Source organism: Prosopis cineraria, unplaced genomic scaffold (assembly GCF_029017545.1).
Source record: "Prosopis cineraria cultivar Desert tree isolate PC_DT_omini unplaced genomic scaffold, ASM2901754v1 PC11, whole genome shotgun sequence".
Lineage (NCBI taxonomy): Eukaryota > Viridiplantae > Streptophyta > Magnoliopsida > Fabales > Fabaceae > Prosopis > Prosopis cineraria.
Genome location: NW_026555342.1, coordinates 40,340,423 through 40,412,511, shown reverse-complemented (window position 1 = coordinate 40,412,511; position 72,089 = coordinate 40,340,423). Strand labels below are relative to the sequence as shown.

Here is a 72,089-nt window from a genome sequence, read left to right as displayed (position 1 = left end):
AAAGTGCATTTTGACTATGTTTTAACAAAATTTTGTCACTTAAGTTTCAAAAACTAGTTGTCATTAACCACTTTTTGAGCCTTGACCAAGACCAAATGGATAATACATACCTGATTAACCACACATGTGTACAATATGACACACATACATATATTTGGCCTATAAACAGCCTATTTTACACTTTAGGCTAAAATCACATTTTCACTTCTTTAGTCTCATACATGGCTAAATTAATACTCAATAACTTCACATATCACATATTCACATACATATACCTTCTTCCATTAACCCATCCAATCATTTCATTGTTCACACATATACAAGAGCTAGGGAGCTTAAAATCACAAAACATAACATTTACCACAGTATGCATATGCTCAGGTCCTAAGGCAACATATACATACTTTTGGCTAATAATTTACAAATCATTACACCATATCTTACAAAGATTTATGCGAGAGATGTCAACTCAGCCTATATCCTTTTCCTTTGACCTGCTAGTACCAGAACATGAAAAATGTAAATAACCACGGGTGAGATAAAAATCACAATAAATAATATAGTTCGTTAAATGTCTATTATCATAAATAACCATGTTAAAGTAACAGAAATCATCTTATAGCATATATATGTAGTATATCATAACTAAATCATCACTTTCACATATAAATCACATTCTAAACACTTTTACACCTTAGTATGATCAACTATCCACCAATCCTTCAAAGCTCCCCGATATGAAACCATAAGCTCTATTGGATCAACCACTTGTTGACTGAGCTCACTTTCGGTGGTAGAAACACCCGGCCAAAGGTAATCTAACCTACATACAGACTATGGCTTCTCTCTTCACACACTTATGATAGAGGCATTATTGACTCCTAATCACACCTTAATGAGCATTAGTGAGTTCCCAAACTACTCGGATGTCCCATGGTGACAGTCCCATAATATATTATACTAGATTACCTATGATACCAGCCCGTATAATACTGTACCGGATGTCCTATGATACCAGCCTGACTATATGAGTTTTTCACTCACGTATCTCCATACACACACACACTCCCACATATCTTAGGTGAACTCCTACCCCATATGATTATGTTCTTTCACAATTATCACTACTCATTCACATTTCCACAATATATAAGATTATAACATATATATATATATATATAAATCATTTGAAATAATAACCTTTCAAAAACTATTTCACAAACTAATGTTCATGCTAAAACCAACTTCAATACGCATCATGCATAAAAACTCATAAACCATTATTTTTCATTTTGTATTTACTTCTACATAGTTATAATAGTTAATAAACACAATAAACTATACTGTTAACTCAACCCTTCTGTTCGATAGAAAGGGTTACCTGTTTCAACCCTATTTAATCTCCTTTCTTGTAATTCATACATCACACACTAGCATTACACAGAATTAGCATTCAGAGTCAATTCCTCTATTGACTAAAAGTATCAATTATGACATTTAAACACTTAATCACTATCAATTCCATATTTCACACTCAATTATGCATATTACCACTAATTACCCCTCATTCCAAGATTTAACATTTTCTCACAATTTTCTTTCGCTATATTCTTTCTAGACTAGGGTAAATCTTGCTTACAGCTCCAAAGCTTTATCATTTCGACTCTAACCAGTCACAAAGCACTAGTTTAGTTCCAAAAAACCTTTTTATTAACTCCTTAAAACTTTTAAATTCAATTTTCCATTAGTTAAAACTAAGTGAAAATAGGGTAGAATCGAAGGTTAAGGCAGTACATGACTTACCTAATAAGTAATAGGTCAAAAACACCGTCTTTAGTCTTGTTTATACTTGTCCTAGCACATCCCTTGCTCTTTTCCATGCTAGACCTCTCCTCTTCTATTCTTCCTTTCTATTTTCACGAGCCGACACATCCCTATTAGTCAAAATTCTGCACCATGTGCCATAATGCATCTATCCCCTATCATGGCACATGACACAGTGAGGAAAATCCTCACTATGCTCACACGTCTACTTTGGGATTCTACTCTTCCACTCATATATGTTCATATAACATCTCAATGAATCAAAATAACACTTCACTACTCAAAACCCTAATCCCGCATTAAATCACTAATCCATTCCTAATCAATCTTAATGTAGGATTAAAAATTCATGATGTTACAAGGGATATTACTAGGCCTCTCGATGAGTAAGACTGAGAAAATGTATGGTCATACTATAATGAAAAGGGTTTTTCAATTCCTATAGTCAATCCACTCAGAGATCAAGAAAGTAACGATCAGGTAAAGGAGAATGACAATTTCATGCCTCATACTTGACCGAAATATCGCATGGTTACATGATAGGTTATATCGAATCATCGATACCCATATGAATCGGGTAGTTGTAATGTCTTGCTAGAGACTACTTGTGACTTTTGGGCTAATAGCGTAATTAGCCTACTGTCAACTTCATATGGGCTTATAGGGTCGCACACAAGGACAGCCCAACTCGAGCTATAATGTCCAAATTCATTGAATTCGAAATATGTCTAGATTCAATGAAAATAATATAAGGTGAATGAATTTTTTTATATATATATATATATATATTTGAATACTTATTTGATAAATATTTATATATATATATATATATTTATATGAAATATAAAATTTAAAATATAATTTTATATATATTTATTCAATATATATATATATATTCATATGTGTGTATATATATATATCTGATATATAAAATTAAATAATATATATATATATATTGATATATATATATATATATATATATTCATATATATATATAATATCATATTGTGTCAGTTTTAAATTTAATTTTATATGATAGATTAAATTTAATAACTAACATGATATGAGAGAATATCATGTTAGTTTTATAATTTAAATTTATGAGATAAATTTAATCAAATTTTCGTGGGCTCTTTAAGTGGGAGATGAAAACTCTGATCTATATACTATATATATATAGATAGGGATGTGCTTCATGAAGACATAGAGAATTAGAAAAGCTTTGACAGAAAAAACACTTTGAGAGCCACGAAACACCCTATAGAGAAGAAAACTAACATTCAAAGAAGAACGAATGCTGGAAGTACTAGCACACTGTTCAAGTTAGAGAGCTATTTGTATGGATACTGGTAGAGGGAGCAAATCTATATTATCAACTCCTGAGATCTAAACTCTTGAAGAAAACACGTGCTAAGTTTGAAGAATTAAAAGGTAACTCTTCTATCTACCTTGACTTAAATGAGTTCATTTGTTTCACATCAGGATAGAGATTTTAAAATTTTAATCTTTCACTATGCCTCCCTATCCAACACTTAGTTTGAGGGATACTAAGTGTAACCCTCCCCTTATATCATCACCATATAAGGAGAGGATTAACATAATCACCACATACAATACCAACTATAATCAAATATTTAATTTGAAAAGCTTAAACCCAAGACTTATTTTGAAAATAATCAAAATTCTTAACTATCTTAACACAAAATAGAGCATAGCATATTGAAAAATAACATAAGCATTCACTAGAGTCTATGCATGCTTTCAAAACAAAGAAATAAAGTTTAAAATTAAGCTATATGCCATGATATGCACCGCATGTGCCATGGCATATGGCACAGAGCCACGAGCTGATCCTCTCTATGTCATAAGCCACAACGTAAGCACACTATGCACCATAGCTCACATGATAGTGTCTGCAACTGTCATATGATAGTTTATAAGGAAAACTTCCGGTGTGCATCGTTTCCACATGCATTGTCTGATCAGAGTGATTCAAGAGCCCATGCAAAGTTTATTTCATAAGCTAACTATTGAGATAAGTGTGGACATGATCTAAAAATATGATTAAAATTTGAACACTCGGGTGCAAAAATTTATTTTTTTTAAATTTTGCTTACCCAAATACTCAAATTAATCCCATTGTCTTATTAGATCATTTTAGGCCTTAAAAAAGTCCAAAAAGACTTAATACATCTGATTGACCACATTTTATAGCATACATACACAGATCCAAGTGTGGCCATTCAATAGCCCATTTCCATAGATATAAACTCTGAAAAAATTGCTCTAATAAGGTCTTTTGGCTAAAACCTAATTCGTTCACCACATATTCACTACAAACATATTCACAACATGTTTGCAATTAAATCTTAATCTTTGTAAATCATTTCACCACATATATACATAGTTGGGCTAAGATTTATAGAATCACTATAATTCTCATCACATCATGGCTTTAACATGCATGTAAACCTTGTGGCAACTTATTTACATATTATTAACAAAAATTAGGTTTATTACACAAACTTTACTTTCACACGGCTTTAAGAATTCTAAGCCAGTCCTAACTCTTTTCCTTTGTCTGGCTCACTACTATAACCTGTAAAAATGTAACCACAGGGTGAGATAATAATCTCCGTAATAGAATAACTCTCTTCTACTAACTATCACATGTAACCATAAGCAAGTATTATATAATATACATTTAAACATAATATATAAAATAAATTTCACATAAAATCACAATAATATATTATTTCACCTCTTTCTAAAACTATATTCTCCACAATTCATCACTTGGATAGCATATTGCATGATCACTACTATCCAAACCTTTAAATCACCCTAACCTAAAACTATAGGCTTGCTTTAGACTAACACACACTCATTAGCCTTGAGCTCACTATTAATAGTAGAATTACTAGACTAAAGGTGTTCTATCTCACTTTCAGACTATGGTTTCCCCCATCACACATAATGGGATGTCGTTGTCTCTAATACCGCATCACATCGATATTAAGGAATCTAAATCTCCAACACCACACCTTAATAAGTACAAAGGAGATAATTTTCAACACCGTACCTCGAAAGGTACTAAGGAGATATAATTCTCTAACATCGCACCCTATCGAGTACTAAGGAGAATAATGCTATATAGTCATTCTCTACTTCTCCCTATAGGTAAACTCCCACCCATATAATCATGCTTTCATATAATCACCTTTTCATAGGTATAAAAACCTATATACACACACATATATTCTCAAAACGTGCCATTCTTGAAATCACTTCATTTAAAAACCCACTTCATGTATAAATACTTATTTGACAAACATGCTTATTATATAATATTTACATGCAATAATAATCACACTTTCAAACAGTTACACTAAATAATCAGATAGAGAAAGTTATTTGGTTACCTCAACCCTTCTGTCACAAGAAAGGTTTCTTGTGGATTTCAATTATCACTAAAGGCCTATTTAGTACACTTGAATTAAGGAAGATGGAAATGAGATTTTAGCTTGTTTGGTACAAAGAAATCTAATTTTATGTGGAAATCATTTCTATCAAAAATGATGGAATTGATTTCCACAATTAAATATCAATTTTGCAATTCCATCTTTCATCTCTGTCTATATCTCTAACTCTTTGACCATTGTGCCCCTCCACTTTGAGAGTTTATTATGGTAACAAGAAGAGCCAGTGCTGGTAATAGAGAGAAGACTAATGAGAAGACCTTTGACCTTCATTGCTTAGCCAATCAATCTCCGTCCTTTGCTCACTATCGCTCATCGAGGTCTCTACTTCTCTCTCTCAATCCTTAAGCCTTCATGCTTCACAGAGAGAAGAATTAGAGAAGACAATGATGTCGGTGGCATTTAGCATCTCAACAGCGACAATCTCTTTGATTTGATTCTAGTTTCTTGATTTCTATTAGATTTTGGTTGATTTCTCCCTTGCATATTTTTGTTCTCCCTGTGTTGATTTTTGTTCGATTCTACACATGGGTGGGGGTTTTTTTTAAGGGTATTTTAGTGTCGAGGTTGAATAGGAGATAGTGAAATCCATTAATAGTGATGTCGATGAAAACTTCCTCGGCCACGACGATGTATGACAATGGCAATCTTCTTAATGTCAACAATGAGAGATGATAGTGACCTTAACAATGGTGATAAGATGATGGCGACCTCATCAGTGACACGATGCTTCATCTTCTTCCCTTCCCCAGAATATTTAGTTGCTGTTGCTAGTGGGGGTGGGTGCTGTCGATTGTGGAGGTAGGAGTGTGTTCTGCATGTAGTTTTTTTTAATAAAGGGTATTTTGGTCTCTTACCACAGTGAAAATACATTACAATTAAAAATTATATCATAATTTTATGGACATACCAAACATGTTTTTAATCCTCATTTCCACTTCTATATCCATATCTATTTCCATTTCCATTTCCACCAAAATCATTTCCATTGTACAAACGAGGCATAAAGCTTTTCTACAAGTTCCCTTCCACAACTTACTTATGGAAGACACCAATCTGTTAGGATAAGCTAGCACCTAAAAGGAGGGTGAATTAATGACACTTAAAACTTTTTAAAGCTTGAAAAGAGTGAAATGCTAAAAAGTGAAGGAAGAAGATAACACATTTAAGATTTATACTGCTTCAACCACAAATTTGGCCTAGTCCAGTCTTCAAGATCACACTTAAGATTTTCAACTAAAATTGCAAGTTTCAATTGGTGCTTGTCACTACAATACAACTTTCAAGACTAACCTTGTCTTGATTCACTTAACAGACCTTGCTACAATCCAATAAATTGTTACAACACTTGAAAAATCTTTTTTCAAAATTTCTGAGAGAAGATACTAAAAGCTTTTTACAAAAAACTCTCTTGAAGAATAGATAAGAATACAAATGAAAGCTTATAAACTTTTAAGAGCTTTTCACAATTCTTTTCAAGAATAATGGATGAATGCAATAATTAAAAGCACGATTTGAAATCTCTTTAAATACACAAAAGATAATTTGTTTGCTCAAGGATCATTAATTTTAGTTTTGGTTCAAAATGAATCGCTTATATAGTTTTTAGAAGTTGATAAACTGTTGGAATAGTGATTATATCCATTGGTGCATTTTATTATAAGTGATTGGTATAATCACGTGTGATTTTACACTGAAGAAGTTTCACAAAACTAAATGTGATGGATCATGTGTAAACACCTTGTCTTCTCATGTGTGGCTTTGCACTTCTAAATAACCATTCAGTTTTGTGTGCTAAAACATGCATAGTACCTTATTGCTCTCTTGCGTGGTTTAGTACTTAAGAATATGCATTCAATTTTCGGTGCTAAAACTCACGTGGTACCATATTGCTCTCCCACGTGGTTTTGCACTTATGAATTTACTAACATATCAAGGTGCTAAAAATTACGAGGGCACCATTTGCTCTCACGTATAGTTTTGCACATAATAAACTGTCATTAGTTCTATGTGACAAATCACACATGGAACCTTTACTCTCTCATGAGTGAAATGGCTAGTAAGATGCCAAAGCCATTCTATGTAAACAAAACTTGCATGGAACCAAAATGATATCACGCATGAAATTGCAAGAATTAATGCATAAACTTGTCTGATGTATATTTACGCGTGGAACAATGCAAACTCAAGCAAGATTTTGCATGATCAAGAGATATAGATTTTTAAATTAATGATTATATATGTGAGTAATTTTAGCTTGACTTGAAAAGATTTAAGACTCAATAAAACAAAGTATGATTGTTCAATAAATGATAAATCACATGTGTCTACTAGGGGTGTTGATGGGATGGGATGGGATTGGGACACCCCTGTCCCATGGCCCGTCCTGAAAAATGATTGGGACTCAAAATCTATCTCGTGTCCCATCCCGTCCCGGAAGCTGTCCTATCCCGAAAAGAGTCGGTACGGGACCAGGAAGAGATCGGGACATCCTGAATGCATATCAATGAGATTGTTACAATCTTTCAACTTATTATTTGACAAGAAAAAGCATATGTTACATTAATTAAAACCCTAAAAAAATTTAATGCAAATTTCATTATGAATATGGTTGATCATAGAAGTAATGACTGACTAGAAGAATTAAACCATATAAATTAAATTTTGTTCACAACTCAACACACAGATCTTTTTCTTTGAAAATATTTCTTAACAACATGCTAATTTTATGGGAGATTTGAAGAGAAAAAAATTACCTTATACTTCTTTAATTTGAATGGCACTTGAATTCTTCCCATATTCTCAATCACTTCAAATTCCTTCCCTACAAAATCATATTGAAATAAAAAACTCAGTCTTGCTGTTCGCCTGTTCCTAATCATAACTAGAATTTTCACATTTTATTTAATAAGTCCATCTTACTTTAGTAGACACTTCCACATGCTTTAACTAGTCCATGAACATCTCCTAGAAGCCATACATTATTAAACCATTTCTTAACACATAGATCAACCAGTGATGCCACCATCTTCCCCACAAGAATATTTATAGTCATGTAGAAAAAAATTGAAGAAAAAGGAGTACCTTTATCAAACATATTGTAAAACTTAAAAGGGAACAAGAACTAATTAACTATAAATAGCATAAACTTGTAGAAGCATTCATGTCTAAAACAAAAAACAAATACATGCTTTTGGAAATACCAAGATTTCCCACTAAAGGAAATACCAAGATTTCCCACTAAAGGAAAAAAAAAAGCAATAACAGAAAATCAAATTAAATCAAGTCTAAGAAGAATATTTCAACAGCAACATTCAAAAGACAAACAACAACAATAATTCAGCAAATACAGCTCAACAAAACAAGTAACTTCCAAGTGATAAGTGCAATAATAAGTGAAGAATCAACAACTTAAGCCCTAAGCACAACTTCAACTTCAAGTCATTGCTCTTCCTCTTCAACTGAGATATTTGAAGCTAATGATTCTTCTAAAAATAAAACAATAAACACAATATAAACAAAAATTAGTAAATATAAATAAACAAAAATTTAAATCATAGTAAAAGAAATAATCAATTATAAAAAATGATATTACCTTCCATAGCTTGCTCTGTATCATTAAAATTATCAACATCGACACCCTTCAATTTTGTAGTTGATAGAGATAGCCAGTTTTAGGCACAAATTAGTGCCTCAACCATCTTTGAAGATAGGGAGCTCCTAAAATCATCAGTTACATGACCTCTTATGCTAAATGCAGATTCTGAAGACACAATGGAAACAGGCATGACTAATACATCATGTGCAATCAATGAAAGGACTTTATATTTAGCAGAATTCAATTTCCACCATGTTAAAATGTCAAAATTTAGATCAAGTGCTTCAACTAACTCATCGTGCAAATACTTGTCTACCTCTGCATACTTATCTACTTGAACCTCAATCTCTTTTTGGGCAAGAAACCTTTGAAATGAAGCCCTAGACCTATAACTTAAGAAAGTTAAAGGCCTACGATATGATCTAAGTTATTGAGTTAAACTACTTTCACTTACTCCTTGTGTCTGACTCTGACTCTGACTTTGAGTCTGAGAGGTGTCAACCCTACTTGAATAATGATTATATAAACAATATAAGGCATCTGAGACTTTTTTTGTCATAGCTTCACGTTGTGTAGCCTCAGAAAACATATCCTCAAAAGCAAACTGCAAGTATTTCATTTTATACGTTGGGTCAAGTACCACTGCTACCACAAGCAAAAGATTAAGTTTCTCTAAGTTCCCCCAATAGTTATTATACTTGGTCAACATGCTCTTAGCCATATCACAAAGCAAGGAATCATGATTGTTTGCACTTTCATATAAAATTGCAAAGACATCAACTATCCGTTGAAAGCAAACATTTGAGGTCACATAAAGTGATCCTTAAAATTGCAAAGTAATGTCATAGAACACCTTCAAAAAGATCACAAAATCTTTTGCATCCTTCCAATCATTTTCATTAGGGGGACCAATCAAATTTTTATCTAAGAAGAAGTTTCTATAATCATTATCTTGCTGCTCCATCCTCTCAAAAACACAACAGAATTTAATTGCACTCTCTAACATGATGTATGTGGAATTCCATCTAGTTGGACAATCTATGCTTAGTAGCCTCTTTGAATCAATTTTCATTTTTTCTACAAGCTTCTTAAATTTATGAAACCTTGATGGAGAAGATCTCATATATTTAATGGCATTCTGAATGCCTTTAATACACTTGTGCATATCCTTCACACCATTAGAAATAATCAAATTTAAAATATGCACACAACAATGCAAGTACAAGAACTCTCCATCACAAACTAAACCATTCCAATGCCTTAAGACCCCCTTTAAAGATGCCAAAGTAGTGTCATTAGAAGAAGCATTATCAACTGTGATTGTAAACACCTTATCAATGCTCCAAACTAGCAAGCATTTCTTAATTTTTTGAGCAATTGTTTCTTCCTTATGATTTCAACTACACAAAAATTCAAGATTCGCTTTCGATATGTCCAATACTCATTAATCCAGTGAGCAGTTAAGCACATATAATTGGCATTTTGATTGGAAGTCCAAGTATCAGTAGTGAGGGAAACACGGATTTAAGATTTTTTAAGATACCTTTTCAATTGTCTAGCTTCTTCAAGGTACAACTTGTAGCAATCTCTAGTAGCTATCGCTCTTGAAGGGACTTGAAAGTGAGGTTCTAACCTTCTCATCATCTCTTTAAAACCATTACCTTCCACAACATTAAAAGGCATTTCATCCAATATCATAAATAATGCAATAGCCTACCTGCAATCGAGTTGATTAAATAGATGGTGACTCAAAGTTTTAGATAACCCTAGTTGAGAGCTCGATAATAGAGATTGTACCAACTTATTTGCTTTGTTCAGATTTTTGGGATATCTTTTTACATGTTTTCCCATTCTATTTGTCCCATGTCTTGTAGAGTCACAACTAATTGTTGTTGGACAATACTTGCACTTGGCACGAGGATCACCATTAGTTTTGTCCAGTGGCAACCTTTCAAAATGCTCTCAAACAGCTGATTTATGTCTCTTTTTTCCACTTTGTCCTTCATTTTTTTTGACTCATTTCTCTCATTTTCATCTTCAATATCAGTGATGAAGCATTTTCAAGATCTCTTTCTATTGTTTCAATATTTTCTTGAGTAACGGGTGTAGCGTCCATTTTTCTTCACAATGAAAATTTAGCCAACAACAACAACAACCACCCTTAATTGATTAAAATCACATATTAAAATTTAAATAAGCATGCATTAAAATCAAGGGTGTTAAGTTTCCACAATCAATTTATGACATGCAAATAATTTAAATTATGTAACCAAACACTTAAAAGACCAATTGTATATGTTCTAAATAATATATAATTGACACACACTCTCTCAATTTACCGCATGATAAAATTGCCATGAATAGAACAGAACAAATAAAAGCAAGCAAAAAAGAACAACTAATAATGCATATCGAGGGATTCAAAATAAAATTTGGTACTTGCTTTTATCTGTTATAGATAAAATTGCCATGAAATCACCCGATATGAATTATTACTCAGATCATTACTTAGATCATTGCAAAGGAAATTACTCAGATATAAGCACCAGATATGCATTATTGCTTTATGGTGCGTGAAGCCATGAAATCAATGATTTATTGACGTTAAAATTTCAAATAAAATTGCAAAGGAACATAAAGCAAACAAGTAACTAGCAACTCAAATCATTGCAAATGCATATTAAAAGGAAGATATAAAACAAGAAAAAAGAAATGCAATTTCTGATAGTGAAACACACCAGATCTGAGGAGTGAGGATGACAAGGAGAACGACGAAGGCAGCACCAAATTTGGGTCAAGGTGAAGCTGAGAATGGAAATGAAAATTTGAGGCAAAGCTAGGCAAAGCAAGTATCTTCCTTCTTTTAGTCGCATCGCATCGAGGCGTGAAATGGAGGCCGAGATCTAGGTCGAGTTACAGTTGCTGTTGCTGTTCTGTTGAGGCGTGGAGGTAGAGGGAGGAGGTCATCAACTGGTCTGAGCCTTGAGGTCTATGTGGTGTGGCTCACTGGCTCTCCTTAGCATAGGTGTGCAGCAGAAGATTGAAAGGAAAAGGGAAAGTGAAGACTGAAGTTGAACTTGAAATCATATGTGTTCGGTCCTCCTGACACTCTATAAGTCTGTAAGTGTAAGCTGAAAGCCTGAAACAATGATGGTAAGAAAATAAGATGCCATATAAACGGGACGGGATGGGATGTCCCAATAGTGGGCTCGAGTCCTGTCCTGTCCCGTTCCTGTTTTGGTCCTATCCCGAAAAAGTCCCGTCCTGATTTTTTTGGGCCAAGATAGACCCATCCCAATATGATCGGGATGAGTACAGACCGGTATGGGCCAATCGGGCTAAGTACAACTTGAGTACCTCCAGTGGCTACCATCAGTCTCATGCGTAATTTTGTACTTTTCATAATACAATGAAGCACAGGTGCTAATGCATGGATAATAAAGCCTCTCATGCATGGTTTTGTATGTAGAGATAAAGCTTAAGGCAACATACAACACAAGTGCTTAAATATACGTGAAGTACTTCTTTATACTCGTGTGATTTAGTTGTCAATGTTAACATGCAAAAACTCATGAGTGACCCGTAAAATCACGTGTGATTCTACCTCTTTACTCTGTAAACTTTTTCTACCAAAAACCATATACAAGAAGGACATTGTTTGTAACCTTTAACATACTTAGATGAGTCTTAATGGATATAAAAGAAATATATAATGCATTCATTTAGTGATTAAGAAAAGTGATTAAGATTTCTAAGTTTTCACATTGAATCTAAGAGAATTTAAATTATGTATCCTAAACTTCTTTATCTTCTCTTGATTATTTATGTTCTTGAGGTTTTATTTTCATCCATGATTCTTTATATCTGCACACATAACAAATACCTTTTCTCTTGGTTTGGTAATCATCAAAAAACACATGATCCAACACAATCAACACACAATTGACATTATTAGTCAATTGATTCAATTGACTAAAAATACTTAATTGTAATTAAGACTATGACTAGCCATCCATTTCTTTTCACTTAGTCAATATAAATTCATTACCATTTCATATGACTTCTAACGGTCCTATTTTACTTTTACTCTATATGCACCCCATTTTCCCTTTGATTTAGTTCAACTTCAAACTAATCATGAAGTCTTAATTTAACTCCTGAGAACTTTTTTATAACTATAGGATGAGAAACTAACCCCTCAAAATTTTTCAATTCAATTTTTCTATAACTCATACTAAGAGAAATTATAGTAAAATCAAAGATAAAAGTTGTACGAAGCTTACCTAATAAGTCATTAACAGGAAATGCTTTCCAAACTCTAATGAATGCTTGCCTTATTAGACCTCTGCTTCTTCTCTTGTTCCCTTGCATTTTCTTTGTTATTTCCTTCTGAAATCCAAGTCAAATCACGACTTATTAAGTCATTTTCTGTGCCATGTACTGTGATGCGTGGCACAGTGAGGAGAATGTACATATGCTTCATTCCAAGATGTGGTTCTTCCACCCATATCATCTCATTCAATACCCCAAGGACTTCAACCATTAAATAACCATCCAAATTTCTAATCATTTACTAATTAATAATTCACCCCTTGATTATTAGCTAATTATCATATTAGAAAATCAGGATATTATGCTAAGAATATAAATGTGGCTTTGTGGGCTAAGCATGCCTGGAGAGTTCTTAATGCTAAAGAATATTAGCTTTTTGATAACATGATCATAATTAATTAAGTATTTCCATAATACAGATAGCTTCTTCATAAAATGCCTCACAATGCCTCTTGGTTTTGGAAAAGCATTTTCAAAGGCTTGAATTTGATCAAAATGCATCTCAATTGGCAAGTAAGGAATGTAAATTCTATTTCCCTAACCCATAAAACTTGGTGGAAGTTTTCTAGCAAAGGTCTTTCACATAACTTAAACATCTAATATAAAAAAGGTTTTGAATCTTATCATCCTCAATCCAACTCCTTGGATGGCTTCTTGATGGAATGCTCCTCTTATTACCAAGCTCTGTGGTAGGGAGTTAAGATGCTAACTCTATTTTAAGGATGCCTATTTCTTTTATTGCTCTAGTTGATTGACTAATTTGGGATTTTGATTCCAACTCAGTTAAGGATGGATACTCAAAATTGCTTCTGCAAGTCAAGATAGACCCCTAGGCAAGGAAGGAAGGTAAGTCTTTAATTATTTGGAAACTTTGTTTTCCCTACAAAACTCTCTCATATTCATTTGGAAAATTATTCATGAAGCAATACCTACTAGGTATGTAGTGAAGAAGCATCATCTTAGCTCTGTAATTTAGTGTGTCTTTCGTTGTTGTAATGTCCTAATTAGGTAGAGTGTTACAATTGTGACACACAAGAAATTTTGCATCACACCTTTTGTGATTGCCCTTATACAAGAGCCACATGGTTTGACTCTTTGTCTAAATGCTCCTTGGTTATTTCTGCCCAAGGTCTTACCTTCTAGATCTTACAAACTTCAAAAGTTCTATACCAGAATCAAGAGACTTAGATTTTAGAACGCATTTATCTACTATTGCATCTAATATGGTATGAAAGAAATCATGCTTTACATACAAGAAAGAAAACTCATGTTGAGCATGTCATTAGGAATTTCAATGAGCATTATATGTTTGCAAAGGTGCATGCAAATGGGATAACAGTCAACACCAAGGAAAAAAAAAATACATACTCCTATCTTAGATCTACTAAAGAAATTTTTATCTCTTACTCTCAGGATCAAGCACATACTCTCAATTGGGATATTCAAATGCATATTTTTAAGAAAAGGAAAAAAAAAATCTCATTGTGTTTTGTTTCTTTATATCTCTCAATATAATGAAGGTTGGATTAAATTGCTTCTTAGAAAATTTGATGCTATTATTCCACATCTATTATTGGCCTTCTATGTTCGCGGCATCTTGTTATGGAATTTCTTTTTGAATCATTTTGGAAGGGTTGTGAGCCTTGGAAATTTGAGAACAAAATATAACAAGGGTGTTTGCCTTTGCTCTAACTGACAACACCTTATGGATCAAGATATTCTAAAGCTTTTGGACAACTTTAACAATTGTATTGTTCAGAAATGTGATCTACATGGCTTGGCTTTTCCCTCTAATTTTTCTCTTTTAATGCTTCTTGATTTCATCTATGGCATTGTAAGCTTTTATTTTATTATTAATATATTTGTCTTTTTATTCAAAAAAAAAAATTAACCCCATTAATTTATTCCCTTTAATCTTGCAGCCATCTTTCACGTCTTCTTCTTCTTTTATTTTTAATAGCTTTTTCCTGCAGAATGGGATTGAATGTAATAATTAGGATCATCATGACCCCAATAGAAATTTTAGCTTCATAAATATAGAACATGGAGTATAACACAACTTTTGGGCTATATAATTTTAACGTATTTTAATATAAATTCTTATAATTTTTTTTTCATTATTTCAAGTTCTTTTAATTTATCTGATCTATGATGTTAATTTTTTTATTTTTGAATATATTAAAAAAATAATGAGATGGCACTAAAGACATTAAATATTCTGTCATATCATTGACGTGTAGAAGGATGACATTTGACAATATATTCTAGCATTTGAGCAAGTGGGGAAAATGGGGTCAAGCATTTTTCTTTTGTCCAATAACCAAATAATCTTCAATTAATTAGCGGGAGTATAGTGCTTGCTATCTTCGTCACTTTAATAGTCAAAAAATTGTAACAATAATAATGCACAGATGGCATTCGTTTTGGAAAGATGACAAAATAAAGAAAGGACAAATAACTTACTGTAGTTAAAGGGACTGTTATTAAATATATATATATATATATATATTAATGATGATGATAATGATATTAATATTAGTGGCAGGTAGTGACAAGTCAAAAAAAAAAAATTTAATAGTGTTATCATCACATTATATACTAGACTAAAATTGCATATATAAACTAGAGCACTTGTAACAATGGAAAAAATAAAGAATTAAATTTAGGTATTTAATTTTATATATTTAATATAATTTTATTCAATTAAATTAAAATATATAAATTTTAATATGTTAAAATATTTATAATAAAAATTTATTATAAAATAAATAATTATAAATAATATATATATTAATTTAATTAAAAATAAGTACTTTAAGCACACATATATTTAATTAAACTAGCACAAGTTTACCCCAAAAGACCTAAAAAAACCTTACCAAAAGTCCAAAACACGATGAGAGGGGATAGAGTTGTGTTTTCCCCTAAACACGGCAAGACCACTAGTGATTTTTGCCGGGAAGGCTTTCGTAGTTTTAAAATTTTCTTCCGAGCGGAAGAAGAGAGAGAGCATAAAGTGAGTACTGGCGGTGGTGGGGTAAAGTGACTCATTCTTGTGAGAGGAAGATTTGGATTTGGATTCTTGAATTGGTATGCTTCTGTGAAGTCCCCATCGTCTTCCTCCTCACTGTGCTTCACTCTGTAAGCATTTGATTCGCCATTTTTACTTTCGAACAAGATTATCCTTGTAAACACCATCTTTTGAGAGGCCTTCTTCGTCTCTGGGTATGGCTTTTTTTTTTTCCCTGTTTCTTGATATCCTGTTTGTTTTTGTATAGTTTGTTCATCCTCTTTGATCGAGTAAACTGTATCACTTCATGACCTTCGACGGCTTGTCCTGTTTGATCTTAATTGGGGGAAAAAAATTATTAGATTCATTTTGAATTTTCTGGATCTTGTATTCTTGTTTGCTTTTTAGTCAATGTTCTGGGACCATATCTCTTTCCAGACTCTCAATCAAGCACCCCCATTATTCATCTATGAAATGACTTCTTCGCATATTGAAGATTATGCCGCTAATATGGCAACTCTTTTCGTTCCGTCGATTACTTACCAAACCGAGCCTCCAAAATTTGCTTTTGGGTTAGAAAATATGCGGCAAAGCTTGTGGGAGCTAAATTTCAGTATTTATAGCATTTCTGGGTTCATATAGATCAAGCAACTAGTCTTTCTATGCTCGACTAGTTCTTTTTGAGAAGATTAGTTGTGATTTATTAGTTTTAAAAATGTGTTACAAAGATTATGGCAGGCAAACTGGCCCTTTTTACATTAGAGTTTTTTTTTGGGGTCCTGTTAAATAATTTTTTCAAAGCCTATAACAGACATGGGAAATGTAATTACACTGACGTAAAAATCCAAATAGATTTTACAATCTAACGGCCCCAACCCATGCTATTTCTGTAAAAACGAAAAGAAAAATCTCATCATTGCTTATGTTTGTCATCTACAGGTTGGTAAATTTGCATGTAATCTGATGGAGACTTGGTAGCATGAGATATCAAGTTTCACATTAATGTAGTATGAGAGATGAAGTATTTAAGTGGGTTGGTTTAACCCACCTCAGCAGCTAGCTTTTGGATTATGGTTCCCTATCTCACTTGGATATCCCATCATAATTTCATGGTTTATCAATATGAGCTGGGACATATGTTGCGTGAAAATTTCTCAGGTAGAACTCAGGCACCTAGGCTATTTTTCCCTTTAATGTAATTGTAAAACTCTTGATGTATGAGCAACTTGCTTACACTGGGATGAAATCGGAATGAATTCTTCTTTTGCTCATAACTGAACAGAAAATATTTGGTGGTCCTAAAACATATGAATGTATTTCTCTGGTGTTGATGTTAAACTCCCTCTTTATAATCATGAATATTTGATTTCATTTCATTTCATCCAGAGAATAATCAGTCATCCTTTTCCATTTTTTATGGTGCTGATACTGCAATATCTTTTTGATGACCCAGAATCATATTTCTCTGGTGTTGATGTTAAACTCCCTGTTTATAATCATGAATATTTGATTTCATCTCATTTCATCCCGAGAATTATCAGTCATCCTTTTCCATTTTTTATGGTGCTGATGCTGCAATCTTTTTGATGACCCAGAATCAAGCCTTTTTGATCCACAAGCATTATGCTTAAAATGTGCCACGTCACAGTACACTTTGTAGATTGTAGGTTTGTTAATGGGGTTTGAAAGCTTCATAATTCATTTAATAATTATGCTGATATGACCTTATAAAATTCATATTTGACATCTCACCTAATTCTGTTAGCTTCTTCCTGTCATATACAGCATGATTTAGGTTTCTGTGATTTGTTGCCATCTGTAATTCTGAAATTATGAAATATCATCACATGAGTGACAGTGGAGTCCACATTATTGAAGTGATTTATTCTCCTTCTCTTGACCTTCTCTTTTCTCTGGACAATGGTGTGATGGAATTTGAGCTGTCAAATGGTATAATTAGGAGAAACTAGAACTTAAGGAACCTATGGATGACAAATACATGTGTAAGAGGAAGGGAAAATATTCTGTATCTCTTGAGATTTATATTCTATTCCAATACACAGCACTTTATTTATATTTCTTATATCTGATAATTGACATGCCAAGGTGCAAGTATTCCGAATGCATTGGAGAGTCCAAATTTGCTGAGTCATTACTTCTCCATTATTCTTAAAAGTTTGGTTAATGATAGAGTACAATGACGTCGTTCAATTCATGTAGCGAACCCCACCTAGTAAAATAAAGCTTCTTTTTCTTGTTGTTTTTGTAGTATTACTTTTCCATTGTTACTTGACTGCTTCAAGTTAGACTTTTATGTTGCTTCTACACTTGAAAACTCAACCTCTAAGTAATCTCCAAACTAGGGAAAATGATGAAAGATAGGGGGGAATTATTTGGAGTATGTCAATGATATATACAGGCAATTATTTGTGAATCAGGAATCAAATCACCAATAAATGATACTCTTTATTAAAATTTCCTTAAGCATGGAATTGGGATCAGAATAGTGGAAGTGGAACTGAAAAAAAATAGGTTGTTTGGTATACTTTATCTTACTTCTCTAGAGAATTCAGTTCCATCAAAATTGGTGGAACTCATTTCCACTTTCATACCTACGGAACCCACTTCCTCCCTTACTTTCTTCATAAAAAATGACCAACTTTCATGTACCACCAAACATGTTTTAAAACCTCATTTTTACCTCACTTCCTCTTCCTCTTTCACTTCCGTAAAAAACTCTTCCATGCTATGGGTTGTTTTTACATGTTTCTAGTTTAGTTAATAACCTTAAGTTCAAGGCTTTACATAGACCTTGTGATGAAATAAAATACATAAATATTTGTTTTTTCCTTCTATCTCTTTATTCTATCCACTTTTTCTTCCTGCCTTCTCCCCCTTATCCTATATCCATCTGTTATGACTTTTCATTCTCTGATGAAAATCCTTTTGTTGCTTTAAGAGTTCAGAAGCAATATATTGATTGCCCTTACTATTCAGCTTAATTTTATGTGGTTATGTGCTGCTATTTATGGCAGTTATTTGTATTGAGCAACTCTATATTCCAGGGGTTAAACTTGTGAACAAGGTTTCCAAATCCATGGCCTATGGGCACTACTTACCCCAGGAATGGAAACACAGCCCCAGTGAGGATGAAAACTCCACTAATGGTTGTTTTGATTGCAACATCTGCTTAGACTTTGCTTGTGAACCGGTAGTTACTCACTGTGGCCACCTTTGCTGCTGGCCCTGCATCTACAAGTGGCTTCATCTTCAAACTGATTCCTTAACATCTGATGATGAGCACCCTCAATGCCCAGTTTGCGAGGCTTGTATATCCTCTGCCACAATCATCCCACTTTATGGTCGAGAGCAGGCCTCATTGGCTCAAAGTGATCAGTACCATGATGAGAAGGCATCATTAGGTGAGACATTTTTATACCACCAAGACCACCTGCTACCAGTGTTGAAGCTCCATTGGCATTTTCTCCTCCTCCTCGAAACCCTCATCAGAATCAGCGTTCTGTTACTTCTCTAGACCATGAGAACGCTTCATCTCCACTTATGGTTAATCTTGATACTAGGTTGATGCCACCAGGTTTTCATCACCCTCTGCATGGGATGTTTGGAGAGATGGTGTATGCTAGAGTGTTTGGCAACCCAGAATATGTATTCGCATATCGGAATTCTTATCATCTTGTGGAAGCCAACAGCCCCAGATTGAGAAGGCAGGAGATGCAGGCAAACAAATCATTGAAAAGAGTATCAATTTTCTTGTGTTGCTGCTTGTTTTGTGTCTTCTAGTGTTTTGAGAATGTAGTAGTTGAGATGATTTTCTCTACTTCTTGTGAGGTGGTATTGTCTATGAGTTTTGTAACATTCTGTATTATGCTTCTTCTTGTTTTTTTCTTTTCTTTCTTTCTTTCTTTCTTTCTTTCTTTGTTTTTTTTTTATGTGGCACCCGGGATCCTAGGTTTGCCTGACTCAAGCTGAAGGGACTTGATTGGGCCAAGACTAATCTGAATAGAGCTCTTGTGGGCCCCTTCTGGGTGTCAAGCTCTCCCACCAAGTATTTAATGCAGTTACATGTCTAGGATTCAAATTCAAAACCTCTAGTTAAGCGGTGCTTGGTGGTTGTTTGTTGTTGAATTAGGCTAGTGAACGTGTTTTTCACCATTTATAGTACGCGAAAAATGGAGCTTGATGTTGCAGAAAGTCACGGAATGAGAGTAAGCAAAACTTCTTTGCCCTTTTCTTTTCTTTTTTATTTATTTATTTTGGTCTCCCCTGAAGTGGATAAGATTTACGTATGTAAGCTTGTGCTGGTTAAGTGGATTCGTTTTTTATATCCATTTTTGAGATATGCAGTTAGTGTATATTCTGGTGTTCAAACAAATAGGTCAGACATATTTCTCTATGTAATGTGAGAAACTAATTGTAATGTAATGTTCATATTTATTAACTGGTTGTTTGAAGATTGATATTTTGTATTCATGCATTTATATTGTAAAAGAACGTGACCACGCGACAATTTTTAATTTAATTTATAGTCAATGTATGTTCTTAAAAATCATTATTCATAAATAAAAGTACTTCTTTGAGAAATAAATGAAAGATCAACAATAAGTTTTGGGTTGTTGATGTTGCCTCCAGCCTATAGGTTTGGTTAAAGACAATGTTTTAAGAACTCAACTTGATAGTTAGACCAGTTCAATCTCTGCTTACCCTAATAAATGATCTAATTTTATGTTTTGAACAATTCTGAACCAATTCAAACTGACTACTAAAATTTAAAAGCTTGGAAACCAGAGTTGAAATGAAACTGGACTAAGTGTTTGAGAATCGAATATAATATTTCTTTGCAACAATATTCTTATTGTATGAGTTTGGAATTTACTTTCGATTATTTGGAATTTATTACTATTATATGAGATTATTAACTCATTGTGAAATATATGACTAGTTAAGATTATGTTTATGTTGTTTAATAATTTGATATGTTATCAGTTGTATTATTTTTAATTTAATTATGAAGTTGCTGATTCAACGTATAATTGAACTAGCTGAATTGTTAAATCCGTGATCCAATGATATCTTTGATTTAATATCTGATTCAGATTTTAAAATATTGGTTAAAGAAACTTGAAATTAAATTAATTGAAGAAAAAGAAATTAAGATTTAATTCAGTCATGAAAGCCCAAACCAATAAGTGTTGGCTGTAGTGTCATTCTAAATCACTTTTTCTGTTGAAAAATATAAAAAAATTTTAACCAAATATTACTTTTAATAAAATAATTATTTGTCTTTAAACTGACACCATCTTTATATATTTATTTTTATTTAATAGGGTGTTTTACCCTAAAATAAATAAAAAGTGATTTATTCATTATGGGCATTTTTGGAGAAAATATAATGATTACATCTTGAAATACTAAAAATGTCTTATATTTTTTAATATTTAATCCTTTAAAAAATGCCTTATATTTTTTTTAATAGAGGGAATAGTATACAATTTAATTAATGTACTCATGTAGTAGCACCACATTTTTTTCCTAAGAAAAGAAAATTGAGTTATATGGTGTTGCTTTTAACTCAAGGTATCCCTATAGCCGGTAACAGTGAGATTAATCTCTTGAAAAACTTGAGCACCATTTAAAAAGCTGCTATCTCAGAAATGATGCTTTTTCATGCACAATTCTAAAAATCGATGCTTAAAATGATATTTAAGAGCCCCAAAACACTATCATATAAGTCACACCCATTTGATTATGAAATTCCTCCCTTGCACCATGAGATCAAACCAACCAGGGACCTGGACGTAGACACCAAGAAGAATTTCCACTAAGCTACCAACACATTGTAGTTAGGTGCTGTTTTGATGCTAGTTTTGTGAGAAATATCTATTTGCAAAGGAAGAAGGAATATATAGGAATATTATTTTTTTAAAAAAGATCAATTTTATTTAAAAAAATCTAGGAAAACTATTACAATACAATTTTAAAATTGTTTTCCAAAATAGAAAAATATATTTGATTATATTAATTTAAAAACATTTGTAAAATCAAAAAAAATCACTGATATTGATGGTTGCCAATGGTTAATAATAGTGACTTATGATGTTAATTGATTAATGTGATTATAATTTTCAATGATTAAATATAATAGATTTTGAAAATAAAAAAATAAAATGAAAACAACTTTAAGATATTTTTATTTATTTAAAAAATGAGAATAGTTTTAAAAATAACTAAATTTAAAAAGTTTTTGTAATTTTGTATTAATAACTATTTTTAAAAAATAAAAATCAAACAGGTTCTAAATTCCTCAGATAGGACACTAACAACATTAAACATAATAAAAAAAAAGATAAATGGACAAAAATATTTACAAAGTGGCCAGTTAGAAGCACCTAATAGTTTAAAATGAGAAAAATGACATAAATGCCTATATTGTTACATGAATGGATGTAGAAATAACCAAATATTAACTTTGCCCTAAGCCATTAGTTTTTTATGTTAAATGTTGATTGTACATGTCATGTATTAGTTTTGTTGACATAAACTAAAAAAGAGGCAAAAATATCTATGAAATCGTCAACTAGGAGCATTAGTAGCTTAAAGTGAGAAAAAGAAAAAAAAATACTCATAACGTTATCAGAGTTGGTACAAAAATGACCAATCTATTAAATTCCTTAAATGTTAACCATTTGGCTGACACCTATATAGAAGTTAACTATTTTTTCCATTGATGTAGACAAAAAAAAAATCCCAAGTGAATTTCTACAGAGGTTGATCGATCATCGTATGAGTATCCATAATATTATTTTAGTAAGTGTAATAATGATTAATCTGTCAAAATCCATGCTATGTGATTTCTTTCCATTTCCATGTTTCCCACCCCCTTTCTCCCTACCTCTTCGCTCATTTTTCTTGTTTACAAAACTTGAGATTCAACATAGTGAGATAGGTTGTGCACAATCAAACATCAAGACTAAGCACATATCTTATATCACCCTACCTTAAGAATATTGTCACAATCTTAAGCAATTTTATTCATAATAGGTTCAAAATTTTCAAGTGGTTTTCACCATTGTTGTGAATAAGCAAGTGATTTAATTTGATATTCAGTTAGAACGACATTTTCCTACATGATATTGACATGATAATCGATTAACCTCCATAGAATTTTGCTTGGAAATATTTTTTGTCCACGTCAATGAAAAAATAGTCAACTTATATTTAGGTGTTGGCTAAATGGTCAACATTTAAGGGATTTAATAGATTAGTCACTTTTGCACCAATTTTGATAACGTTATGTGTATTTTTACTCTTTTTTTGTACATGTCGGCAAATACTGACATGTGGGATGCATATTCAACATTTAACACTAGAAATTAATGGTGTTAGGGCAAAGTCAATAGTTTGGTTATTTTTAAACCCACTCATGTAACATTATGAAAATTTATAACCCTTTTCTCACTTTAGGCTATTGTGTGCCTCTAGCTGATTACTTTGTAGATATTTTTTCTCCCTTTATCTTAAAGAAAAAACAAGTAGAAATCACAAACTTGACTCATTATAAATTGGATCTTACAACAAATAAAGCTAACACATGTAGAAAATAAAGATAACATGGAAGACATGAACTTCAAGCCAAAAGGCCAATGAACTTCTAGCTACAAATGAAAGAAATACTACTAAAGAAATAGGCTTTGGTGGCATTTAAAATTTTAGTTTCATAGCATTTATAAAATGCTATAAGATCTAATGCTATAATAGGTATCAGATGGCATTTCATTAATTATGAAAATGCCACAAGATTGATGACAGAGCGAGGGCATTTCTTTATGCAAATGTCACTTCTTTTTTTTTTTTGAAAAAAACTAAGAGAGGTGGCATTTACTCCATAATGAAATGCCACCTCTATCCTTAATAAAAGTGACGTTTACAATAAATACAACTACCACATTTATGACACATTTTTTAAAAAGGGTAAAGGGGCAAAAATACCCTCAAAGTAGTCAGCCACGGGCATCCAATATCCTGAAATAATGAAAAAGGTAAAAATACCTATAACATTACATGGATGGGTGGAAAAGTAACCAAACTGTTAACTTTGACCTGACACTGTTGACTTTGACCGTTAAATGCTGACTGTGCATGCCACGTGTCAATCTTTGCTGAGGTAGACTAAAAAAAAGGCAAAAATACCCATGAAGTCATAGGCCAGGAGAAAAAATACTTATAACATTACTAAAGTTAGTGTAAAAGTGATTAATCCATCCAATCCCTTAAATGTTGACTGTTTAGTTAAGACACCTAAGCAAAAGTTGACTATTTTTTCATTGATACAAGCAAAAAATATTCCTAGATGAAATTCTCTGAAAGGTAATTGGTTATTATATGAATATCATGTGAGAAAATATCATTTCGACTGAATATCAAATTAAATTGCTTGTTTCTTTACAGTAATGGCAAAAATCATTTGAAAATTTTCAATCTCTCATGAATGCAATTGCTTAAGGTTGTGACAATGTTTTTAGGCTAGATTTGCTCAGTCTTGATCTTCAATTTTGAACAACCTATCTCACCATGTCAAATCTCAGGTTTTACAGACAAGAAAAATGAGTGGAGAGGGAGAAAGGAAGGGGGCGAGATACATGGTGATGGAAAGAAATCATATGACATTGATTTTGACTGATTGGTCACTATTGCACCTACTAAAGTAACATTATAAGTACTCATACAATAATCGATCAATATCTATAAAATTCATCTTGAAATATTTTTTGTCTACATCAGCGAAAAAATAGTCAACTTCTGCTTAAGTGTCAACTAAATGGTCAATAAGGGATCGGATGTATTGGTCACTTTTGCACTAACTCTGGTAATACTATGGGTATTTTTGCTTTTAGCCAACAACTTCGTGGTATTTTTGCCCCCTTTTTAGTCAACGTCAACAAATACTGACACGTGGCTTGCACAATCATCATTTAACAATTAAAGTTAATGGTGTTAGATCAAAGTTAACAATCTAGTTATTTTTACACCCATCCATGTAACATTATAGGTATTTTTTTCTCTTTTTGTCACTTTAGGATACTGGGTGCCCGTGGCTGACTATTTTGTGGATATTTTTGCCCTTTTACCCTTTTAAAAATTTAAAACTCAACAGAGGTGGCGTTTCTATACTTTGTAAATACTACCTTTGTGATTTATTTTTTTAATTTAAAATAACATAGGTGGCATTTCTAGACCACTGAAACGCCACCATTGTTGGTTTAGAGAAGTGGCATTTTTTCATGGAAGAAACATCTCCTTTTTGTTTTTTAATTAAAATTAACATAGATGGCATTTCTTCCATAAAGAAACTCCACCTAATGTTATTTTTAAAAAAAAATAAATTTTATAAAATATTATACACCAAAATTTTTCACTAAACAAAGATCCAACAATATATAACTAGTCCAGCAAACAATCCAGCTATACAATAAAAAATTACACAACATATATTTGCAATACAATAGAGTAGTTTACAACTATCTTAATATCTTTAAGTTTCCTAACTAGGTCAAGACATCTAATAGCCTCAAATCTTATAAAAGTATTCAATAAATACCTAAATTTTGGCATCCTAAATTTAAAATAAATGATGACTACTATTCAATTAGATCATAAATTTGTTCATCAGTATATTTCAATCATCTTGTTTCCTCGTAGTACTACAAAATATATTAAAAGAAGTTATATATAATTAAAAATTATCAAACACAAACAAAATTAAATATAATTAGATAAATTTTCATACCTCAAATGGGATAGAACTTTAACCATGAGCGATCACATCCTTCACAAATTTCATAATATAATACCCACAGTCATTATCATTTGGTTGAAAAGGGCACTACAAAATTACCAAATAAATTTATTTTTCATAATTCAATAAAATCTTTTACGTAGAAATTAAATATATCATAATCTTTATCTATTGATAACTCTTTGAGAATTCTTAATTTTTGGAAAATGGGAGCTCTTTGTGACCATGAAAACTATTTATTGCCTTATGAAAATAGAAAAAAATTAATCAATGATAATTGATGCGAATATACATGAATATGTAAAATGATTCTTATAAATATAAATATTCAAGTGAATAACCTCAACGTATTAGGCTAATCTACCAGCATGCCTCCAGATAGAGGATTGAGATAATAAATTAAAGGCATAGGAACAATCACATGATTGATAACAATCAAAATTTAATGTTTTCTAAAAAAATTTAAACTTTGATTATATCTTAATAAAATAAGGTATCTAACACATTAATTAATGAAAAAATAATTAATAAAATACTTATCCTGTATTGTAAGGTATTAAGAATAACATATTTTTCCAACTTTTTCCTTTTTGTGAATATTTATTTTACAAGATTTACATATTCAAATGCACTCAACATTGACCTATGACTATATCATGAGGACTAATAAATGAAAATCTATTCTCTTTCTCCATGTCTTTCAAAAAAGAAATGTACAAAAACCTTAATAAATAGCAAAAAAATGTATGAAATAAGTACTTTATATAGGTGTTAATATCAAAAACACTCGCCTATTCTCAATTAAGTATTTCCACTATAGTATTTCTATTAAGATATTCTCAGTTGTCTTTAAAATAGATTTCTTCTTAAATTTTATTTCAATTGTTTGGCCAATAGCAGCAAGCTTCGACAAAAGAGACCGAAGATCTTCACGACAATTATTAGCCCTTTTTATTTTTAAAGCTCCATGAGATACACTTTTTTGTTTATGCATGGTATTAAATTCCTTAGAAATATTACCATGCATTTCAATTATTGTTTAATTTTTTAATTTTGATTGAGTCTGTAAAAATAAAAGAATTAAGTCATAATTATAATTACATCTAGAATATTATAAGAAAGTATGAAATATGATTACCTTATCAAATGACTAAATGCAATATAGAGGCCATGCAACAAAAGTGCTCTCAGCATCTTTAACTAATATAATAACCTCATTAAGATGTATTGGTAACTTGACATCATCATTAGTGAAAATGTTCATAAAAACTTGAAATATACCAAGGTGTAATGGAATTGTATGTAAAGTATGTTCAAAAAACTTGTAAACAATACCCACGACAATTGCATTTTTTAAGGGAATTTTCATGTACAATTTGCATTTTAATTCCCCTTAAAAACAAATAAAATATATAGCAATTTATATTTTAAAATGATAACAACCTTAAAAGTTGTTTAGAAAAAGTATTAGGATTTGAATAAACCTTAAGTAAAAATTTGAGTTTTTGGGGTAATGTGGGTGTGTTTTGGTCTATCTTAGTCTATAGATGCTAGATGAGGATAATGTAATATGTTATGTAAAGTCTCTCTTACTAATCCACAATTAACCCCCAAAATCAAGATAATTACGAGAATAACCAAAATTAATTACCAAGTTTATAACATTTTTATAAATGGGATCTCAAATTTCAAAACTTAAAATGATATAAAATCATATTAAAAAAAATAAAATCAGAGCCAAATATGCATATGGAAACATGGACATTGTATAAGGTAAGATAACATCAAACTGGGGTCAAAATAGTAAAAAAAAAACTAATTTTGACACAATTATACTGTAGCATAAAATTTTATACTACGATATAAACAGCAGAATTCATGATAACAACAAAAAGCTATCATGACATACTTCCTCTTTGAACTTCCGATAGGCACCAAATCTTCTTCTAACATTCGATTGAGATGATCTAGGTGTTAATAGAAAGCTCATTTAGTGAATTAACTAATAGCACTGGTCTCATTTATAAATTCTATCATATCAAAGATTTGGACACTCAAAATCAAAACTACTATTTTCTCACATTTCTCAACTTCCAAAGTGTCCAAAACCCAAGTCAAGTGCTATTAGCCCACACAACCACCTAGACTATATTCAAGAGATTTAAGATGACTTGTGCAACATACCATAATACACACATATATCATAGATCATATTTTCACTTCTCAACCACAAATTCATCAAAAGCAAAGAGGGAGGTCATCATTATTCAAATTATTCAATTATACAATTACAACTCTCAAAATAGCCTCAAACATACTTGCACAGCATTTTGACCCTAAAGAAGCATGTTTAACTCATACAAACTGTTACTCACTGTAAGTGCATGGGTCATAGCAAGTAATATAATGAAAGTAAAGCATCGTTCTCTCAAGAATTTGTTCAAAAACAATGATCAAATAAAAGACTAAGTAAATTCAATCAACTTGAGCCACATAGTTAGGTAAAAATGATTTTTTAAATTAAATTAACACTAAAAAAATAAAGAAAATTAATTGATTCACAAACTTCAAACACAAATTGGGACCTAAGATTATTTATCCCCCTTGCATTTCATAACATGAAAATTACCTCCTATTATAAATGCTTTTAATAAAAATAAGTGCTAATCTAGGATTCTAAAAATACTTGGACAAGTTCTCTCAAGTCATGAATAAGTGATTAGTTAAATTAATTGTCCAATCTCTTATTATAATTAATAAAACTCAATTTTAAATACTAACTCTAATATGACTATGCAAGGCTAGTAAGTATATCTCTATCTTACTAGCAAAACCATTCATCCAACATACAAATATCAAGTTCTTGCACAATTTTACCCAAGTTCGACACTCAATCTAGCCCTCTCAAGTATCAATTAAGTGAACTCAATATCTAAATAGTGGTCAATTACTTAGAAGCATTAAAGAAAGAGTAAAATAAATACATATATATCATTAATCACAAAAAGAGAGGAAGAACATAATGTTAATCCATCCAAGGGTTCAAAACAATCCTAGAGCAAAGAATTATAAACATCAAAAAGCTACAAATACATAAGATATTCATAGCCATTACAAGATTACAAGAAGAGAATGGAGAAGAAGTAGAGGAACTGAGGAAATGGAGCTTCAAATCTCTTCAAAGCTTCAACTCTTAGACCCAACTCATCCGAAGCTCAAACCCTAGTATAACAAAGCTTCCAAAGTGTCTTCAAGTATGTAGAATTCATTCTGGGTTGAGCTCTGAACGTATATATGTCCCAGCCATCCAATTTCTGATAAATAAAATGTACTGTTTTTCTAACAGCGGTGAAAGTCATGACTTTCTGACGATTTAAAAGTTTTGAACTGTTTTCACAATTAACGAAATTTATCCTTTTTGTACTTGGTTTCTTCATCTAAAAGCCTTCCAAAAACATCAATAAAGCTCCAGAAATGCATTTAATCAAATCTTAAACCAAAATAACACAAAATTAGGCCAAAAATATTAAATTAAAGTTAAGAATGCAAACCCAAACTAAAATGCACATTTTCCTAATTTGATCAAAAAAAATATATATAATTGAGCTAAAATGGATTAGAATATAAGGAAAATGTGATGAAATAACATGAAATTCTAGAAGTTAACACAAACTAAATAAGGGTATCAAAACACTAACTAACAATCACATATGAATGCAATGGTGCAAGTAATCAACATAATTATCCTAGTTGATAATATCATGATAATTACACATTAGTCAAAAGTATTTGAGGCATTACAGTAGGAAATCCAATTCCTAAACCTCATATGCCTTTCCTTTGTCCCAATCAGAGCTAGCCTTGTAAAATGTTAAATGAGCGATGAGCACAACCACTCAATAATCAAGTTTCACTTAATCTATACAGTTACATATTAATAAAAAATGAATGCAATTGGAAATAAACACACATATAAAGCATGTACGATAATGTATAGCCTCGGCCACAATAATAACAACTATATGACCGAGCTTTAAACACATAATCGTATATATATATATATATATCAATAATGCACAACCTGGGTTCACAATAATACCAATCATACGCCCCTGAATCGCACCAAACCATAATACTAACAATCTTATGGTCGGGACTAAATGCATGATCATATGCCAACATTATACCCTTCTGATTATCTTCGACATGAATTTGGTAGCTACGCCCTTCACGAATTAACCCAGCTTTTCACTTGTGAGGAGCTTCTGAGCTAGGGTCAACTCACTCACTTGTGTAATCTGGTTTCCTCAATACTAACAATTATAGAGTGTCGTACCCCTAATCTAGTCTCATAAACTAGTGGAGACTAGTTAGGTTTGATCCCTTATAAAACAAGTAGGACAATCCCGAATTAACCATGGGACAAGGGTTGTCTCCTAATTCTAATAGTTGGTGCTAAGGCAAGTTCTTGAATCCAATGGTCACTGCCAATACCACGTGAATTTACAAATCTACTCCTCTTCCTAGGTGAATTCCCGCTAATGATCATGCTATGCACACATATCACATGTTCATGCATCTCAATCATCAATCACACAACATGGATTCACATATCTGTATTCATATAATCCACTCCACATACCAAATTCCACATAACAAATGGTACATTCTCACATAATCTCAATCATCATCATTATTCATATGTAAGTGAACACAACACTTCAACAATATCACATTTTCAAATATGCCAATTTTGTATCAAGAGTTTAAAATAGCAAACATGTTTCAAATCATCCATTTCAATAAGAATCCATTAATATTCAACTATATAAACTAAGTTTTCCCTGATTACATTAAACTTTTGAGAGGTTAAAAGTTACCCCTCAATCACAACTTGCTTTTTGATCTAAATTCAAGCTCATTGGTGCTTTATGAGGTTAATTTACAATTACATTAACACCCATCACTATTAATCATTAAAATCACCATTTCTAATATCTAATTTCATACTTTAATAGCCAAAGCTCTTAAATATTGAATTTAATCACCACATTGGGTTTATTAGCTCTCATTAGCTCCAACTAACACTAACGCAATCCTTAATCAACATCATTAACAATCATCTACCTCAAGCACCATCATTTATGACACTTTAGGGCATAATTTCATCCATAATTGAGAGCCCATTCTCATGGATGCATAAAACCACTATATCTAGGCTTAGATAACTCAAATAACTCTTATTAGTCTCATTTAGAACAATGGATTCAGATGCATAGCCTTAGGTTCAAAAATCATCATCTTCCACTTCAAATCTTACTTCTAAAACGTGTAGAGAGAAGACGAAGAAATAAGGAAGACATACCTAAGTGAAATTAAGCTCCAATCACCTCCAAAATGCCCAAAAGTTGATGCCCTAACAGAAGAACAACTCTCTTCATTGCCTTTCCTCTATTTTTGGTCTTTTCCCCCTATTTTAGACCCTTTTTCCATGTTTTTAAAAAAGTTTATTTTAGGAATTATGCTACAGCGTAAATTTTTATGTTGCAGCATAATGCACTAGGCCAAAATTTAATTTTTTTTCTACAATTTGAGTCTAGGAGATCTAATTCACTTTCGAATCCAATCTAAAAGCTAAAACCAAACCCAATAACCATCTCTAACTATTCTCAAATTCATTTATACTTAAATTTATAAATTTACCCTTTATTAACTTAACTAATCAAGGGGATAATTTTTGGGATGTTATATGTTAGGAGTGCAGAATTTGTTAAAGAGAAAATTTAGGTATTGTGGGTACCCAAATTTAGACAAAAGGTGGTTTAATTAGGGTCATAAATTGATTATCAATGTTTAACAAAATGCACTATTGGCATATGTACCAAATTAAATTAAGTGAACACCCTAATGTGTGTAGGAAACAACCTAGGTCAAATCCCCTAGCGAATTGGATTTAAAATTGATTAAGAATGATTATCAAATATGCTATAAACAATAAGAGAAATTGGTCTGATTGATTATCTAAAAATGAAATTAAAATTCTAACTAAAGTTTATGCGATTGTCGTTTTAAGAGAAAATGAATGAATAAATGAAAATAGATTTGCAACAATGAATGGAAGTGATCTCTATAAAAAATCTTCATTCAACAATTAAATAGCTAAGGAAATGCTCTTATTGGCCAAATGTAGTTCAAGAGTATCCCAAACATAGTTATTAAAGCTACACACACAAGCTTAACCATTAGTACTAATGTAGTAAACTAAATTAGCATCATTAAGCTCCTAATATATTATTGGTTGATTAATTGGCTTAGAACAATACCTAAAACAATGTCTAATCAAGAATTAATTCCAAATTAACCTCAATTAAAACTTATCAAAGCCTTTCAATGTAATTGTACAATTGCTAATGCTAAGAATACTCAATAATTCATCACAATGATGCATTAAACCATTAAATTCAAAAATTAAGTAACAATTCCAGGAGCCAATCAACTTTACAACAAGTATCCTCAATCCAAATGATAAAGGCATTTAATCAAACGCATTTAGTATAACATTACAATATCACTAATTCAACAATATGAAAAGAGAAATTGCAAGTAGAAAAATCTAGAGGAATTAGAGGCTAGAAATCCTTAGCCATTGAAGTTAATGAATTCAATTTTCAAATCATCAATCCCCTTGGAATCTTGAGCCTCTAGCCACGCCTCATCACGGCATCAAATCCAGCTCCAAATATGCAGAAAAATTCAGCCATTGGTGGAAGAAAATGAAGAAGTCGGTTGAAGAGAATGAAAGGAAAATGACTAAACAGAGGTAAAGGTTTTTGTGCAGATAGAACAATGAAGAGTTTGCATGGTTTGGGATCTGGAATTGAGGGAGAAAAAGCCGCGTGAGAGAGAGAGAGAGAGAGAGAGAGAGAAAGATGATGAGATGATGAAAAAGGTGAGACGGAGAGACCGAGGAGATCAGTGAATGGGCTGACGAGATCAAATGAAGAAAAAGACGAGAGAAAGCGATTCTGTGTGTAGCCGAGAATGAGTGAGAGTGAGATGAGTCTGTGCGTGAGAATGGAAAAAATAAGAAAGTGAAGAACACGGGAGAAGCTAATGAAGAAATTGGAGAAATGATAATGGCCAGCACGTGATTCTTCAATTCCAAAGGCGAAAAGAGGCGGTATGTCTTCTTATTTTTATTTTCTGGAAATTTATTCCAGATCTGGAGAATGAGTTAAAGGTTGTTAGTTCCAAAATTGATGGAATAGAAAGTGAATTGCCATGCGAAAAAAATCAAGAGTGGAAAGTATAGTAAATGGAATAAAATCCAATGGATTTAAGACATAAATGGAGAAGAAAATAAAATAAAATAATAAGGAAAATAAGATAAGGAAAATTTTTCAATTTATCCTCGTTCTTCTTCTCTTTTTCATATAGCCACCTGCACATAATTTTATATATGTTTCTTTTATGTAGTTTTAAATGTTTCAAGGTAGTTCTCTGTACATATAGCACATAAATTTCAGGAGGTTAATGTGGTAACCATTTTTAATTTTTTACAAGGTGATAATTTCAACCCATTCTTAATTAAATGGCTTATATCTAATTTACTGTATATACATATTTATTTACTTATTTAGTTTCCTTTTTAAAACAACCAAATCTTTACTTAACGTATTAAAATCTTTACATATTTACATAATTTAGTTTTCCAAAATTTCATACTTCCTTTAATAAAGTATTGCATCTCATTAGGCATTTAGTAGCCCAACTCCCAATCGCCCTTGCTGCTTTGAGATTGAAATGAACTCGAATATTTATTAATTTTGGTCTTTGATTTGGTTAAAAAAAAAAAAGAGTTGGTTTTGCTGTTTTTAAAGTTTGATCATTTCTCCTGAACAAATTATGATGCATTTTAGTTGTGGGTTAATTAATTGCAACGATTTTTTAATTTGTTTATCATTTGGAAATCTTTGAATGAGTTGACTTTTGAAGCTGTTATTCTGGTTCCTGGTAGAGTTATTGAATCTACAACTTGTGTTGTAGACATGGAAATGGTTGAGATATTTCTCACCCAACTTCACATGGTTTTGTGAAGATAAATATTGATGGCTGTTTTCTAAAAAATTTTAATGCGGGTGTTGGTATAATTTCTGATGCGGAAATAACATGGCTAGGTTATTGATCGAATCGATCATCAATGTATATTGCTCAATGTATGTTTTTTAGAAGTCTCCTAATTGGTGATGTTCACGGGTACAATGTTTTATTTTACTAAGGGATGATTGGTTCCATTAATTGAGAGAGTTGAAGTAACTTATTTTAGGATCTTGAATTCAAGTGAATGGTGTGATATGCAATTGTGTTAAATAAAAATATCAAGGTATCTGTGAGGCTATTATTGTAACAACAATCTCACATGGTGAGAGTTCATATTAGTTTGGATGGGTAGTGGTAATATCTTCAAGTTTCCTAAATGCCAAGTGATTAAATATAAAAAAAAAAGAAGAAAAATAAGAGTACGTGTTTTTTTTTTTTTAAGAAAATAATTGACAATGAAGATTTGGTTATCGAGATGATTTCAGGGAATTTTTGCTGGAGAGAATCAATTTCCTTATTAATTAGAAGCCACTAACAACGTATCTTGTTATATAATTATATATATTAAAATTATATTGTCATTATTTAAATATAAAGAACGTTCGTAAAAGATGGAGCAATACAGAACACTTTTAATCAAGGTTTAGATATGGATAAACACACACACCGTGTTACACAGTAAAAGATTTAAAGCCTTACTTTTCACGTGATGCCATGATTATCATGATTTAAATTTTTTTTTCTAAAAATATTAATCGAGGACACAGGGAGAAATTTATATTAGTTAATGATTATGTATCATCAAAACTTAAATAACTACTTATTAATTTAGATTAGTTTTTTATCAACAAGTATCCATTTAGTGTTTAATAATAACTTATTTTAAACTAACAATAATTTATTCGGGTTTTTTTATTTAGATTTTAACAATAAATAATTCTTAACTGATATAAATTTTTTTTAATGGTTTTCCATTACTATTTTTCCTTTTATTTTTCAGCCACATGTAAACAAATAAAAACAGAAAAGTAGGGGAAAAAAAAGAGAGGAGAACATAGAGAAGAAAGAGAAGAAGAAACAACAACAATTATGTATTAGAACATGCAAACAGTAACATCTACTTCTTAGGCACACTCTTTTTCCCCCCACACAATTATTCGTCCTTTCAATACAAATGTAAAGCATTATATGCATACATGCAACGACATTACGTCAACATTACGTAGTTCAATTATTACCTACAAATGTAAAGCATACTCTTTAATGCACTTTTCTTCCAGAACCAATGGGACAGATTGGTAAATATGTGGTTGAGTTCGTTCAATCTGTGTTTCGTCAACCAACTTCCATCAAGGATATTAATAATACTTTGCTTGTTCTTATCCCTAAGAAATCCCCTCCTGAAACTGTGAAAGATCTGAGACCAATCAGTTTATGTGATTTGATCTATAAAATTATCACGAAGGTGATCTCTAAAAGATTTTGGGCTTTCCTCCCTTAGGTCATCTCTCCTAATCAACGCAGCCTTGTACTGGGGAGATATAGTCCGGATAATATCATTGTGACACAGGAAGTCATACACTCTATGAGAACAATAAAGAAGAAAAAAGGCTTCATGACTCTAAAAATTGACTTGGAAAAAGTTTTTGACAGGCTAAACTGGAATTTTCTGGTGCAATGCTTGAAGGAATTGAAAATTCTACCTACACTTGTTGACCTTATTTTCTCAGCTTTGTCTAGTTCTACAATGCAGATTCGTTGGAATGGTTCAAAAACGGATGCTGCTCAACCCTCTAGGGGAGTTAGACAAGGTGACCCTATGTCCCTGTACTTGTTTGTTATATGTGTGGAGAAACTAGCTCATATTATTCAATCTCGGGTTAATGGTGGAGATTGGAAGCCCATTCATCTTAACAAGACTGGCCTTCCCATATCTCACCTATTCTTTGCTGATGATATCATCCTTTTCCCTGATGCTAATTCGCAACAAGCGGAGATTATCAAAGAATGTCTTGATTTATTCTGCAGTGCTTCAGGATTGAAGGTAAACGCTTCTAAAACTCGGATGTTCTTTTCTCCTAATGTTAATCATGACAGGTGTACTGAGATTAGTGATTGCTTGGGGTTTATGAGGACGATGGACTTGGGAAAATACCTTGGAGTCCTCTTCTTCGTGAGAGTTAATAAAGATAATTTCCAAGATACTATTGACAAAGTACGGTCTCGTCTTGCTAGATGGAAGCCAACACCCCTCTCCCTTGCTGGAAGAAATACTCTAATTTCTTCGGTCACGTCAGCAATGCCTGGACACATCATGCAGACTGCCTTACTTCTTGTTGCTACTTGTGAGGCTATTGACAAATGTAATCGAGACTTTTTATGGGGAATCTCGGATGACAGGCGTAAGATTCACTTAGTAGCCTGGGATGATGTTTGCAAACGAAAAAAGAATGGGGGGCTCGGTCTACGTCATGCAAGGAAACAAAACCTTCCTTTTCTCATGAAGTTGGGGTGGGGACTTTGCAAGCGACGTGATAACTTATGGGTACGAGTGGTTCGCAACAAGTATCGCTGTGGAGAAGATGTGATTCTAAAGATAAATGAAAGACGCTCAGGATCAAATATTTGGTCTGGAATAAAAACAACTTGGGATAATGTGCAGAGAAGCATTGAATGTTTTAACGATGGGGAGAATGTTCGCTGATGCAAAGAGAGCAATGGTTTGTTCACAGTCAAATCAGCTTACACCATGCTGTCTTCACCTGTTGATCAGAACACGAATCATTTGTGGGAGAGAATGTGGAAAGTTAATGCCCCGCAACGTTGCAAGACTTTCCTCTGGCTAGCATCTCGAGGTAGTCTTCTCACTAATAGCGTTAGGAAGAGGAGGGGTTTGAGTGGGGATGATGCTTGCCCTATATGTCAAGACCATACTGAGGATACCCTTCATGTTCTTCGTGACTGTGAACAAACTCGAAGTATGTGGCAAGAGTTGATACCTCCTGCAGCTTGGAACCGGTTTGTGAGCGTAAACTTGGTTGATTGGATTGCTATGAATGTGTCTAGAACGTTGATGGGGCCTTTTCGAACACGGAGATGAAGGCAGCTTGCGGCAGTATTTTTCGAGATGATAATGGATCCTTCATTAGTGCTTTCATGAGCCACCTGGGTTGCAGAGATAGTTTATCAACTGAGCTTTGGGCGTGTTTACTCGGGCTAAAGCTGGCTTTGGATGGAGGTTATAAGAAAGTTATCCTTGAGACTGATGCTACTGAAGTGGAGGAAGCCATAAAAGCAGCGCCTAAACCAGAACAACTTGATTTCCACCTCATTTCGGAAATTAGACAGCTCATGCACAGGGAGTGGGAGGTCCAGATCCGGTATATCAGACGTGAGTTCAACAAGGCAGCAGACTCTCTGGCGAAACTTGGACTTAACACGATGCCTGGCTTACACTTGATCTCTCAACCGTCTGCTGCTATTTCTAGGATTATTAGGAAGGATCGAATAGGGCCTAGAGGCCTAGGATTATCTTGGCAGCTTTTTCTGCCTCTCTATTTATTAAAAAAAGAAAAAGAAAAAAGAAGAAGCATTGTATGTATACATGCAATGACATTACGTGCTTCATGGTATGACATTTCGTGCTTTATGGTGAAGTTTAAGAGAGATAAGAAAAACATTGTGAGGCCCCGAAGAAACTTGTTTCTCTTTCTATTTCTACCAGAATGGATCCCTGCTTCCAGAGGAAGCAACCACCGGACCGTCCACCTGGTGAACTTGAAGGAACAGTCACTAAACTGAAAAAAAGCGAAAGCTTCTGGATCTGGATTCTCAGATCCAATGCTCTTGGAAAGTGAAGATAGGGGCATGGTCTCCACTGTCAATGATGCAGATGAGTTTCCTCCGTTAGCTAGGCAGGAAGACAGCACAAAAATCCAAGACATGAATGTAGATGACGAAAATCCAAAAAACCATTCACCAACTCCTTGTTCTTATAAGGCCTCATTATTGGGATTTAATGGTGTGGCTAATGGAGAAATGGTGATGGAGGTGGATGATTTAATGTAGGAAGGGGATGAGATCCCTTGGAAGCTCCCAGAACCTAGGGAAGAAATGAAGGAACTTATGAAACTTTACCCAGTGGTACCTATGTCGGAAGAGGAACTACAGGATTGGTGTAAACCATGGAATCAAGCATTGGTTCTGACAGTTCTGGGGAAACGCCTACGTAGAAATGACTTGAAGAAATGGCTTAGCAGAATGTGGGGTATTCCAGAATTTGAATTAATTGATCTGTGCAACAACTATTATGTGGTAAGATTTACGGATCCAACTCAGATGAAGTCTCAATATAGAAAGGTTCTCTTTGAAGGACCATGGGTAGTCATGCAGCATTGTGTTCTTGTTCAGCGATGGTCTCCATATTTTGATCCTTTCAATAATCCTTTAGGGAGAATTGCAGCTTAGGTGAGAATTCCAAACATTCCCATGCGTTGCTGTAACAAGAATTTCATATGGCGTTTGGGAGAAAGGATTGGTAAACCTCTTAAGGTAGATATGTGCACACTATCAGACATGTCGTCGGCTAATGCTACAATTGAAAGAGGAAGACATGCTCGTATATGTGTTGAGTTAAATCTTCAAAAAAAGCTGGTGCCTCGTGTGATCGCTGCATGCTCAGTTTTTAATGTGGAGTATGAAGGACTTAAACTCATTAGCTTCCATTGTGGACAATTTGGCCATCGACGTGAGGAATGTTCTAGGATTACGCATAATCCAGCTGAAGATGCTCATAATACAGTGAAGAACACACAATCTAGCTATCACAGATCACCGGAAAAACCACCGGCTGCATCTCCACAGGTGAGTACGATTCTGAAAGAGAATGCAGATTATGGGACGTTCATGTTTCCCAAGGGATCTAATTATCAAAAATCTAGGACGCCATCAGTATGTACCGCTCAGCGATACCAAGGAAAGCGTACTTTCGCTCTTAATCAAGGGAAAAGTCACCTTACCAAGTCAAGATTTAGTGTACTAGATGAGATGGAAGATGAAGATTTGTCAGGTGCAAATGCCACTGTTACTGAATATTTAAGAGACAGAGTCGAGGATAGGGCAGCGGAGCAGGTTAAGTCTATGGAACAGAAAGCTGACCCTAAGTTGTCAGAGTTCAATCCAGACTTGCATCAGAGATCATGTGACAAAACTCCGCTGAAAGGGCGGACCAAGGGGAAATTAATGGAAAGGAAACCGCGTCTTCGATGGGCCAAAAATCTAATGGGCCATTTGCCAGGACAAATAGGGAAAAGGAGGCGTACAAGGTAAAAGAAACGGGCTCTTCGAATACAATACAACCTCCTAAGCAGCGTTCACATGTTGTGATCCAGGGAAGTAATCTAGACGTGGGCCAAGGTAACTCCAGTAGCCCAAGCTCTTCCAATAAGGGCCAAATGGTTGTCCCCACCAGCTCGAATATGCACCCTCAAGGTTCTCTGGATAATGCTGTAGATCACTTACTGGTACTAGTTCCTTTTCAAGAGGCAGGTTCATCGGATCCACCAGGTCCAGTATGGAGGAGTCAGCCATCACAGGAGGCAAATACTATTGAGGATAGGGTGGCACTGGTGGCCTGAGAAGCGAAGATCGTGACGAATGTGACTAATGGGAGGAGCTAATCCCAGGTCAGTTCTTCTCTTCATGATTATTTTTATGATTATAGCTAGCTGGAATTGTAGAGGGGCAGGTGGACGCACTTTCCCTAAGTTAGTCAAGGACATTGTACAAAAGTATAATATTGATATTCTATGCCTCTTGGAGCCACGCATTAGTGGAATGAGAGCAGATGGGTTGCTAGAAAATTAGGATTCACAAATTGGATCCGGGTTGAAGCCTCAGGATTTGCAGGAGGTATATGGGTTTTTTGGAATATACATCTTCACAAAATCAGTTATATCCAATCATCTCTGCAGATGCTGCACTGTGAGGTTTTTGATCTTTTCTTGGGTATTAAATCACTGGTGACTTTTATCTATGGTGAGACCTCAATACAGGGCCGTAGAGGGCTATAGGATTCTCTATGCAATATGTCCTATAGTATCACTGAACCTTGGCTTATATTAGGTGACTTCAATGCATATCTATGGCCTGAAAATAAAAAAGGTGGGGCTGATCCTAATGTTATTTCTATAAGGGACTTTGCAGAATGTGTTTCTAATTGCAACCTTCATGAATTGGATGTGGTTGGGGACCAATACACTTGGGAACGTAACGAACTTAAAGTAAGACTGGATTGGGCTCTAGCAAATGACGCGTGGGGGAATGGATTTGGTGACATGAAGGCTTTTCACCATCTCAGAATTAAATCTGATCATCGCCTTATTGTAGTAGCTAAAGGGGAATCTGAGTTTAGATCACACTTTAGACGTAAAGCTTTTAAATTTCAATCTGCATGGCTTCTTGAAGAAGATTTCCCTGATATTGTTGAAAGGGCTTGGGAAAATAATTCTTGGCTTACTAGTTTGGAGACGTTCACCTCTACTGCTATTGTTTGGAATGATACTGTAGTGAGAAGCATCCCATACAAAAAGAGGAAAATCCTTAGCAGAATTGAGGGTATTGATCGTGCACGAAGTAGACATGATTGTAATGGATTAAGCCGGTTGGAAAGGTCGCTATGGCAAGAATTTTTCAAGGTTGCCACCTAAGAGGAACTCATTTGGTTTTAAAAATCACGATGTAAGTGGTTGCAATGGGGGATAAAAACTCCAAGTTCTTTCATGAAACCACTAAAGTTAGAAGAAGAAAGAATAACATTGACGGCCTTTTGAATGATAATGACAAATGGGTGTTTGATCAGCATAAATTGAAAGATATGGCCATTGAGTTTTTCAGAATCTGTACACAAGCGAGTTGCCTCAAAATCGGGATTCCTGCTTGATCTCTAACTTTCCCAAACTCTCTAGCTCTGATCTGTCCTCTATTCAAAGAGATGTCTCCGATATTGAAATCAAGAATGATGCATTCTCTATGGGTGCTTTAAAAGCCCCTGGCCCTGATGGTATTCAAGCACAATTTTTTCAAATGCAATGGGATGTGGTGGGTATAAAGATCTGTGATTTGGTTCGAACTATTTTCAATAATCCACAAGCAATAAGCCGGATCAATCAAACTAGTATTGTGCTCATTCCTAAGGTTGACCACCCAGTCAAGCTAAAGGATTTCAGACCGATCTCTCTTTGTAATGTTAGTCTCAAGATTGTCAACAAAGTTATAGCATCCAAGTTTTGGCCAGTTTTGAACTATCTCATTGAACCTAATCAATGCTCTTTCATTGTTGGATGCCATAGCAGTGATAATATAATTATAGCTCAAGAAGCTACTCACACGATGAGGAGGAAACGAAATGGTAAGGGCTATATTGCTATCAAGGTGGATATGGAGAAGGTGTATGATAGACTCAAATGGTCCTTTGTGAAAGAAACCTTTTTATCTATAGGACTAGAGTCTAAAATTACTCAAGTCATTATGGCGGGATTGAATACAGCAGAAATGAGGATAGTTTGGAATGGAGAGGACACACCTTCCTTTCATCCTATGAGAGGCCTTCGTCAGGGAGACCCTTTGAGCCCATACTTATTTGTTCTATGTATGGAGGGGTTGGGTCATATCATTACCCAAAGCTGTAGGTAGAATTGCTGGAAACCTCTCAAGTTCTCTAGAAATGGTCCGTCAATATCACATCTTTTCTTTGCAGATGATCTAATGCTTTTTGCTGAAGCTTCAATCGATCAAATGGAGACAATTAGGGAAATTATGACTTTGTTCTGCAAGACTTCAGGACACAGAATTAATTTATCTAAGTCTAAGCTTTTTGTCTCTGTGAATGTGAACTTTCATAGGGCTATGGAGTTTAGTAATATTTTGGGTGTTGGACTCACGTCTGATCTTGGGAGATATTTAGGAATCCCTCTTTTCCACAAGAGAGTTACTAAAGCTACTTTTTCTCCACTCTTAGTTAAGGTGCGAGGTAAACTCTCAGGATGGAAAGGCAGATTCTTAAGTATGGTTGGTCGCCCAATTCTCATTAAGTCTGTGCTTTCAGCTCTCCCTTATTACTCCATGCAAACTTCCTTGCTTCTGAATGGCATTCTGGATGAAATTGAAAAAACTACTAGATCTTTTCTGTGGAATGAGCATATTGAGCAAAGGAAACTTTACTTGATATCTTGGGAGACAATCAAGAAGCCTAAACTCATGGGTGGATTGGGCCTCAAGGACCTAAAAAAGCAAAACATGGCGTTCATTTTTGAATTATGTTGGGGGCTAGTCACTAATCCAACGGCCTTATGGGCCAGATGCTTACGAGGTAAATATGGGTGTGATAATACGCAGTTGCCACTCATTTATCCTAAGAAGGCAATGTCTCAGACTTGGCGTAGTATCACTCAGGCTTAGGATACCTTCCTCAAGGGACTTGGGAGGAAGATAAATAGTGGTACTAATACACATTTCTGGCTTGATAACTGGACTCCCTCAGCACACCTCTCTTTATGTTGATTACCAGAGTGGATGAAAATTATAATCTGAGAGCCCAAATTAGCGACTTTATCCTATCGAATGGCACATGGAATGTTCAAGCATGAAAAAGATATCTTCCATTTAAGGTGGTGAATAGACTTACCAAAATCCGACCACCTTCTAATAGAGAGAGTGATACGTTGTGCTAGAGATATGGTCCTGCTAGAAATTTTACTGTTCAGGGCAGCATATAATTTCTTATGCAATAACCAGGAGCTAAATAGAGGCATGACTTGGCAATCCATATGGAAACTACCAGTCCTTGAGAAGATTAAGATGTTCTTGTGGCAAGTTAACCACGAAAGGCTTCTAACGAATCTCTTAAGAGCTAATAGAAATATTAGTAATTGTGCTTTATGTCCCTTTGAGTGTGATTGTGAGGAAACACTTTTACACATATTGAGAGATTGCCTTGTGGCTTCCGAGGTGTGGTCCAAATTTATTAACCCAAATTTCTTGTCCAGATTTTTCTCTTTGTCCTTACAGGAATGGCTGCATTGGAACTTGAAGCGGGAGATAGGAATGAGCCAAGTCAACAGATGGCCTTGGAGGAAAGTGTTTAGCTTGGGCTATTGGAATATTTGGAAAAATAGATGTCGCGGCATTTTTAACAATGACCGACTTTTAGTACAAAGGGTGTTTCAATCAATTCTTCATCATCTTAGGGAGGATAAAGCACTCAAGGTTTTCCGAAAAGTCATTCTACAATCTAGATTATGAGAGGAGGTGCATTGGGTGCCACCTATTGATGGCGAATTCAGATTTGATGTAAACAGCTCAGTAACTACAGAAGGAAATGCGGCTTGTGGTGGTGTACTAAGGAATCAGCAAGGAGATTGGATTGTGGGGTTCAAGCAAAATCTTGGTGAAGAGAATATTGTTGTAGCGGAGCTTATGGCTATTCATAATGCTTTGAATATATACAAAGAAAGGAATGTGACAAAGGCTTCCATCTATACCGATTCTTTACAAGCTCTTCAACTCTTGGTGCGTGATGGGAGCTACTTCCATCCTTTGAATGTTATTATTCAACAGATCCAGCAAACTTGGCAGAATACTGAAAATATACACATCATTCATACCTATAGAGAAGGAGTAAGGTGTGCGGACCAACTGGCTAGGAATGCTCACCATGGTAGTTTTGAGTTGCAAGTTATGCAGACGGTTCAAGTTATGCAGACGGTTCCTATAGAATGTTTCAATATTTTCTACTCTGAAGTACCTACCAATCGTTTGGCGAACTAGACGTTTTTTTGTACTCCAGTTTCCAAGCTTAGGCTTGCCTCGACTTAAAAAAATATAGTTAGGCCTCTTAAAATTTAAGTGTAATTAAAATTATAGGTGAATTGTAATTAAAATTATAAGTGAAAAGACCTTTATACCCATGTTTACTAAAACAATAAAACATTAATAGGTTGAAGTTATATTTACCCTTCACTTATAACTATAATTTCATACTCCATTAAGAAATATGAGGTATTTTTTAAAGGTTAAATATTTAAAAATATAAAATATTTTTAATCTTTTAAGGTGTAATCATTATTTTTTTTTAAATCCTATTGAATAAATCACTTTATGTTTATTTTAAGGTAAAACACTATATTAAATAAGGATAAATATGAAAAGATATTGTTAATTTAAAAATAAGTAACTATTTTATTAAGGGTGAGATTCGATTAAATTTTTTTTATATTTTTTAATGAAGCAAGTAATTTATAAGTATAAATTCTTAATTCACAACTCATATATTTGCATTGTATAAATAATAGACTTAAATCATATTTACTTTTTACTAAGTACAATTGTAATATCTATAATAAGGATGCATTTGTATTTATAAAACATGAAATATAACTTGCGGATTAAAAATTTTTACTTGTAAATTGAAAGTTGTAATGGTTCAGTGAAATGTAAATATGACCTTAGTCAATTACTGATAAAACATGCATGAAATCTAACTATGAATTAAAAATTTGTACTTGTTAAAAAAAAGACATAAATGACAGTTATTTTTCCTTACCATCATTTATGTCTCTATTATTTAAAGTCTGCTTAATAAATGATAGTTATTTAGCCATTATTTATTCCTTTATATAAATGACGGTTAAATAATTTATCATTTAAATAACCCATAAATAATTAAATGATAGTTAAATATTGCTCATTATTTATTCTGACTATAAATAACAGGTAAATATTTCAAATTATCTCATTTTAATTCTAATTAATAGTTATAATAAATTTTTGTTATTTTATTTTTAAAATATAATAATACTTAAAATAAATAAATTATTTTTCTACAAAAAAAAAAATAATAAAGTCCACCTAGATATGGACGGCTCTTGCAAGAATGGTTTTATGCATGCCATACAAAAGGGAGCTGAAAGAGTGAAAAATGTTTCTATCACTTTTTCCATTTATTATATGAAAAATTTATATTTTCAAAAGTTGTCGACCGACGCAGCCAACCGGCCATGCATGAAATGAAAGTCTTGCGAGTTTTAACCCAACATTACGTAGATTTTTCTTAGACGACCTCTTTATTTTAAATAATTCAATCTTTTATAACTACCAAATTGTCAATATGCCTAAAATTTTAAATTTCAAAAAAAAAATTGACAGCTAAGAAGTTTTAAATTCATTTCAAGAATTAGCATTGTTGGGGTCAATTTTATTCATTTCACCAATCTATCTGTACTAAATTAAATTCATAACGTTAAAAAAACTATACAAAGTCTTTAAATCAATTTTTTAGTATCAGGCCAATTCTTTTATTAATGTGATTGATACGCTGTAGTGTTATAGATATGATAATTTCCTGTTCAATTGTCGCACCAACTATATTTTATTCGACTTTAAAATAACTAACTTTTATTATTAAATTTACTTATTCAAATAATTCAGTTTTGTTTATGGAGAACCTCAACTTTATTAATTTCAGATCATACAAAGGTAAATTTATATTCCATCAATAATGTGGAATATTTTTTCAATCACTAAATACTCATCTGCTTCTAAATGTAGTATCTAGTCAGAGTTTGCTACGGTCATATTTGTAGAGATCTCAATCTTTTTGTCTATCCCATTAATTATTTTTTCAAACTACCACTATTTATTACACAATTTTTCACTGCAAAATATTTGAATTAAATTTATATTCTTTCTCTTGGTGAGGGGCATTTTAATTTAGGAACACCATTATTGTTTGAGGGCTGAGTATGAAAAAAAAACAGAGAGAATTGTTGTATAAAAGAACTTTTAAGCTCTACCCTTATAAATCATTTAAAACGGGCTTAGGCTTGCGAATCCTTTCAAACCTTGTATTTTTTTCCCCTCTTTTTTCAGTTAGCATGTGATTGAAATTGTTAAAAATTATTTGGATTGAATTGTTAATATTGAAAAATAATATGGTTAAAAAATTATTTGATTTATTTTTTTCTGAATTAATATATGAAAATGACATTTTTTAAAATTATGTATTAACACAATTAAAAATTTAAATAAAAAATTTAAGAAGGTTATGTGAGATTTAGGGCCAGCCTTGAGCTTTGTCAATAAGAGCCAAGCCTGAAAAATGAAGTTAATTTAAAAATGTAAATTTATAAATTTGAGCTCTTAAAGGCCAAAATTCACTCTTTATTGGCAACTTTAGAAGCTCACAAGGGGTGGGAAAGAAATAAATGGTTTAGGACTAATATCTAGATATGGTCCTCAGCTTGTTTTTGGTTTTCAGGACGCCATCTATGTGAATCAACACCGTAGTCTCTCCAACATGCATGAAACATGTGAATGGAACTTAACAGTACTTCACCAAAAAATCTAAATGAAGGGTTAAAATTTAAAAAGATATTTGTTGCAAGCAGTTTGATTAAAAAGCTAAGGGTTATATATCTTAGTTAATGACATGTTCGTAGGGTTATAATACGTTCAGTGTCCTGATTGCAAATCCCCACATCCTCGTACACAAGGCACGAGAAAGGTTTGACACGACTTCTACAAAGTTCTTTTTTTTATTACAAGGCCACGGCAAAACCGTGCAGGAGACTATAATCTAGTCATATCTAAAACCATAAGGTTGGTACAGTCAATTGGAGGAATATCAAAAATGGTAGCTTCAAAAGTGTCGTGTGTCGATCAGTGGACCAAGAGGTCCGCACATCTATTGGCTTCTCTATAGATATGGTCAAAGGTAACAACTCAGTCTCTCATAGTGAGTTCCTTGATCTTTCTGATAACGCCAGATAATGGGTGATTTCTGTAGCACGTGCTGTTAATGATTGATAGAGCTTCCATCTAGTCTATGTGGACATTGACTTTGTTTAATTTCATATTCCAGCAGAGGTTGAGACCTTCAAGAATTCTCACAAGTTCAGCTAAAGTGCTTGGTTGATATCTAAGGAATTTGGAGAATCCTTTAATCCAATTTCCTTTGTCATATCTGATGATGCCACCACAAGTTGCAATTCCATTGATGTTGACTGAGCCGTCAGTGTCAAGTCTAACCCAATCAAGTTCCGGTGGGCTCCCTTTGACTTTACCAGTAGTATCATTCCTATTCAAGCAAAGGGTTTTGCACAGAAGCCTTAAGTCATTATTAATTTGTTGGGTGCTAGAGAAGGAAATGTCATTGTCTGCAGTATCATCTTTAGAGTATAACTTCTTGCATCTATTCTTCTAGATATTCTAGCAAACTTGAGCAAAAAGTCTCTGCCATGGCATTCTTCTTGTATTTAAGCTACCTACTTCAACTTTTGCATTCAAACTATTCAATCCTACACATTAAGTAAGAAGAATGTGTTAATTTTAGTATGCTTAACTAATTTTTTCCAAACCTCTTTAGCTTCTTCACAGTCATGTAGAATATGAATAGAATAGTCAAGACAGTTACAACCAAAAGAACAGGTACGTTATTGGCCAGTATTTCCAAGTGTATACACAGGGTTAAGTTGGAGACGATTTAAGGCAGCCTTCTAAAGAAAGAATTTTATTTTATCATATGTAGGCCATTTCAGATTTTAGACCATAAGTCAGAGTGGTGCTGCTCCTTGTGTGACTCCATAGCTTTATAAGCAGATTTGATGAAGAAGTTTTCATCAGAGGAAGGCCTCCAAAATAGGACATCTTCTTGACCATGTCGGTTAGGAGGTTGCATAAGAGATATACTTTTGATCACATTAGAATGGAGATAGTGGCTTAATAGATCAAAATTCCATCCTCCTATATTTTTGGAAAAATCAGAGACCTTAGCATGTAAAATAGGATCGGCATTAGGAAATGCATGCTTAATAAGAGGCTCAAGGAAAGGAGACCATTTGTCATACTAGAAGGATATTTGATTTTCTTTTTCAATTTTCCAACCTACAAGGAGCATGAATTTATCCCAGACTTTGTAAATGCTACTTGAGGTATGAGAACAGTTGTCCGATCTAACAACCATGGGAATTTTGGGTTTATCACATTTCTATTTATTACGCAAAATTCAAACCTAGAGACAATTAGGCTTATTGATAAAGCCCCAACAAAGCTTCATGATGAAAGCAATGTTTTGATTCTTCAGTTTCTTAAGGCCAAGTCCTCCTTCTTTTTTATCCATAGTAATTCTATCCTAAGATAGGAGGTAAGGTTTTTTATTCCCATCAGTCGAATCCCAAAGAAAGTTTCTGGAGATTTTTTCTAGTTCTGACAAAATATTTTCCGATAAGAGCATAGTCTGCATAATGTAGTTGGGAAGAGCTGAAAGAACGGATTTGATAAGTACAGATTTCCCTACCATGTTAAGATATCTACTCCTTTAATTTGCCAAGCGAGAGTTGGTCTTATCAAGAAGAGGGGCAAAGGTGACTTTAGACACCTTTTCATGAATAATAGAAATTCCAAGATATTTTCCAAGATTGCCAGAGAGAGGAATCCCTAGTTCACCACTAATTTGTGTAGCTCTGTTGATATTGACATTTTTTGAATAGAAGAGCTTTGATTTTTTAGAGTTTATGCTCTGTCCAGAGGCGCTACAGAAATCGAAAAGGCATTGTTGGATGATAACAACTTGAGTAAAAGAACATTTTGCAAAAAGCAAAAGATCATCAGAAAAAAATAAATGAGAAATAGGAGGACCGTTTGTAGTTAATCTAATAGGTCTCCATTCATTTTTTTCAATACTACTGTTAATATAGTGGCTTAAACGTTCAATGCAAAGGATAAATAGATAAGGAGAAATAGGGTCACCCTGACGGATGCCACGAGTAGGTGCGAACTCTTTAGTAGGTTGTCCATTCCAAAAGATCCGCATGCGGGTTGTAGAGATGGCAGCTTGAATCAAATTCCTGAAGTATCTATTTATACCAATAGATTCAAGAGTATCATCGATGAATTTCTAAGACAATCTATCAAAGGCCTTTTCAAGATCAATCTTAGTTCCATGAAACCCTTTTTACCTATTTTTCTTCTTAGGGTATAGATGACTTCTTGAGTGATAATGATGTTGTCATTGCTTTGACGCCCTTGTATGAAACTGCATTGGTTATCACTCATAAGATGATTCATACAAGCATGTAGACGATTGGAGAGGATTTTGGTGATTATTTTATAGCTCACATTACAAAGAGAAATCGAACGAAAGTCTTTAATAGAGGTGGGATGGTCAATTTTAGGAATAAGAGTAAGGAAAGTGTCATTAACTATCCTAATGCAATCAAAATCCTTGAAGACCTTTTTGACAAGCTGAAAAATACTATGCTTCAGATCTTCCTAGTAAGTATAGATGAATCCAGCATTAATACCATCAGGGCCTGGGGATTTAAAAGGCCTAATCTCAAAGGTAGCATTATTTATTTCTTCGTCCGTCACTTCTCTATGAAGAGCTTGAAGTTGAATGGAAGATAGGGCAGGAAAGCTTTGTTTAGAAAAAAGCTTGGGTTTATCATTAATGTTATCTCTATAGAGATTTTCAAAATAGGTGACTGCTATATTTTCTAGACCTTTCTAATCCTGGATCCAAGTATCATCCTCAACTTTAAGAGAAAGAATTTGATTCCTTTTTCTTCTAATAACAGATGTAGCATGGAAGAATTTGGTGTTTTGATCTCCCCATTTTAGCCATTTACATCTAGATTTTTGAAACCAAATCATTTCTTCTTGCAAGAGGATCTGATTGTAATCTTTCTAAAGAGATTGTTCCAATTTCTTGAGAAAGTAACTATCACTTTGGTTCCTGTACCTATCAATTCCTTCCAGCCGATGTAAAATCCTTTTCTTTTTAGTAGATATATTACTAATTTTATCCTTATTCCAAAGGGGAGCAAATGTGGTGAATTTTGAAAACCCTTCTATCCAATCATTAGTGCCCCAAGAATCTTTGACCAAAGGGTGGAAAGAATCTTCAAGAGACCAAGCAGCATGGCATCTAAAGGGAATATTCTGGTGCTTCTGATAGTCCTTCCTTGTAAGCTGGATTCTAATTGGGCGATGGTCAGAGCCATATTTGAGAAGATGATAGGAATCTGCCTGATGAAAATTGAGTCTCCAATTTGTATTACAAAAAGCCCAATCCAAATGTTCTTTTATTTTTCCTTTTTCCCAAGTCAATCTATCTTTGTGGAAATTTAATTCAAGAAGATTGGAAGAATTTATGCACTGCCTGAACTACTTCATGAGTTTCTAATTAAAATTATCACTACCAAATTTGTCTTCACAGGAAGGATAAGAATTAAAATCTCCAATGACAAGCCAAGGATCAGAAGTATTAAGAGCAATAGATTTAATAGAATCCCAAAGAAGATCACGGTTAACAGGAATAGGATCACTATAAACACAAGAAAGCAAATAGTGGTTATTAGTACCAATAATATTAACCCTGCAGTGGAGAAGTTGGACATTAGAGAAAATATAATCAATATTGAGAATATCATTATTCCATAGAATCTAAATACCACTAGCATAGCCTGTAGCTTCAACACGAATCCAATCAGAAAAGCCAAGTTTTTTAACAATATTATCGGCTCTAGTGCCACTAGCTCTAGTTTCTAAAAGGATCAAAATTTGAGTATTATAAGTTCTAGTTATTTCTTTAATACGCTTAGGAAAACTTTTAGAGCAAGTACCTCTACAATTCCAATAAATAATATCCATAAGTAAATAAAAAGGTTGGATAAACCTGGACAGAGGCTAGACATCTGTGACTTCAATTTCATCATCACTGAATTCATCATCATCCAGGTCTTCATTTTGAACCTAGTTCTGGTACTCCTTATCCAGCAAATCATCATCCAGTAATTCATCTTCATAATTTCCAGGATTTAATCTTGTAATTTTGTTATTATGCTCCATATAAACAGATTCATTAAGCTGAGTTTCTGGCACAATGGTTTGACTAGGCATGGGGTCAAGAGATTTTCTTTGGTCAAGATGATGGTTAGAGGGATTTGGAGAATTTTGATCTGATAATCGAGACTTATCATTTCTCCAGATAGAAAAATCAGGGGTATAAAATTCATTTCATATACTTCTAAGTGCTGTTCCCTTAACAGATTCATTCTTGGCATTTTTTTCGGTGCTGGGCCTATCTGTAGTAGATAGATTACTTTTATTTCCTTTCACAACATTGTGTATTCTTTTGTTAGGTCTGAGATTCACATTCTTGGGTTGATTCTTAGTTTGGATGAATTTTTCCAAGTTTACAATAGTTGGCCCATTCCATGAAAAGCTAGGCCCAGACCGTGAGCTCTTGTAGGCTAATTTTCCAGTACTAGGCCTAATTCATGAGTTTTTGTGACCTTTATCTGATCGATTAGCATTTTCATTCCTCTTTGAGCCTTCAGCCATAGCTTCATCAGTTATAGCTTCCTGATCATTCAGTCTTGCCCTTTTCACTCTAAATATTTCTTTTTTCCTCCATACTTATCTGACAGATTTTGTGTGTGCCGATTGCTTAGGTCGACTATTGCTTGTCCTAGCATCTTCTCTCCCATGGCTGTTAGTTTCTTTCCCTAGTTCAGCTAATACGTCGAATCGTGTCCTAGATGTAGGTTGCTTAAGTCCTCGATTGTGATGCGTTGGGCGACTATCAGTCAGGTTTCTTGGATTTTGTGAATGTCTTGCGTCTCACTAGAATCTCATGAACTCTTCAAACTCCTCCTTCAGAAAGTTTCTGGTAGTGTCTGACTCGCCCATATATTTTTTCTAATTTCCTTTCTCTCCCTCAAAGATTCTTAGAGTAGCTGTACCTTGGTCATAATTTCTAGTTGAATTTGTGCCCTTGTTTCTTATAGGTTGCTCAGAGGTTTGATTCTGAGGATTTTGAGGGCAATTATTTTTATTCTGCCCATAATATCCGCATCCGAAACAGATTAGGTTTCAACTCTCATACTCCACATTGAAAAGCTCATCTCTAATTAAGATTCTGGGTACAAGTTTCATTTATAGATCCACCTCAACACTTATTCTCACAAATATTCGTCGTTCAGTTTGGCCATTCTTGTCTGTTGATTCTGCTTCTGATAAAGAGTTCGTGTCCACCTTTAAAGTTTTGCCTATGCAATTGCCTAACCTCCAAAGGATTTCTTTATCATAGCACCGAATGGGTATATTCGTTAGTCTAACCCATAAAGCAATTTTGCCTAATATATTTGAGTTTGGGTTAAAGCTGGGAGACCATCTTTGAACTAATATGCAATGATCAAATATTGTCCAGGGTTTTCCATTGAGAATTTTATCATAGGGAGAATTGTTTTTGCAATGATCAAATTTTATCATACGCAGAATTTTATCTTCCATTAAGAACTAACAATATAGTAACAGTTAACTAAATCAATCAATTCGAAATCCTTAAGTTGCCACACTTTTGCTAACCTGGGCTAAAGTGATCTTGGGTTGAGTTGTAGACCCAATGTGTTAATAACAATAGCATCCATCTAAGGCATGCATATTTTCTTCCATTCTCCATCAGAAATCTATAGTGCAAGATATTGGTCTATCAATTTCTTAGTACTTTCAGATGGTGTCCATTCTTGCTTCAATTATTTAGCAAGAGATTCGTTTTTGTGTTTAATTTCTCTTCCTGGGTGGATTCCATAACAGCCATTGTAGCCTATTAATGATTCTTTATAGGAGATGGGTATTTTAGCTCCTTGTATCGATGTTGTTGATTTGAATTATTGAGCCTGATTTTCTGGATTGTCATCTAGTTGATCTTCCATAGGCTGTTCTTGTTGTGGATTACACTATTGATTCTGTGTTTTTAGTAGAGGATGACAGTATGAGCTTTTGTCTATCAATTTATCATCTGGTTTGGAAATGTTCTTGTTGAGCAGATCTATTTCTTCTTTGGATGTAGGATGATTCATAATTTCCATTTGGGAAGCGAAGAAGGTGAAATTTGGATCAAGAGCATGGCTAGGATTCATGATGATCAGCAAGGGGAAACAAGGCAGAAGAAGAAGAAGACTAGAGAGAAGGTAGAGCTTCTAACTCAAGAACTTCTCTAGGTCATTCCGATTAAGAGACATGCAACTTCTACAAAGTTCTTAAGTACTAAATGTGATGAAGAAACTTTCTCTTTTGTTGTAATTATACGGACAAAAGTAGAAAATCAACGCGTCCATTCATGAAGAACCATTTTAGATCACAGGACTATAATTAGTCAACAATGATCTAATTAATAGTGTACTATCTCCACAACATGCATGAGGCATGTGAATGTATGTAATATGAAAGTTTTGAGATGTGAAACATTGCAATTATTATTTCCATTTCAAAAATATTTTTTTATTTTTATTTATAAATCACTTCCAACATAAAATACAACTTTATTTAAAAATTAAATAATTTATCAACTTTACCCCTATTAAATATATATTCATATTTTAATAACATATTGTTTTCTCACCAAAATTTAATGGAGGCTAAAAGGAAAAAATTTATAATAAAAATTTAATGATCTAACTAATAAATAGAATAAAAAAGAAAATATTTTCTCCCTACTTTATGAACAAAACTAGAAGTATCTATTTAAGGTTATACATGTACATGTACACTGTAAAAAAGCTTTAGGACAATTTAGATCACAAAATGCTCTTTATTAATAAAGAAAGGGAGTTTGAGTTGAAATGATTTTACTTATGGTTGTTTCTATTAACAAATAAAGGGAAAAATTAAAAAACAATTAACTAATTCTTAGCTTGTTGAAGTTTTAAAGTGACAAATATTTTGAGGAAAAAAAAAAGGAAAGGTCAAAACTAACTAGTAAATATATATTGAAACTGAGGTAGCATTTTAGAGAAAAACTAGAGACTCTGTTAATAAATGAATTTTCTTCCTTCACAATCAACGAAGAATAGTAAATTAAAGGTGAAAGGAAGACAATTAACATCCTAAACAAGGCATTTGAATGAAGGTTTTCAACATTAAAAATCAATAGAGTAACTAGTATTTAAAAGTTTAAATTAGCACTCAATCATGATTTTTACCTTGTTCAAATATTTATTGTGTTTAAGCTCATAGACTCATGTTTAAAACTTAGTCTATGGACTCATTGATGACTACAGTTATATAATAAGTTACAATATGTTAACATGAATCAATTTAGCATAACTCCAACTTTTTTATTCTTAGTTACATGTAGGTAATTAAGATGAAAATTGATATAACATTTAAGAACAAAGTTTTGATGTAACATTTAAAAAAAATTAATGCTACTGTCACGCCCAGATTGTGACTTTTCCAATGAGGGAAGGTAGGTAAATGTAGTAAAATGGGAGTTGCCACCAAAGTTTTTAGAAAACCTTGAAAAACTATATAATGAAAAAGGATAGTTTACAAAAAAGGTTCGGGAGTCATAATATAAAAATATGCAAAATAGCAGGAAAAGACAATGTTGTTGATCCTCTTACAAAGCCTTTTACACAGGCAAAGAATTAGCGTCATATCAAGACAATGGGAATTAGACAAAATTAATAATTGTACCCAGTGCAAGTGGGAGGACATTGAAAATTGTGCTCTAAGGCCAATTATTGTACTATGGACATTGTTATTTAATAAATTTCTCTTATGTTATCATATTAGTTGTATGTTCATTATGATAACTATATTCTTGGATAAACTATAGTGATTGTCCTGAATGTCCCTACTTGGTCATCTATGAGAGATCATAGATGAAACAAGACTTATGATTAATTATAGAAATATAAATCAAAGTGGTAGGCACTTGAAAGGATATAAAGTACTAGACCAACCTATTATGAGAAAGCTGTATGGTACAAGTCATAAACTTATCCCATATATTCCCATGTCACTAAGCTTTTTGACATGAGATTATCATGGATTCCTACATGATGACTACTGAACTTTGATCTAGTCAAAGTCACTTTTAACTGTGTGATCATAAAAGCTATAATTGAATTTAGTGATATTCATGAAAAAGGATATAAGTGGTCAAGATAGAATTTATCTCTCACATTAATTGAGAGATAATACTAGGCCCCTCGATGAGTAAGACTAAAAAAAATATATGGCCATGCTATAATGGAAAGAGTATTTTCATTACTGTAATCAGTCCACTCAGAGATCAAGAAAGTAATGGTCAGGTAAAGGAGAATGACAATTTCATGTCTCACACTTGATTGAAATATCGCTTGACAAAAGGGATATGATATAGTTATATAATAGGTTACATCGGATCATCGATCTCTATATGAATTGGGTGGTTACAATATTTTACTAGAGGCCACTTGTGACTCGTAGGGTAGTAGCATTATTGGCCTATTGCCAACTTCATATAGGCCTACAAGATCATATATAAGAATAGCCCAACCTTAACTATAATGTCTAAGTTCATTGAATTTGCAATGTGTTTAGATTTAATGAATATAATGCTTTATCTAGGATGAACGAATTATATATATATATATATATATATATATGCATTTGAATATTTATTTGATAAATATTTGTATATATATGTATATGATATATAAAATTCAAAATATTATATATATATAAAAAAATATATATATATGATATATATATATATATATATTATATTATATTATATATATTATATATATATTATATTATATTATATTATATTATTTATTATGCTATTTTTAAATTTAGTTTTATATGATAAATTAAATTTAATAATTAACATGATATAAGAAGAAATCATATCAATTCTATAATTTAAATTTATAAGATAAATTTAATTAAATTTTCATAGGTTTATAAGGAAAGACAAAAACACTACTCTATATAAGATAGATAGGAACAAGTTTTCTAGTGAGTGAGTCTCTTGATGGCAAAACTCTAAGAGCCATGAAAATGCCCTAGAAAATAAAAGGAGCACCTGATTGATGAACGGATGGATATTAGATATGAAAAGTGCTAACATGCTGTTCGTGTTGGAAAGTTGTTTGTCTGGATACCAGTAAAGAGAGAAAATCTACATTATCAGCTCCTAAGATCCAAATACTTGAAGAAAACATGTGAGAAATTTGAAACAAAAAGGTAACTCTTTTACCCAACTTAACTTAAATCAACTCAATTGGTTTGCATTCGCGATTAGGGTTTTAAATTTTAATTTTCCATTGTGCCTACTAATAGAATAGATTTTGTTTATGCTTATCTATCATTTGATTTTGATTTGTCCAGTGCCATCAACAGATAGGGAGTACAGAGTGTGGATACTATATTATCCATTATATGTAGGTAATTATTCAATCTAGTACCAATAAGAATTTACACATTGTATGCAGTTTAATCTTAATGAAAGTTTACAAAAGCTTCAAAATTTTTCTAGATCTAATGAAAATCTTATAAAAATTTACAATTTTTTGACAATGAGTACCCCTACAGTAGTGAAGAGATAAATGACATTCAAAATAGTTTGATAGGTCAACTTCTTCAAGAACTATTCATATAGTCTAGATTTTATAGTTTGTTCATTATATATAATTAGGATTTTGGCAAGCCTTATTAGAAAATTTAGATGGTTAGAAACTCTACCTAGTATATTGTAGTTTGACTTTAATTGTAAATACAAACACTTGAATAGATAATGGTTTTAGTGTTCCATTGGTTTATATGTTTATCCTGCTACTACTTCTATTTATTAGACACTCTACCTATATATGTTGGGCTATTGCCGTTGTGAAAATTTGCAAGTTTAATTAGTTGTAAAAAAAATATTAAATATATATTTTAAAAATAATAATAAACAATGTCACTTTTATAAAAATAAATGTAGTTTATATTAATCCCGTCACTTTTACTTATAAAAGTGACTTGGTTTCTTTATGGAAAGGGACGTGGTTTGTAACATCCCAATTTAAATTTTAAAAGTTAATTTGGGTTAATAAAATTTTTTTTTAAAAAAATAATATTTAGAGGTAAGAAAATTAGTAGAAAATGATTATTAAATCTAATTTAGGATATAATTCTAAATTAAAAAAAAATTTAAAAAAAAATAAATTTATTAAAAAAATTAATTAAAAAAAATTATTAAATTATTATTATAATAAAAAAAAGGGGAAAAGGTATGCAAAAAAAAAAGGAAGAAGAAGAAGAAAACGAATTTGCTTTCGGCGCCGCATGAATAGTAAATATAAAATAATAATAAAAAAAAGGGGGAGAGAGAAGAAGAAATAATAAAAAAAAATGTGTGGGACCCACTGAATTTTTATAAAAACTCACCTTCCTTCATTTCCTCATTCATTCCTGTGCGCGAGCTGAGGCGGAGAGAACGCGAGTCACCGGTGCGAAATATCTAAATTTTTAAGGTAAGAGTTTTTAATAGGATATTTAGGGTGTGATTTTAAGCTTTTCAAGACTAAGTAAGTGTTCTAAAAATTTTTCTTAGTCATCCTTCTTATTTAGTTTCTGAGTTTGTAGTGGTAGAAAATTTAAGATCTGAAAGAGGGATGAATTTATGTTGAATAAATATGATTTTTGAGGTTGTCAGTAGTATAATAAATGTTCTAGAGTATAAATTTATTGATGATCTTTGAATCTGTGGCTTATGGATCAAATTCTAAACTAGATCTGAAAATATATGTTGATTTATTGAGGTTTAGATGATTATTTGGGATGAGAAATGAATTATTATGGTTATAGGATTATGATTCTAAACTAGAGACTTAATTTTTAATTTTTGAGTATTTTAGGTACGAATTTATAAAATAAAAAGAAAATTTTGATAATAGAAATTAGTTTAAAATTTGATTTTTAGATTATTAATGTTTATTGATAATTAAAAGAGGAGTTAAAAATTTTACTTAATAGTATTAACTATAGATTTGTATTAAGATTGAGATTAGGAATATGTTATATTTTTAATTCTATTATTAGAATTATTTTATTAGTTTCAAAAATTGAAACTAATATTTATAAATAATATGTTATTTGTAGATTGTATTACTGGTGAAGATTGTGGTGAGAGAGAAATTTTAAGGAATAATTTATTGAAAAAGCCACAAGGTAACCATGCTTTTAATTTATGATTAGTGTTACTTCATGTTAATTGGGTGATTATTGAGAAAATTATAAATTTTGTAATATTATATAATTGTGCAATATTATTATAAATTTATTTGATTATTGTGGGAGGTGTTGGGAGACTTGCTATTGTTGTTGTATTTATGTGCCACGTGGTATGCCCCTATTGGAGCTCAATAGGTGGTTTGTAAGGGCTCGGGCTAATCTACCTTTGGCCGGGTAATTTAGCACCGAGTGAGGGCTACGGCTCGAGGTTAATGGAGGGATATAAGGATGGTTGTTTGTGTGTATTGTAATATTTCATATATTTGTTGGAATTATATTATTTTTAATTCTCACTTAGTAAGCACACACTTAACTGTTTGTATACACTATCATAAATTGGCTTTGGTTACTGGGACTTTTGAGTCTCATTATGTGGTTAACAATTTTCAGGAGAAGAGCCACGAGTGACACGTGGAGGAGTCCCAGAGGCTTAGTGGTATAGATCCACTGTCTCTTTTGGGTATTTAATTTATGATTTATAATGTGTTATATTGCCATTATTAGGGCTTTTTATTTATTTTCAATTATATGAATATATAAATGTAATCATGCCTTTCAAACTATTTTTATTTTTGGTATAATTTGGATGACTGTAATTTTAATATTTGGTTTACTTTGGATTGGTTAAAATGGCATGATTATAAAGCCAAATAACTGGCTTGTGTTGAAAATTGACTAAATTGCTTATTTTACTTATTGGGAGTATAAGGATGGACAAATGTGATTTAGTTTACTTGTTGGGAGTATAAGGATGGACAAATGTGATTTAGCCTAATGGCATGTGGGAGGTAAAAATTTATCTGAAATGTTATAGTGTGTGAGTTGAAGCCAATTATAAAATATTTTATATCGAAATTATTGATATAAAAATGTGTTGGGTGGCTGTAACCCAACTATGGTTGAGTTAAATTATTTTAAAAAAAAAATTTTGGTGTGTTACAAATTTTGGTATCAGAGCTACATGTTTCAAATTCTTATAAATTATGAAATTGTTATACATTAACCTAGTTTATTGGCAATATACATTATTAAATCATAATGCTTCTCCATTATTTTTTCTTGTCTTGAGATTAGTGTTAACTTAATTATGTGACTTCCATCCTTTAGGAGGGGAGAGATGGTGTCTAAAACTAGGAGAGGTGGCGAAATTGCCGGTGATTCTATAGAGCCAATAGGAAATGACATACCTTCACTGCCACAACCGGAGCCCACACAGCAACAAATCGGGCAGGGCGAGCCTATACAGTCACAACTAAAGCAGGATGAGCCAACCATGAGGCAAATGATGGATCTACTATATAATCTTAGTGACCGCATGAAGAGACAAGAAGAAGAGTTGGCCGCTTTAAGACAATATAAGGAGAATGACAACCGAGAGGGAAATGGCCAACAAGAAGGAAGCCATACCAAGGTATTCAATGCAAGCCAATCTGCTGATGAAGGCTTACCTCCTTATTCTCACCATGAGACTAGTTCGAAGAATGTGAGCTCCACTCTGACCAACAGACATCCACGATCACAAAGATCTGGAGTACTTTTCGTAAGTTTAATCCTCCTACTTTCGATGGAAATCTTAAGCCAGCGGTGGTTGAAGAATGGATAGATCAATTGGAGAGTATTTTTCGTATGGTTGTGTGCACTTTAATCAAAAGGTGCAGCTGGCAATATTCCTACTACAAAAGAGTGCTAAGAAATGGTGGGAAACATCAGGACCGAAGGATGATTCCTCTCTTACTTGGGAAGATTTTAAAGCCATATTGTTCGAGAATTATTTTCCTACTGCACTGAGAGCAGAAAAGGAGGCTGAGTTTCATGCATTCCGCCAGGGTGATCTAGATGAGGATGAATTTATTGAACAATTCTCAGAATTATCTAAATACTCTACTTACCTCCAGAAACATGAAGATACAGAGTGGATGGCTGAACGATTACTAGAGAAGGCGAGGCCTGATCTAAGGGAACAGTTAGCCCCTTTTGAGATCAAGACCTTCAGTGAGATGTGCAATAAGCTTCGAATAGTTTCTCGGAGGAAGAGAGAGGCTAGATTAGAAGCTGATAGAGAGAGGAGGAAAGAACCTCATGGGAAACCCCCTATCCACACCAGACCCATTGGTGGAGTAGAGAAGAGGAGCAGTCAAATCTTTGGAGGCTTTAGAAATCAGAAGAAGAAGGGCTACTACCATAAGGGCCAAAGCTACAGAGGGAATCAGAGTGGGAGTCAAGGGTCTTACAGGAGCTCAGCTACCTTTAATCCTACTCCTGGTGCTGCTAGTAATCAAGCATGCAGTAAGTGTGGGAAGTTTCATTCTGGTGATTGTTGGGTTTGTTACATCTGTCAGAAGCCTGGTCATATTGCTCGATTCTGCTATCAGAACCAAAATAGGGGTAATGATCAGAGACCTACAGTACCAGCACGAGTGTATGCCCTCTCTGGGCCAGAGGCTGCTAACAACCCTAATGCTATCAGAGGTATAATCCGAATCCTTGATAATGATGTTTGTGCTTTGTTTGATTCGGGTGCTACACACTCTTTTGTGTCTGATGAATGTGTGAAAAGATGTAAATTGCCTGTGTGTACCTTACCTTTTGATGTGAAGATTTCTACTCCTGCTGGTTTGACTGTAAGGACTGCTAAGGCATGTCTAAATGTAGAGGTTGAGTATGAGGGTCGAAAGACCACCATAGACCTCATTTGTTTGTCTTTGTCTGGGATTGATGTTATTGTGGGGATGGATTGGTTGTCTGCAAATGGAGCTGTACTTAATTGTCAGAAAAAGAGTGTGTCACTCTCAGCTCTTACTGTAACCCTGTAGAGTCCCAAAGTCTATGTTGTTGTCTGCCGCTCAAGTAGAACAGTGTATAAGAAAGGGCTGTCAAGCTTTTATGATTTTCTTCTCAATCAAGGCAGAGATTGAAGAAGGTGTAGATCAGATTCCAGTAGTGAGAGAATTCCCTGACGTCTTTCCTACTGAAGTGATCGGTTTGCCTCCAGAACGAGAGGTTGAGTTCTCGATTGAACTCGTACCTGGTACGGGGCCTATTTCTAAGGCACCCTATAGGATGTCTCCATCGGAGTTAGCTGAGTTGAAGAGACAAATTGAAGAGTTGTTAGAGAAGGGGTTTATCAGACCGAGTGTATCACCATGGGGGTCACCGGTACTGTTTGTAAAAAAGAAAGATGGAAGCCTTAGATTGTGTATTGATTATAGACAATTGAATAAGGTAACCATCAAGAACAAGTACCCCTTACCTCGAATTGATGATTTGTTAGACCAATTAGTCAATTCAGTAGTGTTTTCTAAGATTGATCTAAGATCAGGGTATCATCAATTGAGGGTTAGAGCAGAAGATATCCCTAAAACTGCTTTTAGGACTAGATATGGGCACTATGAGTTCCTGGTGATGCCGTTTGGGTTAACAAATGCCCCAGCTGTCTTCATGGATTATATGAATCGAATCTTCAGGCCTTATCTCGATGAATTTGTTGTAGTCTTTATTGATGACATACTTATTTATTCTCGGGATGAGGTGGACCATGCTAGACATCTTAAAATTGTTTTGGAGATATTAAGAGAGCACAAGCTCTATGCCAAGTTGAGCAAATGTGATTTTTGGCTTAAAGAAGTTAAATTCTTAGGCCATGTTGTTTCAGAAGAAGGGGTAGCGGTGGACCCTAGTAAGATAGATGCAGTGATGAAATGGGAGCAACCTCGAAGTGTGACAGAGATTAGGAGTTTCTTGGGTCTTGCAGGCTACTATCGTCGTTTCATTAAGGGTTTTTCACAAATTGCAATGCCCTTGACTAAGTTGACCAGGAAAGATGCTCCATTTATTTGGACGAACGAGTGTGAAATTGCATTCCAGGAGTTGAAAAAGAGGTTGACCACCACACCGGTGCTCACCTTACCTGTTCCAACTGCTCCTTATACCTTGTATACTGATGCTTCTAAGAAAGGTTTAGGTTGTGTATTGATGCAGGAGGATCGAGTAGTGGCTTATGCCTCTCGACAGTTGAGACCTCATGAGGAAAATTACCCTACTCATGACTTGGAGCTTGCTGCTGTGGTATTTGCCTTGAAGATTTGGAGGCACTATCTTTATGGTTCTTCTTTTGAAGTCTTCAGTGATCATAAAAGTTTAAAATATTTGTTTGATCAAAAGGAGCTCAACATGAGACAGCGCAGATGGATTGAGTTTTTGAAAGATTATGACTTTGAGTTGAAGTATCATCCAGGGAAAGCTAACGTAGTCGCCGACGCTCTGAGCAGGAAGCTTGTACATACTGCTCACATGATGGTCAGAGAACATGAATTATGGAGTAGTTTTCATGCAGTAAATGTAGAAGTAGTCGAAAATCGTTTGGCTGCTCTACATATTACTGAATTTGAGAATAATTTTTGGGAAGAAATCAGAATTTCGCAGCAGAAGGACGATTATTTGAATAAGATTAGGGTAGAGATTGGGGCTGGAAAGGCTGAACATTTTGATGTGACCGATGATGATGTCGTAAGATATAAAGGTAGAGTGTGTGTGCCTAATGATACTCGATTGAAAAATATCTTACTTGAGGAGGCTCATCAGAGTAAATATACCATTCACCCAGGAGCAACTAAGATGTATCATGACTTAAGACGTGGTTGGTGGTGGCCAAGGATGAAGAGAGATGTAACTGAACATGTAACTCGTTGTTTGACTTGTCAGAAAGTCAAAATTGAGCATCAGAAACCAGCCGGGATGCTACAGTCTCTTGATATTCCAGAGTGGAAATGGGACAGCATTTCTATGGACTTCATTACAGGATTGCCTAGAACATCTTCTGGTCATGACACTATATGGGTAATCGTAGATCGACTCACCAAATCAGCTCATTTTCTGGCTACTAATATCAAGTATTCTCTCGAAAAATTAACTGAAATCTACATAAGAGAAGTGGTGAGATTGCATGGAGTGCCGACAAATATTGTATCTGATCGTGATCCGAGATTCACATCAAACTTTTGGAAGTCATTACAGGAAGCCATGGGTACTCGTCTGAGTTTTAGCACCGCTTACCACCCCCAGACCGATGGGCAAACGGAACGAACCATACAAACTCTTGAAGATATGTTAAGAGCTTGTGCCATTGAGCTTAGAGGTAATTGGGATAGTCACTTACCATTAGCTGAATTTGCCTACAATAATAGTTTTCATTCTAGCATTCAGATGGCACCTTATGAGGCATTGTATGGAAGAAAATGTAGATCGCCACTGTGTTGGACAGAATTAAGTGAGAGAACTGTTTTGGGGCCGGACATTGTTGATGAGACTACCCAAAAGATTGCTTTAATCAAGCAAAAATTACTCACAGCTCAAAGTAGACAAAAGAGTTATGCGGATAAGAGGAGAAGACCGCTTGAGTTTGAAGTAGGTGACCATATATTTTTGAAAATCTCTCCGGTAACTGGTGTTGGAAGAGCTATTAAGGCTAAGAAGTTGACACCAAGGTTTATGGGGCCTTTTGAGATCTTAAAACGAGTTGGACCAGTAGCGTACCAAGTAGCATTACCACCCCAAATTGCTGGAATACACAACGTATTCCATGTGTCACAACTGAAAAAGTATCAACCAGATCCTTCCCATATAATTGAACCCGAGGAAATTGAACTCAGGGAGAATTTGACATTCAAAGCTGAACCAGAAAGGATTGTGGATTACAAGGACAAGCAATTAAGAAACAAGACCATTAGATTGGTTAAAGTAATTTGGAAGGGCACGACTCCAGGTGATGCTACGTGGGAGACCGAGGACAGTATGCGACGTGATTATCCTCGTCTTTTTGATTAAGTGAGTAGTTAATAGTTATTAATTTTAAATTTTGAGGACAAAATTTCTAAAAGGAGGGGAGAATTGTAACATCCCAATTTAAATTTTAATAGTTAATTTGGGTTAATAGAAATTTTTTTTAAAAAAATAATATTTAGAGGTAAGAAAATTAGTAGAAAATGATTATTAAATCTAATTTAGGATATAATTCTAAATTAAAAAAAATTTAAAAAAAATAAATTTATTAAAAAAAATTAATTAAAAAAAATTATTAAATTATTATTATAAAAAAAAGGGGAAAAGGTATGCAAAAAAAAAAGGAAGAAGAAGAAGAAAACGAATTTGCTTTCGGCGCCGCATGAATAGTAAATATAAAATAATAATAATAAAAAAAGGGGGAGAGAGAAGAAGAAATAATAAAAAAAAATGTGTGGGACCCACTGAATTTTTATAAAAACTCACCTTCCTTCATTTCCTCATTCATTCCTGCGCGCGAGCTGAGGCGGAGAGAACGCGAGTCACCGGTGCGAAATATCTAAATTTTTAAGGTAAGAGTTTTTAATAGGATATTTAGGGTGTGATTTTAAGCTTTTCAAGACTAAGTAAGTGTTCTAAAAATTTTTCTTAGTCATCCTTCTTATTTAGTTTCTGAGTTTGTAGTGGTAGAAAATTTAAGATCTGAAAGAGGGATGAATTTATGTTGAATAAATATGATTTTTGAGGTTGTCAGTAGTATAATAAATGTTCTAGAGTATAAATTTATTGATGATCTTTGAATCTGTGGCTTATGGATCAAATTCTAAACTAGATCTGAAAATATATGTTGATTTATTGAGGTTTAGATGATTATTTGGGATGAGAAATGAATTATTATGGTTATAGGATTATGATTCTAAACTAGAGACTTAATTTTTAATTTTTGAGTATTTTAGGTACGAATTTATAAAATAAAAAGAAAATTTTGATAATAGAAATTAGTTTAAAATTTGATTTTTAGATTATTAATGTTTATTGATAATTAAAAGAGGAGTTAAAAATTTTACTTAATAGTATTAACTATAGATTTGTATTAAGATTGAGATTAGGAATTATGTTATATTTTTAATTCTATTATTAGAATTATTTTATTAGTTTCAAAAATTGAAACTAATATTTATAAATAATATGTTATTTGTAGATTGTATTACTGGTGAAGATTGTGGTGAGAGAGAAATTTTAAGGAATAATTTATTGAAAAAGCCACAAGGTAACCATGCTTTTAATTTATGATTAGTGTTACTTCATGTTAATTGGGTGATTATTGAGAAAATTATAAATTTTGTAATATTATATAATTGTGCAATATTATTATAAATTTATTTGATTATTGTGGGAGGTGTTGGGAGACTTGCTATTGTTGTTGTATTTATGTGCCACGTGGTATGCCCCTATTGGAGCTCAATAGGTGGTTTGTAAGGGCTCGGGCTAATCTACCTTTGGCCGGGTAATTTAGCACCGAGTGAGGGCTACGGCTCGAGGTTAATGGAGGGATATAAGGATGGTTGTTTGTGTGTATTGTAATATTTCATATATTTGTTGGAATTATATTATTTTTAATTCTCACTTAGTAAGCACACACTTAACTGTTTGTATACACTATCATAAATTGGCTTTGGTTACTGGGACTTTTGAGTCTCATTATGTGGTTAACAATTTTCAGGAGAAGAGCCACGAGTGACACGTGGAGGAGTCCCAGAGGCTTAGTGGTATAGATCCACTGTCTCTTTTGGGTATTTAATTTATGATTTATAATGTGTTATATTGCCATTATTAGGGCTTTTTATTTATTTTCAATTATATGAATATATAAATGTAATCATGCCTTTCAAACTATTTTTATTTTTGGTATAATTTGGATGACTGTAATTTTAATATTTGGTTTACTTTGAATTGGTTAAAATGGCATGATTATAAAGCCAAATAACTGGCTTGTGTTGAAAATTGACTAAATTGCTTATTTTACTTATTGGGAGTATAAGGATGGACAAATGTGATTTAGTTTACTTGTTGGGAGTATAAGGATGGACAAATGTGATTTAGCCTAATGGCATGTGGGAGGTAAAAATTTATCTGAAATGTTATAGTGTGTGAGTTGAAACCAATTATAAAATATTTTATATCGAAATTATTGATATAAAAATGTATTGGGTGGCTGTAACCCAACTATGGTTGAGTTAAATTATTTTAAAAAAAAAATTTTGGTGTGTTACATGGTTTATCTTATCTATGTCTCACATAAAAGTGATGTTGATAAGTCTATTTTCTAAGTGGCTTGATTTTATGTCCCCCACAATAAAGATGTGAAATGCCTTAAAAAAGTGATGTTAAAAGGCTTTTTTTTAATAGTGCCTAAAGAGCGCTTCTGTAGGTGCCATCCCATAGAGCGCTCCTGTATGTTAGGCTACAAGACCACTCTTAATTTGTATCTTTTTTTTATATATATTTTCAAATTTTTTACTATCCTTTCATATGTCTTTTGCTACTTATTATAAATGATAACTATCTTTTGTTGCTTGTTACAAATGACAACTATTCCATACCAATATAAAAAAAAAAATCAATCCAAAAATAAAATAGTTAAACATTAGAAGTTATATACAACTAAAGAACTTGAAGTTAAAACAAACTTTTGATCAAATTTTTTGCTTGTCTAATCTTTACTTAGTCTATCTTACAAATAAAACTTTAGTATTTTTCTAACATTAGATGTCACCTATCATAGACAACCAACTATATATTCTGACCACTCCTCAAATACATCTTTTATTTGCTCCATGGTTAAATATAAAGATCTTGCTCCAAAAAAATACTACAAAAAAAAATTAGCATATAATAATTAATTATCTATGTTATATGTAAGACATGAATTTAATTTTAAAACACTTACATTTGGCAGAATGATTAACTTTTATTGTGTGATTACTTCTTTCATAAACTTTAACATAAAGTAACCGCACTCCCAACATTTTATTTGTGTAGGTATACCTATAATAACCCAGATTTTTAAAAATAATAATAATAATATTAATAATATTAATTAATTAATTAATAAAAGTTATGATAAGCTATTTTGATTGCACACACACATTAATTCTGGAGTAGAATTAATAAGAGAAATAGTAGTGGCCTAGTGGAAGTTAAGTTGACAATTGTCCTACCAAATTTTGTGTTTGATTCCCCTTGGTACATAGGGGAATTTTCTTTCTTTTCTTCAAACATTGTGAAATTATCAAATTGCCCCCATTTCAATCAAATTTTTTAATGTAATAACCCAGATTTTTTTAAAAAAATAATAATAAAATAAATTAATTAATAAAAGTTGTGATAAGCTATTTTGATAATTAATACAGATATATATTATTTGTGGAGTAAAATAAATGAGAGAAATAGTAGTGGTCTGGTGGAAGTTGAGTTGGCGATTGTCCCATTAGGTGTTGTGTTCAATTTCCCTTGGTACATCAGGGAATTTTCTTTCTTTTCTTTTGTGAAATTAACAAATTGCTCCCATTTCAATTAGAATTTTTTTTTCCCTTTTTCTCTTGTCTTTATCAAGAGTTTTCCAAAGCCAGCAATAAAACGAAGGTGCTCTATTTTTTTTTTTTTTCCTTCCCTCGTGCTTTCCCAGCATCTCTGCCTCCTTCCTTTCCATTCTCATCGTCGATGGTGTATCTGTCGTTGCTCCATCCGTCACTTATTAATCAACTTGTGGTCTCTTTCTTCTGCTTTGTTCCAGATCTGTGAGACTCTTGCTGCTTCGCTGTTACTGTGGCTGTGCAGGTGAGTTAAGATTGCTTCCTTCCTCTTGCTCGACTTGTTAATCATCGATTTGCTCATCTCTTCTTTATGCTTGACAGCTGCCTCCTTTTCCTTCCTTGCACAGACACGAAAATTTTCCTCCTCCCTCTTTGTGTGTTGTTGATTCATTTAAAGCGATAAGCCTTGATCTCTTCTCTTTTCCCTTGATAAATCATGTGCGTGTAAGTGCGTGAGAATTACTAGTTGAAGTTATAATTTTTCCCTCTTGTGTTGCTGCTATTCGTGAGATCAAATTATATATATAATTTGGATATGTAGATCAAGTCTGGAGAAAATCCAACAAAACCTTTCCTATAACTTAGACCTTTCAGAATCGTTCAAAAATTTTACCTCAATTCAAAGTAACATATTCAAAATAACAGACATGAAATAGTAATCAAACAGTCATTCATATACATATATACCAAATATGTTTTTTATGAAAATAATATAAATTTTTATTTTATTCCATGTATAATACTCAGCAGAATCACTTTTTTGAGTATTTGCTGGGAGACTATCACCATATCAGTAATGTGCTATAGCTTTATTAGAATTAAACATGCCAACTGAAATAATGACTAACTGTTATGATAAACATGTATAAAGAATATAAAATAGAACACTTACTAATATCCTCATAGATCTATAATTCTTGAGCTCATTATCTTTTAATGAGTCAAAATAATAAATCATAGGGATAAATGTAATGATACAAACAAGCACCCAATATTGCCTAAAAACAAAAAATATTGCATTAAATTCATTAGTCAATTTTAGGTTGTACAATTTTAAAAAAACTAACAATTTTGTGAATTTCTTATAACCATGATACAATGATTTATTAGTATCGATCTTCAATCTCTCAAACATCTCAAGACAGTTTTTAAAATTCTCTTCAATCATATCAATCTTCTCATTAAGTCGGTCAACATCATATATCCACTATCACGATCAAATGATGTGCAGCTCATACTATCCCTTCAATCACTAGTGTAATTCCTTGTCTTCCCATGCATGGTCTAACAGTGTAAATTGGATCAATCCCATTATATACCAAATGATATTTTAATTCTATTGGCCTTACTTATCTTTCAAAGCAACATTTTATGGGAGTTTTGATCACAAGAAAATGCAAACTCAATAAACTCATCTACCTCATTCCAATATTTTCTAGACAATCGATTAGCCGACGTCCATTTATGATTCATATCATTAATATAGTCATAAAAATTCAAAAGACAAAGACTTATAACATTTTTTTATAAAAAATTTGGTAGAGTTTTCCTTAAAAGTTAAACCTATCAAATAATCAAATTCAATAATTTAGTATATCAATTCATCCAAAGAAAAATTTCAGAGCATAAAATAAAAAATCTATCAAACAACTGTAATTTATTTTAGGTTTATCTATTAACTTAATACTACTATAGTCATAATTCAATAATAACTACATTCAACTTCTTAACTAACATAAATTAAATTTTAAAATAAGCACATCAAAATTCATTTACATAACAACTCAATCATGTAACAATTATAATTAATTTCAAGTTCAATTTTAACTAACATGAGAGTAGTTTAATATTATAAAAATTTAACCAATATTCTCATTAAACCTATATTATTAATACATAAATACATATATATAACAACTTATCAACATAACTATATAATTATATGAATTTTAAAAATTAAAAATAAACCTGCTACGCACGACTGGATGGGAAAGGAGGCAGGATTCAAATCTCCGACGATGCACAGCTTTACGACGATGGGCTTCTCTGCAATTTTGACGACACAACGTGACTTCCAATAGCTCCAATGACGTGATTTCGAATAGCTCCAGTGATGCAGATTTCGAACAGATCTCAGCGCAGGTTCGACAACGAATAGCTGGACGACAGCGACCTTCAATCTGTGATTCCAGCGACAATCTCGGCGCAGGTTTGGCGACACACAGCAGGACGCGATGAACAGCTCTCGATGTTGCAACAGACACGACGAAGGGCTTCTCGGCGTGGCAAAGGGCAGTTTCCTACGAGTATTGACTGCGGTCATGGAGGAGAAGTTGGAAGGCGGGAATGGAGAGCACCAAAGCGTGAAGGGTTTTGAGAGGAGTCGAATGTGGAGTACGAGATTTTAGATCTGCTATATGACTAAAAATAAGAAAAACACGTTGAATAAAAAAAATTTATAAATAACATTTAGGAGCGCTTTGTTAAAAAAAATAAAACACTTATAAACGACCCTTTCAAAGCATTTATATTATAATACTTATGTATTATTATAAATCACTTTTAAAGGTTATCATTTATCAAAACCCTTATTTTATAAGCACTTTTAAAGGTCACATTTAATTTTTTTAATATAACCTATAAGAGTGCTTATTTGATAAGCATCCTAAAAGTAACTTTTAATTTTTTTTATTGAAACATATAAGAGCGCTTATATAAAAAGCATTCATAAAAGATAAAATTTTTTAATTTTTTAATTCTTTGTCATTGGAAGCATTTTATTTTTTAGCACTTCAAAAGCCTTTTTATAGGAGTGCTGTTCTTTTGAGTGCTCTTATAGATTACATATTCCGGAGTAGTTTATTAATAAAGCACTCTGGTATCTTTTGCATCTAATAATGGAAGCGCTTTTTTGTATAAGCGCTTATAATAGCATATTTTGTAGTAATGTTAATATTACTCATGGCAAACCCTAAAATATGCTAAAAATTATTATTATTATTATTATTATTATTATTATTATTATTTTAATAATTCACAAGAGGGGAAAATTTAACCAGTTTTGGAATTAGCAATGATTAATTAGTATTACTCACAGTCTACTGGTTGACACTTCAAGTATATACGATGATTTAGTATCACTTATGACAAACTCTAAATGAATTGTCAAAGTAAATTTTTTACAAAATAATTAAATTATGAAAGTTTAAATGCAAAATTTGATACTTGCGACGACTTAGTGTCATTCGTGATATCTTATTTGATATTTTTACAAATCCATGATCATTTGATATCACTTCATGATATAATTTAAAATATGCTAAATTTTTTTATTATTTTCATATTTTAAAGTTATACTCAAAGGGCTTTTCTTTGTTTGACAACCACAATGATTTAATATCACTCACAATATATTAGAACATTCACGGTGTTATAGTATCACCCTTGAACTCTTAAAATTATAAGGAAAATAGAATTGAAATATAAGATATCAAGTGGGTAGTGATTGTATAGTCAAAATTTGCGTTGGACCCAACATCATAACATTGCTACCAGAACCATGAATTAAAAAAAAATAATAAATAAAACAGGTATTCATACTGTGTCATAGCATCCCATGCATGGATATGTAGCGCCAAACCAAGTGAGGACAAAATATGAAGCACAGTAAAGACACAATAGGCAAACATGCAATTACTTTGAATTAAGGAAGCAAATGTAAGAAGCCACCTAAAGCCAAAAAAGAAGTCAAATCAAGATAAGAGCGGTGGTGAAATATGTCGCTATCATTATGACACTTAGTTATTGGGGGGGAGAGAAACATCCATGGACTCAAAAGCATATCTAAATTGATATTAATATGAAAGTAGTATAAGAAAGATCACTCACCTTCAAAGTTTCGTCAATATACTCTGTCGTCTCTTCCGAAAAATCCTTACTCAATTTTTCATCCACCCTCTTTCCTTCTTGCTGTTCCTTTTATGGAGACTCAACTAGGGTTTCTCCTCATCAATGATCAAATTATATCAAATAATTTACATTTGACTTTTGTTAATTATTTTCTAGCATGCACAAATACCAATGTAGGTATCGAATATGATACGTATCTAATACATCAATAATTTTATTTTTAAAAATATAACGTACGATGCATTTTCAATATGTGCATATATATTTATAAAAAGTTATAAAAATATTAAAAATATAATTTTAATTCAGAAAATATCTAAACTAGCATACATATATAGTCCCTTATAGTAATAACAAGAAAAACATAATCATTAATTATACTTTTATTCAATTTATATCTAATTGCTTATCACCTATTCCCTATTAATAGGTATAGTATCAATATCTTCTCCCCTGGACCATCATATAGCAAAAGGATAGCTTCTATATGCATGTGATTCATCGACAGATAAGTTTGCCACTCCAAAAATTCTAGCAACATCAA

The 72,089-nt window shown here is 32.9% G+C and overlaps 1 long non-coding RNA gene and 1 pseudogene across 1 annotated transcript; both read left to right on the top strand.

Moving 5' to 3' along the window:
- Nucleotides 1–16,132: 16,132 nt before the first annotated feature.
- On the top strand, nucleotides 16,133–20,702 carry LOC129284761 (E3 ubiquitin-protein ligase RMA1H1-like; annotated as a pseudogene).
- An 18,958-nt stretch (nucleotides 20,703–39,660) lies between these two features.
- LOC129285417 (uncharacterized) lies at nucleotides 39,661–44,122 on the top strand. The gene is made up of 2 exons (XR_008587196.1): nucleotides 39,661–39,841; nucleotides 43,202–44,122. It is a non-coding gene; the product is annotated as an uncharacterized LOC129285417 (long non-coding RNA).
- Nucleotides 44,123–72,089: the final 27,967 nt, after the last annotated feature.